Source organism: Anomalospiza imberbis, chromosome 5, assembly GCF_031753505.1.
Source record: "Anomalospiza imberbis isolate Cuckoo-Finch-1a 21T00152 chromosome 5, ASM3175350v1, whole genome shotgun sequence".
Classification (NCBI taxonomy): Eukaryota; Metazoa; Chordata; class Aves; order Passeriformes; family Viduidae; genus Anomalospiza; species Anomalospiza imberbis.
The window spans coordinates 30,082,387-30,154,475 of record NC_089685.1 but is presented as its reverse complement, the minus strand read 5'-3'; the positions used below and the strand labels follow the sequence as shown (position 1 = coordinate 30,154,475).

Genomic DNA, 72,089 nt, shown 5'->3' with positions numbered 1-72,089 from the left:
AGGGACAACTGATTCAGGTGGCCCACATGCTGTGACAGTGTAACTCAGACAACTCAATTTTAAGTGTTTTTTATTTTGTGTTGCAGACCATAGACAGAGGAACATGGCAAAATTAAATCAAAGGAGTCAGTGCAAGATGACTTGTGGCTTCTTTCACTGATTTTGCAGAAATTGTTTCTCCCTGTTTCAAGTACAAGAGAAAATGCACAAATCATTGAAAATAGAAGTGACTGGCCACAGAAAGAAACAAATAGAAAAAACAGACAAAGACAACCCTGATGAAATCAGCAGCTTTCTCAGACCATCAGGTTTGTCTGTTTGATGGATGATCAAGCCCTGTTTTCAACTTCTAATGCCTATTTCAAATTTATCATTCATAAACCAAAAAGTGTTTTCAAATTCAAATGTGTCTTCAATTTTGTTAAGACAGATGAAAAAAAAATCACTTTTTGTGTTTTCAGCAACACTGTTACAAGACATTGCATGAACCCTATAAAAATGTCTTACAATTATTCCATAATTGCATCTTTATGTGCATACAGTTCTTCCCTACACTTGTGGCACCTGGGTTAAACATTTCAATCATAAGCCCAAAGCAATGCATGAAAGCAAACAACAAGAGCTGTCAGTCCAGAATATCCAGAAATATGACATGGTACTGTCCTTCTTAGACAAAAGTTTGGGGACAGAAACATTTTAAAGCCATTTAGTCATGGAATTTACTGTTCAGATATGGAACATGTTGTGCAGAAAGGCTGCAGATGTCCCATCTCTGGAGGTGTTCGAGGCCACGCTGGGTGGAGCTCTGAGAAACCTGGTGTGGTGGAAGGTGTACCTGGGAAGGGTATTGCAACTAGATGATTTTTAAGGTCCCTTCCAACCCAAACAATTTCATGCTTCTATATTTCCTGAGGTGAAGATTTTGTTTGTCTCTTCTAATGAAATGAGCCTGTTTTAACAAGCCTGGAAATTCGTGCTTGTTTCTGGGCCTTCTGAGGACAGGTGGATGGAAGGAGACCTCCAACAGGGTTTGGATGTTATTCCATGAAAGTTTCATGTTCTCAACAGTGTGAAAAAAACCTGATGATTGCCCTTAACAATCAAAATCCTGTTAGGATGACAAGCATTCACAGTGTCTTGAATCCAGGAGGAAGTTGCTGTAGTTGTTTCACAATACTCTTATCTTGGGGATTAGGCTCTCTGGAAGAAACATCTCCTTCTAATGGGGCTGGCAATTCAATAAATCTGAATGTTGAGGGTAGAAACATCAGAAGTTCTGGGAGCTGCTGGATAACTGGTCTTTGCCCCCTTTCAGGTACTGCATAGTACTCCTTCCTAATTCCCCTGCCAGAAAGATGAGCCAGGTGTGTGCAGAAAGAAGAAATATGAACTCTGGCGGTCAACAACTAGACACGCGGAGGTGTGGAAGAGAGCCTATGCAGCAGCTGTGTTTTCTTGGAGAGTCCAGGCCCTTTCTGCCAATCCCATGTCCTGGCATGACCCAGGCCAGGGCTTGAAGGCATCACACAGCTTTGTTTCCATCAAGGAAAGCAAGGCAAACTTAGCACACTAGCTCCCCTTTCCCTGTCCGCCAAGCAGACTGGAGGAAAACAAGTATCTGTGCACCCTGATGTGAGCTGAAGTGGAGGACATGAATCAGGCATTCCCTTCTCCTAGCTGTGGCAAAATCACTGTAGACTCCCAGAAGAGAAAAAACATGGGCAATGGTGAAGTAACATTGTAAAGCTCCTTTGCCATACCTGTCAGAAACATCAATATTGCTTTGTAACAGGTTTTCTTTTCTCCAGAAAACTTGTTCAGTAGCCCAGAGTTGTGGGTATTTTCTAGCTCTGCTCTTCATCCCGGGTGTCACCTCAAGCCTTACTTGAGGTTTCCTTAGATGATGCCTGTCCAAACTTCTGGATGGGACACATCACCCAGCTACTATGGGGTGAAGGACAGAACAAGGGATAAGAACAGAGCAAAACGTCTCTATATTTTTGGGCTCCTAGTGCAGAGAAGGTGCAAGATGGATACATTTTACCATCTTGCTCTGATGTGTACTGAATTAAAAAGAAAGGCCACAAAAAGGTGACTTACAAATATAGCTTAATGATCCACATTTAGGTCATGGAGACATTTTGCAATCATAACAAATCTTAAAATAGGTTGATATATCTGCTGTTCAAGATGGAGCACAGCTGTAGAAAAAGGTACAAAATATTTTATTCATAAGTCTAGCAAGACTGGGAACTCAATCCAATTGACTGTGCTGACCTACTTTTCACGAATACCCGATCTCACACAGCTGTGCTGCTTGTCTCAAAACCAGTAGTACCACAGATGAACCTGCCATTCTGTCCACTTCAGAGTAGTGAGTTAAACATGATTTTTATCTCCTGTGTTTTCTTCTTTGCGTGTTATTTGAATTCATTGCAGCGATAGAATGATTTTTCTTTGTTTTTACTATCCATTTTTGGTCAGACTTACTGGCTTAGTACTTGCAGAATGTTAAAAAAGCCCTCAGCATGAAGCATTAAAAAAATGTTGCTGTCTTTCTTGGAGCCTGTAATCGAAACTAGTGTAGCATCACTACAAAAAAAAAAAAAAGCAATATACATATTCTTGTTTACTGCCTTTTAAAACCATGTCCTGTCAGTGATACATCCTTTCTGTGGTGGAATTCAATATCTTGAAGTTCCCCATCAATTAAGTCTTTTTAGTATTAAATTATGGATACTCAAATTACTGCCACTAATTTGAAATCTCTTACAAAATGAACTTTGATATTCTACAGATCTTTGTATAAAAAAACAAAACTGAATTTCGCACTCCTCTCCATTTTTCTTTTCCCCTCTTCTAAGTAAAAGCATTTTTCTGTATTTTTATTCCTCACAGAAACATAGAGCTCTCCTCTTTTTTTTTTCTCTTTTAATGAAAAGCAGCATGCTACGTGCTACATGAACTAATGAATTGGCATTTATAAAACGGAATGTATACCGTATCTAAGACAACTGCTATGAAAATGCCTGTGTTGCTGCACTCTCTAAATAGAGCACAATTATGGCATACGGTTGGAGTGCTTTTATCTGTACTGCCACTGCTGGAAATTTAACTGTGTATGTGACCTGAATATTTAGAGCTCAATGGAAAATTCCATAAATGTAGTGTAGCTTCAGAGCACCTAGCAGCTGTTACAAATATTATACACATTATACACCATTGCTAAATTATACACATGAAGCCCCTCTACCATTCTGGGTGTATTCTATCATTTCTGCAGTATTTTAACAGGCATTTGAAAAATGCAATGACTAGGTGCTGAGTAGCTTGCATAATAATTCAGTGGAAGTCTTTCCTGTCTGTATATTCATAATCCTTCCTGGCTAGGCGCAGTTAATTTTCAAACCAGAAATGCAGGAAGAAACTATATCATAGGCAGACCACATTTACTGTGTACTTTTGTTTGCTTAGTTTGATATACATGCTAAAAGCAACTACTTAGCTGAGCAAACACAAAAAGAGAGGGAGCAGCTCTTCACAGTGTTAGACTGTTTCTTATAGTAGGATGGAGCAGAGATGTAGTATATTCATGGATGCTGCCTTTCACTCTTGATTACTACAGGACTACACCGACACTGAAGAGAATTGCTGTAATAAGAACTGCAGAAATGACAAATGAGAGAGTTTATGAGAGCAAAATAGAGATTTGTGTAAAAGAGAGATTATGTTTAAAACAACACAGCAGTTTAACTAAGATTACACAGGCTGCAGACTGGCTTCCTAACTAGTGATTCTTCCTGCCTCCTACTTACAGTTCAGTTCCTCCTGCTTTTATGCTGTTGCAGCATATTAAAAGACCCTTTGCTGTAGAGAGGAGAAAAGTGCTAAATGTGGCGCACCCAACAGCCAACCTGCTACTATAGCACTGCACCGGCTGCACACGGAGACCTGCAGGGCAGGTGAGGAAATGTTAGCTGGCATCCACGTAGGAGTTCATGACTGCCAGACTCATCTCAGCAACACAGAGGTATTAAACTTGGTGTAGAAGTAATGGCAGTTTCTCTACCTAAAAGCAAGGTCAGTGTGGCAAAGTAGTATCTATACGAGGAGGAGCCAGGAAGGCTATAAATTCCAAGAACTTGCCTATCACTGAGCAAGACAAACACTGCCCACCTCACTCCTGACAGTATTTGTCTACTTGGTTTCATAGTCTTCCATAGGTGACACCATCTCTCCAGGCCATCTGTTGCAACACTTCTCTGTCCTTGCACTTCTAAAGTGGGGTTTTTGTGTCAAATATCTAATGGGAATATTTATTGTAGCAGTACATACCCATTACAACTTGCCCTAGAGGAGCAGAAACAGAGCAGGTTGTTCCCTTCCTCACTGCAATACTGCCTCTGCACATTGCTCCTCCCAGTAACCCCTTGCTAGTATTAATAAGAATCATCTCCTTGATCGATTGAATGGCAAGGACATTGCATGTGTGGCTCTGTCAGTAAAAATGGGAGACCACAGAAAGAAAGAAGAACTAACCAGCTGTCTAAATCAGGGTAATGGCAATCTGCCCAACATACTAGGGTATGTCAAAGTACAGCTAAAAATAATCCTGCTCCACTGAAGATCTTGCAACATTCCTACAAGGAAACAGCCCTTGCGTACTCCTGATCACTGGGAACATGGCTGAAGGAGACCCTTCTTGTAGGAGCCCCAGCCTTATGGATGGATTAATTTAGTTGGTTAGAGCACGGTGGCAATAATGCCAAGGTCACAGCCACAGGCCATTCACTTAAGAGTTGGACTTGATGATCCTTGAGGGTCCCTTCCAACTCAGAATATTCTGTGATTCTGTGATTTATGCAGATGAGATTAGTTACAAGCACTGCAAGTCAACAATTTCAGGAATATCTTTTTCAGTCAAATCCTATTAAACTCATGAGATTTAAAGTCCAACTAAAGTCTAAAAGAGGTGATGAAAATTATTATATATATTGGTTCACAGCTTAGTGCTGTGGCCACCTCACTCTTCAATACAATTGCATCAGATAATTGCACTACTGAAGCCTTCACTGCGTTCCCTGTCCCTGGCTTCTTTTGCATAATGCAGAGGTATCAGAGCAGGTTAATGTCATTGATTATATCTCTGTTCCTGAAATACTTTGCATTGTCTTCAGGTCTTTACCAAATTCTCTAATGGACCGCAAATGTTATGCCCCTTTTTGATGGTCAGAGTCATGGCAAAGGTAGCAGTCATACAGCACCATACTCCACAGCTATGTCAAAATAATGTAGTCATATCCAAGAACCTTGGGAGAGCCAAATCCAGACAAAGGTGAGTTTGACCTCAAAAAAATTAACTTGCAGAAAATATAAATTTTTTGTGTGTTAAATGAGAAAAATATTTGAGGATATGACAGGGGATCTTTAATCAAAAGGATTCTGAAAAAAAAAAACATTTTGGTACAGCAAAGACTCTCTAGCACAGGAGACACAAAATATCCCTGACCACTTAGGCATGATTTGTAATGCCCTTGTGCTGTTAGTAGCTTTCTCAGTTCTATGGAGTAAATTACATGATGTCATTAAATGTAAAGCAACTCATGCAACTTGCTGAAGCTGCAGATAATTAAAATGCAATTGAAATGCCTTAATGAAGGAGCTTTCTTATAGTCATCCTCCCTTCAGGAGAGAACAGTTTGTTTGTGTACTGACAGACAAAAGCAACTACCTCCTGTACACAGGGAGTGCTGCTGGTGGAGCGGTGACTGAGAGCAAGGCAAAGATCTGCTTCTTTCCCTTACACACTCACACCACCCCTGAGATGACCCAGGCAAGGAACCTGGGTGCACCGTGGTCTTACATGCCCTGAGAAACCCTCAGTGGCACAAGAAAAGCTGGTGACTCCATTCCCCACGTCTCACTGGGTACAAACCTCTCAAGGGGGCTCATGGGCAGATAGCAACATGGTCTCAGGGGTGTGGAGAGCCTGGGCTAGGGCCCAGCGTGGGCCTGGGAAGAAGGCTTTGTGCCAACCCCAGCTTTGGGTTAATGAAAACATCAGTGATTTTGAGAGATTCTTTGTACTCACTAGAATTTTGATTTAAAGGCTCAGATCTCTTTCAGTCCAAAACAATTAGCATCACCTGCCACCGATTTCTTTCTAAATGTAATTTCTGATGTAAAGCTCCTCTCATAGGACTTCAGTGACTTCTCTAAATTTCACTGTTGCTATTTTTACATAATGATAACAGTTTTGAGATTGTATTTGAGACTTTTTATTTAATTCATGTACAAAACAAAAATATTTTCAGTGCCAGGCATGTTACTGTCTTTTTATCACAATAAGTTAATAGCCTCACTCTCTTGAGAAACTGAATTAAAATCCTTGTCTTATAGCATATTAGATTGGCTTTCCTGGGATTAAAATTTTGGCTTTATCTTGAATTTACAACCTTTTTTTCAATGTAGTACCCTGCTGCTATCCTTTCTCCTGAGGGAATGCTACTCACTTCATCCAGAGTCAGATTTCCAGCCAGACTGGAAATTATTGAAGAATAGAATCATAGAATCATGGAATGTTTTGGTTTGCAAGAGAACTTTCAATATCATCTAGTCCAAACCACTGCCATGGGCTGAGACACCTTCCACTAAACAACGCTTCTGAAAGCCCCAACCAGCCTTGTCTTGAACACTTCCAGGGATGGAGCATCCACAGGATCTCTAGGCAAGCAGTTCCAGTGTCTCATCACCCTCACAGCAAAGAATTCATTCATTATATCTAATATAGATACATTCGCTTTTATTTTAAAACCATTAATAAGATCAACACAAGAGACTACAGAAACCTTACCCCCAGCAATGACATCATTAATTAGCATTACCCTTTGGGAAGCACTCTTTTGCCAATTCTCACAGTTTAATTGCAAATCTTTGAAAAACTCAGATCCTGGATTTGTGGGACAGGGAATGAAGCATTTTACAAGAAAAAAAAATGTTTAAAAAAGGGAAACTATAATGAACTGAAATGCCACAATGCCACAGTGCCCACCCTGAAGCCCCCTGGCTTCGCCTGCCCAGCAGAGGCACGGTCAGCAGCAGGGGACACTCCCCTGTATTTCGAGGAGTGTCTGGGAGCGGATAAAACAGAGCGCTGCGCTGTCTGCCTCGTGTGGAGGAGAGGAGACATCTGAGGAGGCAATAAAGGAGCTGACTCAAGGCTGGGAAAACAGTCTCAGGTTTAATCCACATTCCAAGGAGCTCCAAAGGCCAGAGCGTCTGACAGCCGAAAGTGCCCTCGAGGCTTTTGCAACATCTTAAGTACCGGGGCGGTAACCAGGGGAAAGGGACGCCCATTCACCAATGGGGGGATTTGGGGGAGTGGAAGGTGGAAGGATAGACAGATACATAAACCAATGGGGGAAGTTCAAGGGAGGGACCCCTGGCCCTCGTCCACTCACTCGATGCCCAAGGTGGAAGATTCTGGGAGAGTGGGATGGGGAGCCAAGTGATGGACAGGGTACCAGGGAGGGGACAGGGGAGTGACTGAGCATTTTCAGGGAGATTGGCATTGAGAGAAAGGCGGGAAAGCTCGGGGTGGAACCACTGGGAGAAAATGGGGGGGTGAAGGGGGAAACCATTACAGAACTGTTACAGAGATATAAAAACACAATACAACACCACAATACCGGTAAAAAATATTTAAATGTTATTTTAAAACACTTCTGATTTTAAAACTAACCTGAAAATTTGGCTTCCTTCTGACTCATGATACTAATCACAGTAAACAAATCCTAAAACTGTGAATGTTTGTGTACTTAATTCTAATGCCTTGTGAAAGGAATGCAATTGGCAGCTACAATTTGGAGCAGTACAGGGGGTCATTTTGTTTAGGTGAAGGATTTTCTTTCATTGGAGAGTAGAAACATAGTGGGTTTTTATTGCACTAATGTGATTAAATCTGGGATTTCCGAATCTCCCATCCTTACATTCTCCCTGATATATTTTACAATGAGGAAATCTCATTATGAATCTCTAAAACTCTTTTGTCTCCCACCATTGTTTTGGTTGATGTTAGAAAGGAGGATGGCTGGCAGGAGCAGGAAGAGTTAAGGCTCCCAGGCAATACAAAGCACATAAAGTATTGTGGATCCAGCCCAGCCCAGAGATGACAATGGCTATGAAAGCCATATAACAACATATATGAAAGCAGCTGTTTTCTCCCATCAGTTCTCTCTTGCAAATCCTAGTGACACTGAGTGGTGACACCTGCCCTGGTGTCTTAGAGTGACAGCCATGCTTGTGGCCAGGCTGGAACTCCTTGAACTGATGCTACTGGGTCTGAACTCGGAGCAGACAAGCAGAATGAGGACACAGGGTTCTTGCACTGTTGTCATAACTCCTTCCCCCCTGCAGTAATAGCTGGCTGTACCAGCTGTGGTTTAGGACCCTAGCATTTATAGGGCTCCTGTAGAAAGAATAACAGAAAAGTGGTAATAGAAATCTTAACAGCAAATGGTTCCCTGCACTAAGCATTTTCCAGGCTAAACATCCACCCTGTACACAGACAGCTTTCTTCCCCAGGTTACCTATCTCAAGTCCTTTCCTCATCAGAAGCACTGTCAGTCATTTAAAAGGATAAAAATTCAGTTTCATCTTTGTTGTCTGCTCCTTATTTCATGGCTCAAAATTCCGTACGAATAGTAATTGACCTTTAGAGGTTTTTCTGTACTTTTTGATTTCTATCTATGTTACCTTGTAAGAAATAAAACATGAAACTGAGTCAGCACAAAGCACACAGGCAGCAATTCCCCTTCCTGTGTTGCATGTATTTAACAAGAATAAACAGCAGATGTCAGCACTAATCCAGAACTTGAAATCACAGAGTCACAGAAAATGCATGGAATTTAATCAGACCCTGCTTTACCGTCCTCAGAATGCATATGATTAGACTGTGAAGCAACTCATCAAAACTTCTGCTTGGAAATACAAATATATCTACATTTGAAGAACCTCAATAAATTTTGTGTATCACTTCTACATGAGACCTCTTAAGTTCTCAAACTAGTAAGGGAGCATGTGTGTGTGGATAGTTTTTTTTGCTTCAATTGTGCCCTAGAAGACCACTAATTCCATACACCTCCTTACAAATGGAATTGTTTTTAAAAGGTGACTTTAGAGGAAATAGTTTGGTAAATGGCAAACACAACAGTTAAGAGACACCTAAGGAGCAAGAAGTAGACCTTCTTACTGAAGGTGAAGGACAGAGTGCCAGAAGCCTCTTAGTACAGCTGGCAGGTGGGGGCTGCAGTTCAACCTTGATTTGGGGTAGAACAGAATGGGACAGGTGAGTGAAATGGGTGTAAGAACACAGCTTCTGTGGCCACTTGTAGAAGACTCCCTATCTGTGAAACAAGCCACTGGTGATTTTCCTGGAAGTAAAGCATAGTTTAGCTGTGCAAGTACACACAAACCATGTGCACCTTCATGCTGAACTACATGAAGACATGGGAATAGGAGAACAGAATCCTCCTTGCCTAGTCACCACCACTTTGAGGCCAATGCATGATGGATTTCTTTTGGGGGACATGCAGCACACACTAACACATTGCCTCCCAATCCCTGGAGACTCTCTCACCTCTGGAGAAAGAAGAACATTTTAAATGTGTTAGAGATTGCATAGCTGTTTCCTGCCAGCATGAAGCACAGTGAATTCTTCAGGATTTTGACCATTGTCACTTGAGATAGAAGAATCTATGCAATACCTAAGATGGAGTCCAGGATCGCTCTTTCTGATAACTGTGGTGGGATCTCTCACATCCTGCAGCAATCTGATGTCTGCAGTAAATCATCCCTGATAAGGCTGCTCCTAACAGGAATGTTTCAAAAACAGGAAAAAGTATTAGTCAAAAATAGCAGCAATTTTTATATCAGTGCTTAGAAATACGTGGGTTTATTCTGTCAGGGATTTTTTCCTAGCCTTCCCAAGCATGTTCCATCAAAATCAAAAAATGAAAGACTTAATGGATTTATTACCTACAACTACAGCTTGGTCTCCAAGGATCATATGTTCCTCAACTGACATTGAATGGAAGAGGACCAGAAATATACCCAGAATCAATTACAAAAGTAAAAATAGCTTGGTTATTTAAAATCATATTAGTTCTCATTACAAAAGCAAATTGACAGCTGTTTACATTATGAACTTTAAAAACTCAGGTAGTTCCTCCTGAGCCAAGAGCTAAGTCTCAGTCTGAACAAACTGGCATGTTGCCCATAGCTACCTTTATTTTTCAGCAACCATCATCACATTACATCCATCTGCCTTCCCTGTCATTCTTTGCTCCCTGAACTTCTTTGCTCTGTTAAAAAAAAAAAAAAAAAAAAAAAAAAAAAAAAAAAAGTAGGCTGTTTTTATTAACTAGTAAAACAATTTAGTTTGATTCATCATCTCTGACCAGAAGAACAGAAGAAGTCATCAATCTTAACTTCTCTGTCAGCACAGATATGTCAAATCAGAATTAAGTAGTGGGAAAATGGTTGAGGGAGAAAGTGGAAGAAACAAGACAAACAAAATGGAGTTCTCCGAAGAGGGGAAACGAAAAGGACTGCTGCTGAGCTGCTATGCTGCCACTAGTTGATGCTCTGTCAGGCTAGAAGCTTCATTTTTCACGCAAAATCAGAGAAACTATGACACTTGAGAAGGGCTGCAGGCTTTTAATAAATTCAGCAAAAAAAAAAAAATAGAATATTAAATTGATTCTTCTGTGACTTGATAATGCTTTTATCTCCATTTCCATAGTAACAAAGAAATTCTTTGAAATTAGTTGCATCCTCTTTTCTTTGCCGGATACTCCAGTGGAGGATTACAGTCCTCTCCTGCCTTCACCTGTGAGCTGCTCTCCTTAAGGTCTCTTCTCTCATCTTAAGTGGTGATTGGCTCTTTTCCAAACCAAAACACAGAAGACTGAATTTTCTACTATTTTCAGCACTTTCTTTATGCACAACAGATGCTCTTATGCATTACCCCAAGGAATCGTATGAGCTCTGTTACACTGTGAAGATGAAGAAATTTTGGCAGCTCCACGAGTAAAGTTAAATCACACGCTTCATCTACCATAAATGGCCCACATCTAGACTTCTGATATTAAAAGTATTAACAAAAACTTCAGATGTTCTGTATTACCTCTCCAGCAATGACAGAATAAGAACTGGATTAAGGTATGTTAGCTCAATAAGTAGTTAAAATTCTCTATTCTTTGAATTCCCTGCCAGCCAGAAGGAACACTGGACAGCTGATGGATGACCTTCCACTTATCTCAATGGCAGGCAAGGTTAGCTCTAAATCCAACACAACACAACATCATGACCACACATACACAAAGGTGAGCTTTATGTCAGAAACTTTCGTAAATACTAACAGGCAAGTGAAAAGAGAATTTTAGCCACTGAAGAATGTCTAGGAATCTGGGAGATCTTGACTACAATACAAAGGTATAGTATGTAGAAGGCTCCATTTTGCAGCATGTCTTGATTTCCAATTTCTTTTCCCCATCCATCATTTTTTTTCTATCCCATATGACAGGGCTTCAGCCAGACCTTTCTCACCAGAAACTCATTTATGCACTGAGGAACAAATAAACTGCATTATCTGTGATTTGAGAGGGAGGAAGGGGGCATTTAAACAGGGGCAATGTTGCTCATTATTTAAGTAGTTTTGGCTTTGTGTCCCATGCAATTTTGGTCTCTCCGGTCATTTCACATGAGAGCAAGTAGCAGCCAGAAGCTAGACCCTGCAGAGCACTTCCTCCTCATGTCCCTTCCTCTGAATCCTCCCAGGGAGGAGAGGACAGATGTTTCTGGGCCACCGGTGCCCACAGGGACATTCAGATGAAGAGTCTCCAGAGTCTATCAGATGCTGCTGACAGTTTCCAGTGAATTAATATAAATTAGCATAAATATGCCAAAAACATCATCCTGGTGGAATGGAACAAGAGAATCACCTAATGTAATGAATGCAGACATTTTCAGTTCACTGCTTGCTCCCTGAAACTGTTCTGTGCTACTAAAAAGTAATTTATATACTGAAGTCTACTGGGTGCTAAGGGAGCTTTCAAAATGCAGATATTTTATGAAGGTAGAGATGAAATTTGTGTGCAAACAAGTGAGACAGGTCAATTTTTTTCAAGCACTTCTATAAGCAAGGCCATTCATAAAATGCTGAGTGAATTGGAGGTAGGTGGTTCTCTCAGAAATGCCATCTTACATTTTCTTTAAAGGAGCTTCTGACCATTCAGTAGCTCCTTTGTGTGCCTTTATTCCTTATCTGTGATCCCATCTGTCACAAGACCTTCTATGTCCTTAAATATTACCTCTTATGTGACCACTCCAGTACAAAGGAGATTAAATATTTATGTGGTGCATAATTGTATGCCAGTGGGCAGAGTGAGTGAATATGAGAATGCAGGCATTTGTAGTTCCACAAAGGCATGACTTGGTACAGAAAAAGGTGCAACCTCTGTCTGCCTGCAGGGATACCACAAATTCTTGCTTATCACTTTACATCACAGAATCACAGAGTTAACTAGGTTAGAAAAGATCTTTGAGATCATCAAATCTGACCTATGACCTAACACCACCTTATCAACTAAACCATGGCACTGACTGCCACATCCAGTCTTTTTTTAAACACCTCCAGGGAAGGTGACTCCACCACCTCCCTGGGCAGATGATTCCAGTGCCCAAAGGAGTTTATCAGAAAAGCACATCGACAGGATTGTGCTAACCGTCCTGTTTGGATAAGAACACAGACACGTTTGGATTTTCAGGACATTTGACTGGTTTTAATTATCAACAGTGGAACATATTCTAACAGGATTTTTAAGTGGCCCTCTCAGAAAAGCAGAATTTAGTTCATTCATCCATTCAGAGAGATAAAGTGCTAAAAAGAATTGTGTGTTCTATCTAGTGAAGACTTTTATAATTTCACACTCTTTCACACTCTATCACTTATACTTTGTTTTAATTATAGATTGCTGCAAAACCACGAGCAGTTATTAAATATTTTGCTTTTCCCTTACTAGATGCTCTCTGATTCAAAGCATTATTTAAAGAGATTGACTCTTTTTCTCCCAACTGACCATAGGGAAAAATTCAGAATCGTATCTGAGAGCCTCAAACACATTCAAGAATTTAGTTGCACATACTGCCTGTGAGAAGGCAGCTATTACTGTCCCCATCTTTGTATTTGGAGAATTAATGCATTGAAGAACTGAAATCAGATTTACTCTAAGTGCCTATTTATAAGAAAAGGAGGGTGTGAATGTTTCAGCTCAGCTCTATACAGTGATTTTGCAATAATTTCAAATCAAACACTTGAGATACAGCCTCCAGGTCCCTTGTGACTCTCTTATTCCTCTCCTCCTGAACTCATGAAAAAGCGTCCTTTACTTCAACATCCTGCCTGCCTTCCACTCCTTTTGCTATGATTTATACCCAAACTTCAGAAGAGTCTTTGGGCAGCAGGGGATTGAGATTTGAACTGATCAAAGCTTAATAGAGAAGTGGCTAAGTAGGGATCTGAACTTGAACTTCTTGCTTCCTATAAAGCCATTGTAGCAAAAAAACAATCACCATCTCCATCAATATTGGACTTAGTTGAATTTGAAGGAAGCTTGGTTTTGTCAAGCAAGGTAAGTTCAAGAAGTTACTTCATGGAGGGTCTCTTCATTTTTGGACCCTAAATGCTCTCAAAAAAGGTGTAGGTGCTGAATTAGTCTGGTAGAAAATCAGGGGCACACTCAGGAAGAAGGTATTTTTCAATGTACTTTCTACCCTGTGTATTTTTATGTGCTTATTATTTACTTAATTTCCTGCTGAATTCCGTGTTTTTAAATACCTCTAATTCAGCCTTGCTCTGAAGCTGCACCTCTGCCTAACTGCTGCATATTTTATGGTATACCTTAAAAAAATATCCCTCTCTTTCTGTGTCCTCTTCTCAGTACCTCACAGAACTCTCTGTCTCACAGCTTCCACCCTGCTAGTCTGTTTTGCTCCATATATTCATATACATTCTAGGACATCTCCCAGACCATATTTTTGTTCTTGCTGGCACAACAAGAGATGGTCTCAGCAGATCAAGTTGTGACATCAGAACAAGTCCTTCACATCCCACAAATGGCTTGCTTTGCTTACCCAGAAATAGCAAGATTTGGTTTGTTCCCAAGAGAAGATTCCTCTTCCATATTGGAGTGATGTGTCCTCTGTAATATTCGATCCAAAGCCACAGGAGGTGCTCTGGTCATAGAGTGCAGCAGATCTTAGAGGCAGTCTACAGCAGTAGCAGCAGCCTTGGATGCTTGAACACTCATGAAACATGACAAAGAGCTTCTCCTTTTTTCACTGAGCGCTCAGCAGGTGCAACCTGGTGCAACCATTTTCCCTGTACTGTTGCACATCAACAGCAAAACCAGAAAACCATTGTACACTGCTTTGCTTATTCAGGTGTATCTACCTCACCCCAGTTGTTGAAATGTCCAAGTTTCCCATCCAGCTTCTTACCAATGCATACTTCTAGTTATTATAAAAAAAGTAATACTTTGCAGAAGATCACTAACTTGTACAATGCCCAAGTCTTATCCAGTACACCTAAATTCTGCTGAAGTTAAGGCATAGGGCCAAAACTGCTGAGAAATTTAGAAGGAAACTCAGCCTGGCTTGACCAGAAACACTTAGCCGTCTCCTTCTGCACCAGCACAAGCAGCCTGTGAGACCTTCCCATAAGCCTGATAGTTGCATCACAACACAACATTCCTGCCTTTTTTTACAACAGGTAGACAGTGCCTTTGTCTTACCAGTGTGAAACAAACTAGGAAGACCTATGGGAGCAATGTTGCCTCCAGATCTCTGCTACCTACTATCTCAGCTGGGGAATGAGCTGCAGATCTCTGCTACCTACTATCTTACCTGTGGCTGAGAGCACACCCCCACTCCTGCCCAGCACCCAGATGAGGCTGCAGGGCTGATGTACGTGCTTCGTGCCCCATGTTTCTGAGTGGGTGCTGTGGCTGCCCCTCACAAAGGTGGAGATGAGCTCATAGGTTTCCACGCACTACAGCTTCTCTGCCTTGGGACAGCCACAACACCACAATCACACTATTATAATTAGTAACACATTGAGCTGCTGTTTTCTTATTCTTTTACAGAATCCATAGCCTCAGAAATGCTGTAAGTGAACTCAACTATTGTGTTACTTCTGATATTACTTCTGATTGTTCTATCACAATCTGCTGAAATAGGCAAAACTATCCCACAGTTACTGATGCAACTGAACTCTAGCTCATGCAAATAATATTAGTACTTTAGTGCTTAGTTATAGAGAAAATCAAATATTAGGGGAAAAAATCATTAAACACCCAGATAAAGAAAAAAAGAATGTTCAACATATCTACTTCTTCAGAAAAAAAAAACCATTTATTTTTAATATAATCATCACATAAGCAAGGGGGGACTGTAGTCAGCTATGCTCATGCTTTGCATGATTGATGATTTTAATATTTTGATGCTTCTAATTTTTACATCCTTTTTTATTCATTTGTGGACATTCGGGGCAGGGTGGGGGTTGTACACTTTTAAAACTATTTGAAATTAAGAATACCGGCCTAGAAATTCTTGGAAAGAAGGCAGCTGTGCCATGTAGAAAGGAACAGCTTTGATGTATTCAAGGAAGAGCTCCTGCTGAGCTGGCATTTTATAGTTTGTTTCTGTCCAAACTGTACTGCTTGTGCTGATTCATTAGCAAAGGATCTGCTCTTTGCCAGATCGCACTTCTCTATGCCAACCTGCTTTTGCCAGGCACCAGCAGTTCCTCTGTATGGCATGTGCATAGCCTCTCCAACACAGTCATGTATTAAAGCCAGTGGCAAAGGAATACCAAGATTGGTTTTGCCTTTAAAACAGACTACTTGCATGTATGGAAATATTTGTTAGAGTTGCACCAAATTCCAAAGATTTTCAAGACCTGCAGTTTGCATGACAAACATGTGCCAAAACCTTTTTTCAATTAAGCAATTGAAAATGTCTATTTCTGCATTAAACATGCAGAATGCATTTTGGTCAGATGCAAAGCTGTCTTTGTGCTAAATGAACACTATTTCTAATGTGAAACTCCTGACTCCTTTTCCATTGTTTTACAGCATCTCTGATTATCATCTTCCATCTTCATTTTGTTCACCAGCAGCACCTGTTCACTCTTTACCAAAGCTTTTATTTCACTCAGGAGTTTCCACCTCTTACTCCACCTTTGGGGCCATCTTAACACAGATGAGATCTTCATCTTTTGTAAAATGTTATCCTTCCACTGTAGATGAACCCTAAAAGGGAGAAACTGAAACTTCACCTAGCAACTCCATTTCTTAACTTCAAAATTTACATCGGGGTCCAAATTTTCTGCCATCTGCCCTGCTGGCTGCATATGATATTTCCTTTATCTAAAAAAAATAGCTTATTTTCTAATTTTCCTAGCAAACCAATGTTTTCAATATTTTTAAAAAACTGTTTGTAAATATGTCTAAAAAGAATAGGGAATCTATTATCCCTGGTAATGTCACTAGTGTTACAGAAGTGTTTCAAAATACCTTGATCTTTAAAAGATGCATCTTGCAGGAATTATACGCAGGAGTAGGATCACCAATTGCAGTGATGCAAACCTACAGAGAGCCAAGACATGCCCTCCCAGAGAGGAGAGCCCAGAGCTGTGCTGGGCGGCATGGACACAGAGCTGCCATCCGCAGCAAGGAGCTGTCTCCCCATGGTGGTAGCTGTGCCTGAACATGAACCTGTCCTCTTTCTGGCTGCCTTTGAGCTTTTTAAACTAACACCTCTTGCCTCACCACTGGAGTAGTATAAAAACATTTGGAGGAAAAATACCAAGTGCTGAATATTATCTGATAGTTTAAACTAGGAGATGTTGGAATGGTTTTAAAAAGGTAAAAACATGGTAGGAACACTGGACATCCAGGCTCACTAATACTATTTACACCAAACTCACTGCATTTTTAACATGGATTACCCAGAAGGCTTCCATTAAACAAACTGATTTCACTGCATGTCTATTTTGCATCTCCGGAAGTATAACTATTCCTATGTAAGCATGCTGGATGAGATTGCATATGAGAAGGCACATAAGTCCATGTTCAATGTCTTCCTAGATCAAGGAAACAAGCCATTGTGGAACTAACCAGGCACATCTGAAATTAATTTTCTACCTGACCTCCCAAGATTAAAGAGCTTTTCTTGGTCTAGTGTTTGTTTGCAAAATTATGTTAAATTGTCCTCTTAAATGTGTGCATAAGATAGATGCATGTTTCAGTATCTGGGTGATACAGGACTGCTTGACGTAGGGGCAAGGTGATATTTAGCTAAGCATTAGAGACATGTGAGGAGATGATGCCTGTCTCTAAACCTGTGATTTATCATAGCAAACAAGGGACCAAAAGGACACATGGTTATATAGCTCAGTAGTTGATTATGACAGAAGCAGACTTCGAATTCCTGTTCTAACTTCCAGCACCACTTCTGCACTCTGCATCATCAGTTCAAGTAAAAAAAAAAAGTCATGGGAAGTAAAGCATGAGTCAAGGCAGGTTCTCTGTCCCCCAAGGCAGCAAAGTTCTCCTGTGCATCATTGCTCTCCACCCTGCTTTCTGGGAAGCCTATGAGTCTAACCAGCAATATAGCTCAGCTCAAGAAGACAAGTAAGGGACCAGGAAAAGGAAAAGCTCTAATGTTCAGCCCATGGTACCTAAAAGCCAAATATGATGACACAAAGATCTTCCATGCTTGATTTCTTCTGCAAACTTATGGATAGCTGAGGTTTTCCAAAAACAGTCATTAAGTTTATACATTTCTAAGTAGACTACAAGGCAAAAGCAGATATATTTCAGGGTAACCTAGGCCTAACTCCTTCCCCCTCAACATCTATGTGGAGAGACTATAGTATATCAAAACTGACAGTAAGTGGCAACACAATACTGTACTATTTGTTCAATTAGTTACTCAGCATACAGGTACACTCAAGATAATATGCTCGGCTGTATTTCCAAGGTCTTCGGGAGGCAGGCATCAGCTGACTCGTCATATATTTCGAACAAAACAAAAGATGTGTGGGCGCAATTCATGGTCATTCTTGACAGTCTACTAGCTTGGGCCACACAGCTCCTGCTGGACTCACAGCATGAGCAGAGCAAGGGAACAACTGCCTGAAAAATACAGTTTAGACATCCACTTATATATTTCTCTGACAGTAAAGAGTTATTGACTTCATAACATAGAAATTTGAAAAATGTATCATTTAAATAAAGGAGGGTTAAACATACTTACATTTAAGTAGCTAAAGAATGAGACACAGCTTCACCAAAAATTAAGAGTCTTTCTGAGGAATACAAATAGAAAATTTGAAATAGCTGTTATAATTTAAAACCAGATGGAAACTGAACTTTCTGCTTCATGACTCCAAGGTGATGCCAAATTGCATGAGTAGATGGCAGTCAAAGTAGTAATGGGCATTTTCACTTGCTCTCTCCTCTGATACACATATCACACATACTTGCAGAACAAGAGAGAGAGATGATTCAGGGGAGTGGAATTTGAATGAAATAATTACTCGACATTTGCTTTGCTATTTTGTTCTCTAAGGTCTTCAATTTTTCTAAGAAAAAAGTCAGCCATGTTTTATTCCTTGAAACATCAAGAAACTTAGATTAACCTTGAATTCAATAGAAATTAAGGATGAATTATGATGTTTAAGAGATTATTAAAATAATATTTGTCTTTTAAACACTAACTGATTACATAGTAGGATTGAGACGTTAAATGATTTCAAGTACTTAAATGCAAGAAAATGCATAACCCCTCAGTATGTATCTCCACCTGTTAAACCTCCTTCTTACTCTTCATTTGGTCATCCTGATACCTACATACCTTACATCAAAGCAGAGTAGTCTAAGGGATGAAAGAAAAGAAAACTAATGCTCGTCCATGTATGTGCTAATGAACATATGGGGAAATTTTAAAAGAACCACACACTTTACATTTTCTCAGCAGAAAAGTTTCAAACCCTCAAACCTGGCACTTTGAAACCTGCAAGTATTTATCAATTATTCAGGTACCAAAATATGTAAATTTCTCTTTTATATAATTTTGAAATAAATTAGGTTTATAACATACAATAAAAATTTGCAGCAGTTAAGTCACAGTTATTCATTCCCTGAGGAATGGGATTACCAGCTCTCCATCTTGATTTTTATGAAGTCTTCATATTTATTGTATTTTTCTGGCATTTAAAAATATGCTGTCTGTGCTACCTTATTTACTGTGAAATTGATAGCTTGCATTTTCCCACCCAGTTTTTTCTCCTTCTGCAACAAGACCATGTGGCTAAAATTTAAGATCCTTTAAAGGTTTCTTACAACCCAAACCACTTTCTGATTTAATGATTCTGTGATTCTATGATTCTATGATTAATTCAAAGCAACCACTATGTGCATACATTTTTGGACACCTTTTATGTTAAAGAATAAAAAAATAATTTTATTTTTAATTTTTTAAAAAAATTGTTTCATCTGAAAACACTTTATAAGTTTCAATGCTTTAATCAGCATTAGAAATCTGCTTATACATTGTTGAAATCTCTTTGAAGTTATTTCAATTTCTCTACTTTTCTGTAATTTTAAATGTCATCAAAATGCTGTTTTTCAAGAAATCACTGATAAAATCAGAAATCAATGGTGACAAAAATCAATATACATTGGGTAAAATTTTGCATTTGAAGACTCAGGTTTTAGATAATTTCCTTTTCTTACGCAGCTTATAATGTAATGCTTTACCATACTGGAAATTACAGGTTCCTTGAAATATTCTTAGTCCCTTTGATGTCAGCTTGTAATTTCCTTTTCTTTTAGTATATATACTTAATGCTACTTTACTATATGTTCCAAGTTGGTAGTATTTGTACTCTCCCATGTTCATGATCTAAGAAAGTGTAAATCATGTATATGTTTACATGCTTTCCCAGACATTTTTGAACTGCAAACTAGAATCTGAACTCCACATATAAATTGAATGTTTAATTTTCCTTTCCAAACTCAGGGTCTGAATCATCTTTTCCAGCTTCAAAATCCAAAAGGTTTCATTTATTCAATAATTAGTAATAATTATGATTTAACTATGTTTTAGGTATTTTAATTGCTTCCCACTCAGGATATAAATATTTCCACAGTGACGAGTAAAATATATCTCATATTTCACAATAAATAAAACCTGAATAAATATGGGCAAGGTAACAGTTGCTGATTAATTTAACAGATATGTCTCTGGATTTTAGAATTCACTATCAGTTATAAACTGCAACAAAAGTTTTATGATCCCTTTGGTAAACAACTATGAGTTAATGACAGCCACAAAGTAGGGCAGGTATTCAAGTTCATGAGGTCATCTTCTTTTCTTCTGAATCTGGTTGCATTTTGTTGTTTAGCAAGCCAAGGCAGATTGATTGCAATGAAGTATTGTACTAGTCTCAACTCAGAAAAATCATAACTAGGAACAGTTTTAACTCATTACTAGATAAATCCCTTTTTTCCCTACATTGTAGGTGGAGACTCCAGCATTTTAGTGCTTTCTGCACAATCACATGGTGCAGTCTATGGCAATTTAGACAGACAGTATGTTTGACTTGTGTTCTATAATTTCATTCTGAGTTTATTTAACCCTTCCTTGACATTGCTGTAACATTGTGGGTAATTTTGAAACCAGGTAACTGTTGAAAATAAAAAGTTGTATTATTCTTCTTTTGAATTTTTCTAAATAAATATTGCCATTTTCAGGATACTTCTAGGCTCAAATTGGACCTCAACCCATTATTAGCTTCATCCCATCTCATATAGCATATTCTAACTATGCTGGATTTAAATTGTTTTGTCTGTGGACTCAGAAATGGTTGTACCCTCCTTTAGAGCTATAGGCTACTTCAGAGAAGCGAAAACTAAAATGCCACTCAGGTGTCTATAGCCAATCTTTTCTTCTTCAGTGCTTTATCCTTTGTATCAGATTTGTATCAGATTTCCAGAGCTGACTATGACAAGAATGAATATGGACCTTCCAGACTATTGAAAATGGTGGTTTAAAAAATAAAAAGCCTACCAGACCAATAATGAATTTATGTTCTTCATATTCTTATATTCATTATGGATTGAAGCTCAGTCAGAACTTATCAGTCCCAGCCCACACTAATATTAGACTGTCCAATATTAGACTCCCCACTACCAACCTGTGATTTAAGTTCCTTATCACGTTCTCCTGTTTTATTTGTGCTGGATTTTTTTCATGGCAGATAAGAAGCTAAGATGAACACTCTTTATGCCTATACATAACTTCCATACTTCAACCACTAATGAATGATCAATATTAAGAAAAAAATACAACCCAGTAAATCTCATCAAATTTTGAAATAAAATCTAGACATTTAGCAGTTGGCTTGTTGACCTGGAGGAACTACCTTCCACAGGCAGCTAAACAAGCTGTGGAAAAATTCTTAGTGGGAACAGCAACAGAGACTAGAGGAACATCATTTAATATTATGCATATTTATAAAAGGGACATGACCTAAGAATTCACTGGTATTCTTGATTCTTACATTTCTAAATCCTTTGAGTGCTTGAACTCACCGCCTTAGAATTCTGTTAAGAGAAATTTTGTGTGTATGTTGATGTGTGTATTTCAGTTTTAGTTATAAAATAATCTTTTAAGAGAAATCTGGAATATAAGGCTACATAAACTCAAGAAATATCAGCCATAAATGGATTGTATAAAAGTTATGTCAGCAAAACAAGCACGATTGTTCTGGTCACTTAAACATCTTAGTTTCAGAGAGGTTTGTAAAACAGGTTGTGTAAAATTGTGAAACAGGTTGTATAAAATAAGATTCTCTCTTCATCTTGATTTTTTTTTCCCTAGAATTTAGTATAAAACATATATCAGATAATATAGTTCATGTAAAATGTAGTACACTGAATCCTTTCCTAGGAAACAGAACAATTATGCTGAGTCCAGCCACTAATCAGTCCAATCAAATGCAAAGCCAGACAAATAATTTCACTTCTAACCATGAAATCCTGAGTAGATTCCATTTTACTTTATGAATAAATGTTTCCAACTTGAAATATTTACAACTGCATTATTCCTAAATATATCCAAATTCAAATCTAGTTCTTACTGAGATATCTTGTTCCTGTCTTTTGTACTAAATTCTTGCCAGAGTCTTTGCAATTTACTTGCAAAGTCTGCATAGATTTTTGGATGTTGGGACAGTTCCTTGATAGCTGAGTTTGGGGTTCCAGTCATTTTAATATATTAGCCATCAGAAATTATTTTAGATAGCATTACCTTATTTTCCTCTTATTTTCCATGCTCCTACAGAAAGTAAGAACTCCTTCATTCTCTTCAGATCAGTACTTTTCGGAATGTCACTATAATTCTCTTCCCTTGACTTGGTAACACCAATAACCTTGTTTTTTTTTCCTTATGATTTTTCATCATCTAAATCAGACAAACATTAGTGATTATGGTAGGGGTTTTAACGCAGCTGCAGTAAACCTTGCTCCCTATACCTGGATCCTCCCAGCAGCACTTTGCTCACTGGCTAGCACATCTCCCATGAATGCACTGGTGCATTGTAAGCACCAAAAAAACTGCCTTTAAATGGTAAAAAAACACATCAGGCTGCAGCCCAGAGCCAGGCCTCTGATGGTGTGTGAAGGGCACTTTGCTGGCCATGGACCTCTGGCTAGGGCTCCCTTAGACACTCAGGAGTCTGAGTGTTGACACAAGGGTAGGGGTTTTTTTTCTATCCCATTAGCATGTTTAGTAACATTTTATATTACTTCTCAAGGAATCTCAAGTTCAGGACAGGTCACATTTTGTTTAATATGCACTGAAACTAGAAAAAATCAACACAGATACTTCTTACTCTATTCTAGACTAATATTAAGATCTCCCACTCTCAAAGTACAGTCATCAGTCTTTTGATATGACACTGTTTAAGGACATTTAATATGTGTAGTTCCTTTAGAAAATAATGTTTCTCCATGCTTAACAAAACATTCCTGGAACAAGAAGTCATTCTGCATTTCACCCTTCCAGCCTCAGAAATCGAATGTGCTTGCTGCATGTGTGTTTTATTTAGTTTGGCTCCATTTTTCCCTTAGTTTGGAGATCAAAAAAGTGAAGCCATTCTTTAAAAATAAGGCCCGTGTGAGTTGAAAGGAAAACAAGAGGGGAGAGAATGGGGAACGTTTCATTCTGTATGAGTTGTACCTAACAGCTTTATTAACTGTGTGCTTCAGATGTTTTGCATTAAAACTTAATATAGAGAATGCTGAATGAGTGCCAAAATCAAGGGCATTGTTGGATAAATGTTATCACTGTGCCCGAGTTCTGATTTATCCCTACATAAAATTGCTTGCCTGCAATTAAAGGTTCATTATTCTACCCTAAGACATAAGTAAACACCGATAATAAGGATTTAAATTAACATAATGGTTTCTATGAATTCTATCAATTTTTGTTTTCTTAGTTTTATGCTTTTAACAGCCATTATGTAGTGATATTAATATTGATAATTACTACGGGCATACATTAAGTATTCTGTTTCAATCTCATCCCAGTATCCACCTGTACTTACAAGCAGTCTGACTGTCTTCCACAATCTGCTCCACCATTTTCTTATTGCACCCTTTTCTTTTGTTCTAGATATCCATCTCTCCTACTTTTCCTGCCAAGTCATGTTATCCTCTCTCTTGTCCTGTATATTAAAACATATATTTTTACAGGGTAAAACACAAGAGGGCAGAAAAGAAGGACTGAGGAAGGAAAGGAGTGAGCTAAGAGACTCCTGGAAAAATAGGCATGCTGATTTGCCAGGTGGAGGGATGATGATGCAGCTGCTGGAACACACTGGCTTAGAACACTGTGACAGTTTCTTACTTATTTTTTTGTTGTATTACCATATATCAGTAGCCTCATAAGCTGTTCCTCTTTCAAAACATCTCCATTTTGGCTCTGAAGGTGAAATGCCCTGGAAGGTTTGAGCTGAAAAAGTCGTAGGTTTTTACACAGACTCAGATTAATGAAGCCATGCTTTTCCAAAAATAAACTAATTTGAAAGTGCCAAAAGACTTAAACTCTTGTTATTGACTTATTTTTCTCTGATTTTTTTTTTATTTCAAAAGAGAGGAATAGCCACAAAAGTAAAACTGCAAATACTATTTAATCAAATGAGCAAAGTGTAACAGCTATTTATCAATTAAGAAATCAAGAGGTAGAAAATACCAAAAGTTGCATAACATTAATTAATTTCTCTACACATGGCTATGGGTGATTTGGTGAAAATAAATGATGCTGTCCCTACCCCGTGTTTACTGAGCTGCCTGCACAGCTCAAGCAGAATACATAGAACAGTTCTTCCCCTCCCATTGCACTGCTGCAGCAATAGCCCAGCTTTGTCCATGGGACAGGTTAACATTTTGTATCCTCACATACCAGTCTCCTACTGAGGCAACATTAGATAGGATTTTAAGGATTTTAATATTTATAAAATTTAGAGCTGATTGTATACTAGAGGACTTTACCTGCTCATTGTTAACTGTTAATCATCACTGTGGGATTGTTTGTAGGGATTGTCAAACATTCATGCTCGCAGGTACAACCCTTGCTAAAATTGCTCTACAGTGTAAAGACATCAACATTTGCTTGATGCAGTTTTCTTTATGCAACATGTATTCCTACTGATTAACAGAATTTATCTCCTCTCAATTTTATATCCATTAAATAAAGAGCAGTAATTGAGTGTATATTGCCTGTATTCCCAAAGTGCATTTCACCCATGTGATGGGCATAGTGTTTCAATAGTTCTAGAGCTAAGAAGACAAGAAGTGCTATGATCTGGGAGTCCATGTGCCCTTGAATCCACTGTTCTGCATATTTTCTGGTATGTCATAGCCTGCATTATTTAGTTAAATGAGCAAACACATTTATCCTCAAGAAAAGCGTATATTTGCAAGTAAAATGCAAAATATTTTTATGCAGAATCCAATTAATTTCTGAAGGCAATTTTTCTGCATATTTGGGGTTGGGTTTTTTTGAAAGTTGGCCTAGTTACTTATGGTAATCCAACAGTATTACTCTGTCTTCACTCTCATATTAAAAACATACTTCTGCTTAAAGAAACTTCCTTTTATTTTTCTCCTTGGAAATGTATGTGGTTTGTACTGGATCACAGCTGGATACTTGTGAGTTTGGTTAATTTTTCTTGACAATAGCCTTGAGGGAAAAAAAGGGATTTAATCAAATGATTTAACATTATCTAGGCAAGAATTAAGTAACTATGTTGATATTATTCTTATGAGAACTTCATTTACCCCAGTGAGAATATTCATCTGAATGAAATTAACAAGATTAAACTTTCTGATTGCTAACTAGTTTGTGTGATTTCAAAATGGATGTCCATGTAGTCTGAATCTTAAAAATTGAGCTAAGGGTAGAATTTTGATTCAGAGGATCATTCTTCTAATTTAAGTGACTGATAACTCATAAAATGCAATGGTTGGTTACTGATAATGCAATCTAACAGTTCATCTAATTCAAAAAGAAATTTGTCAGTTAATATGTGAATTTTAGCACATTTTCCCATGAATGTCCTTTGATTTCCTTTGTACATACAGGGTTGCAAGTTCAAGGCACGCAGTGACAGGAATTTCTCCATTAATCAGAGAGAGACGTGATTTGCAGTTGAACCATCTGGAGCAGTAAGACCTGGGACAGGGTTACAGAAGAATCTACTCAACCCTGAAAATTCAAAACTAAACTGAGACTTTGTCCTTTATTCATCAGATATCACAAGTTCTTGCAACAGGTCTTACATAACGTTCAGCAGATGCTGTAATACATAAACAAATAGTATTGGACTAAGAGAAAAAACAGTCAATGTCTTAACTGTGAATGCCTTTGGTTTTATGAATTTGGGTTTATTCCTAAAAAAGAATTACCTTTTCAGTAGTGGCTGGTAGGAAACATTTACAGAGGCTCAGTGTTAAAAGATACATTTTCTGCTACATTTAGATTTTTACCCCTTAGGCAGAAAAAAGTGAATGTTGAGATTACTATGATTATTAAAATTAGAACTCAAATACTTATTTGTAGAAGTAGCCTAAAAAAGTACATCAAAAATAAAACATAAATTTTATTAAGCCAAACCAAGCACAAAGGAATTTCTTCTGGAAGAAATTATGTGTAAATCTCTGGTTTATGTGGAAGCTATTTCAATTAGCTTTTGTAATTATCCTCCTTTTCTCTTAGTCCACATGTCAGTGTATATCCAGAGAACCAAATTAAATTTAAGATAAAAAATAAAGTTCCACTAAATATCCCTTTCATCAAACTCAAGGAGGCAGTGCAGAGACTCACATTTTGCACAGGATGTATCTGCAGAAGGAACTGTAAATGCCAATGCACATTCTCCATGGCTCAGTGTTTCTTCTCCTGTTAACTCTGCCCTATTATGAAGTAGAAACAATTTTTCAGCTTTGCTCCTCAATGCTTGTCAGTCTCTCCGGAGGGGTTGTGGCAGCACTGCATGATGAGATCAGTGCTCTCAGCACAGCTGGTGGCACAGGGTGGCAGAGGACAGGCAGTGGAAAAGGCAGACAGTACTGGGCAGCTGACAATCCAGACATCAGCAGGTCATCATGAACTTCACTTGTCCCTAAAAACCAACAGTACTGTAGCTGATTATTTCTGAGTTGGAAACTGGGATTTTGTGGTCCACAGCCTGAAAGAGCTCCAGGGGCAGCAGTCTGTTGTGTATCATTACCTTCTCTCTATTCTTCAATAAATGAGAAATAAAACACAGTGAATTATAGGACTGAGTAGCTGAACCTGTGTTCTGCCAACAGAGCTAAGACTCTCTGCAGACAGGGAAGGGGGCTTCATGCGTGCTTTTGGACACAACTCTGTCTTTGCCTGACCTCGCCTGTTACCATTTTCCTGAGAGTGTTTCTCACCTATCATTGCCTCAGTACTCCTAGGTGACAGCAGGAATAATTGCAGTTCCTGAAAAACCACTGGAACAGTCCCTGCTAGCACCTTTTTTGACTGCTGTCAGGCCTTGCACCGTCTCTGCTTTGCCCATATTTCTCTGCCTTGTGTAAACTCATGTCCTTGAAAGGAGTGAGCCCTTCTCCCATGATAGCAACAGAGGGCTCAGTCCCTGTGTCTGAGTGGAGTGGGTTCCTGACCTCTGCAGGGACACTCACTTCCCAATGGAAGCTGAACATCTCCAAGTTTTTGTGCTCTGTCCAAAGGGACTTTATATCCATCAGATATGAGATACGTTCCAATGAGAACATTTATTTGCCAACTATGATATGGAAGATTGACTTCAAAAGAATTTTGGAAGGCTTTGTAACTAATTGCAAAAATACTGGCTGAGTGTTCACCCTTGACCTAGACTTAATTAGGAAACTGACTTCCTAGATTTCACTGGATACCCCACAAATACAGAAGGTGAGCATATATCCAAGACAGCCCAGCTGTTTGCAGATCTGTGTTGGGAGCTGGCTTGAAAGAGAAAACCTTGGGACCTCCACAGGACACCCCTCCACCCAATGCACAAACAGTCTCAGCATTAACACAAGCATAAGGGCACAAACAGCTCAAAGAGGGCAGAAACACCTGAGTCCAGCGGTGCTGACAGGGAAAAAGGCTGTGCAGCCACAGCCACAAACCCCTCAGCTGGATTGATCTACAGGCTGAACTGGAAAGTCCAAAGGGGAAAAGGTTTTGCAGGAACAGCAAGCAATGAAATGTCCCACCCCAACCCTCCTATGAGCATTTGTTTCAAAGAACATCTGTCTTCTACAAAGCTGACTTGAAAATTGGTGTCTTCCTACTTCTGAGAGAATTTGTTCACTTCATCTTTTTACTGGCAAAACTACTGTTGTTTCTTTACATTCTTGCCAGCCCTGCAGAGCTGCCACAGCACTGAGGAGGTGAACCAGAGTCTATTTTGGCATAAAGCAGAAAGGACACAGCTTGATCTCAGATCCCAGGGTGGATTTTCAGTGCTGGCAGTCAAGAAAGTCAAGGTTTTATTTGTAAATTAAAAGAGGGGTCAACAGGAAAGTCACTGGAGAAAAAAAAAAATAGAAAACCAATATGAAACCCTACCATGCCATTTATAGTCTCTTTATAGATGAGAGCATAGTTTGTGGAATGTAATTTGAGTTATAAATAATATTATTGTTTATTTCAGCCAAAAAGCTGTAGCTCATTCAATTAAGAGAATGGATGTGTTTGTGTTGTGTTACTCATTTCTTCATTGTAAAATATATCTGTAATGGTAATCTATGGAAATTTTCTCGCAGTGGCAAGGAAAAGGATAATAAAAGAACTTTCACAGACTTCTTCCAGTAAGAAAAATACCCGAGGATTATTTGATCTCTTTGTTCCCTTAAATCAAATAACTGCAAACAAACAAACAAACAAACAAACCCTATGCCAAAAAAAAAAAAAAAAAAAAAAAAAAAGAAACCCAAACCTGAAAAAAAAAACCACACAACAAAGACCAAACAAATTTTAATGAAAAATAAATAAGGGAAGAAATGCAAATTGACAGATTTCATTAGGGAGCTCAGTGTTTAAAAGGGACCATTTGTATAAATCTGGGAGAGAGGCTTAGTCATTTTTAGTCATTTTCTGAATCCATTCAGCTCTCAGGGTGTCCCAGTCCCTTGGGTGGTGTGAGGAGCAGCAGTAAGCCACATAATCTTATATCAATCCTTAATGCTCGCTTATTTCAAGCACCAATGATGAGGAATTACATGATGTCAAACAGAAATGTTCACTGCAAAAGAGAAAGAAACATTCTTTTTGAAATATTTCAATTGAAACCTTTATGAAAAAACACAGATACAGCAATTAATAAGTCCAAAACTCTGAGATGGCAATAGCAAAATATTCATGGTACTTCTCTGAGCCATATAATGCTGACATTTCATTTTTACAAAGCTGATGATTTTTCTTCCTATTAAAACAATAAAGAAATTCAGTTTTAAGAAAATGTTAAGCACTATAAAACAATAATTTTAACACCAGATTGCAATATATGGAATAGATTGCGTCCATCAGGAGTGAGGCAGGTGGGGGAAAAGTCAAGATGAAATACATGCTTGTGAGGGAAGGAAAATGAGGGGAGGGGATGTGATTTTTTTTTTTAATGAATTGGGTTCACCCAATATCTACAACATGTATAGCAGGAAGTCATGAACTATTTCCACAGCTCTGTACATGGCTGTTGTTCTGTACAGGGAAAAGGCAGGGTGTGGGAGGCAGACATTGCTCTCCCTAGTGGATCCAGAGACCAAAGACCAAGCTCTGGCCTGTCCTGGTGCCAATGGCCATTTTCAATAGAAATAGTTATAAATAGAAACTCTGCTGAATGCAGGGTCTCAAAGGCAGCTGAACATGATGCTGGCCACATCACACCCATGACTGACACTAGTTTCAGAAAATGGTACCCATTTGATCATGGTTGTTTGGAGAGCCATGTAGGCAGACATTTGACTCATTTCCATACAGTTTGTCAAGGGTTTCGTGATCTGGATTTACAATAGCAAATACAAGTGTGGTTATATCCCTGTGATAGTTAATCACAAAGGTCTCAAGCTAATATAAGAAACTCAATGCCATGGTGACTAGGCTATTTCCTTCAGTTAAACTGAAGTGTGTAAACCTGGGTCATGAGAAGTAATCTAGAATGCTATTGCTTTATAAGAAACATATTTTGGCATATTATTATTATCATTTCAGTCATCTGAGGACTACAGCCAGCAACTCCTTTTTTTTTGGGAGCTCATAAACTTGAATCAATCAGCCAGGCAAAAAAAACCAAACGAAAATACAACCACAAACAAGCAAAAAAAAAAAATCCTAGGAGGATTACAGATATAAAGAAGCCAAGGAAGAGTTCAAATACCCTCTGACAATCTCTGCTAGCACAGAGTCACAATTAACATTATCCCTAAGCTGAGCAAAGCGACAGTCAAAACTGAGCACAATGAGCTGCTTGAAGGAAGTTTTGAATGATAGCAAAGGTGGAAATTGTCACACAGCTTCTCAGGCAGGCATTTTGTGGCTGAGTTTCACCCATGCTGACTGAACCATCCCTTCTCACCTGAGCAGCTGCATGTTTTGCACCATAGGTAGCCATGACAAGGGAATAGAAACCAGAGATTAAATATAGATGCTTGCACAGCTTGCCTGGGAAGAGGACACCAGTCCTGGTGGGACTATAAGTTGAACACCTCTCCCAGGCCCCAGGGCACTCAGCCTCAGCTCCCACCAGGATCAAGTCATCATCCTAAGGAACACAGAGCCAGGGCAGGAGCTCCACCAAGTAGCATTTGGACCCCAACTCATGGGAAAGGTGAGCCCTTGAACCCCATCACAACCAGGGTTACCTGGGATCAGGGCATGTCCCCAGTGCACAGAAACACCAGGGACCAACCATTCAGTCACTGTACATCATCTCTTACCCCAAGTATAAATAACCCTCTGTGAAAAAATATAGTAAACCAATGGGGAAATGGTATTGAAATAAAAATAAGTTGCATATGGGTGAGTGCATTTTATTTGTAGATTTTTAAACAGATTTTTTTTAACACCCTCAATGATCAAACTTGTTCGTTTGTAAGAATAAAAAATAATTTCCTTCTGATAAAATGTAGGTATGCAGATTGACAATGAGGTTTTCAGGCTTAATAAAATGCTTTGAGGTTTTAATTAAACTTCTACCTCTGCTACCAAAAATATTCAAAATTTATTTAGGGTTCCTGCATTTTTGTATCACAGAGACAAAACCTTGAACAGTGATTGAAAAATGTATGGAGACAACATTATGTGCCAGTTCAGAATACTTGTTGTCTTCTTTATCAGTCATCTCAGGCAATGTGAGAAAATTGGTGTTCCCCCTCTACAACTGAAATCTGGGAAGAGACAATAGGGTTGCTTAATATCAAGAAAAACCCAAAGCAATATGATCACTTAGTTCTCCTTGCAGGAGTAAATTCTGCCATGAATTGTTGGGTAAAGTGTAAAAAAGATACAGCAGCAAAGGCTTAATTTCCGGAGGTATAGCAACCCACTGGATATCATCAGGATCTCACCTTAGGTATTGCCTAAGTGGTTTGAAGGTGAAAGTGAAAACATTTAAGGAAAAAACAACCAAGTAGTAAGTTTGTAAATACAATGACAGGTTTTTTTATGCAAAACAAGAAATCCAACCTGAATAAAGATAAATTGAAGGGACATACATTAGCTGATTAATTTGAAGATGTAGAGGGATAATGAAGAGAAAACAGTAAAGTGTCTAAAAGTGGGAAAAAGTCTGTTCAGAAGAAAACTTACTTCCAACTTTAACTGTTTTCACAAAATTCTGCTGAAAATCTTATGGTAACATTAGTATTATTGCAAGATCTCAGAACATCAGCAGGAGGTGGTTTAAAACAGACAGGTGAGATACCTGGATTCCTAGGGAGTGTAAGGATTCACAGCACTATTTGTGAGGACCTCAATAGTGTGTTTGTCACTATTTTTGCTATAGTGAATTGGGGAATTATCTAGACTTATATTTTGAGCCAAAAGTCATAACACAATGAAAATACCATCCAGTAATACATTAATTTACAGAGCATAAATTTATGCTGCCTTTTTTGTTATGCTGTATGGCAATTTTTTTTTGAAACAAAATTTGGAATTGATAGATGTTTACCTCATATTCATGTATATTTCTTCAGAAACATTTGCCGTATCTTAGAAGCAGCATATCTGCAATGTGATCCAGGGGTTACTATGGTGAGTTCACATCTCTTATTTAATCCTGTACCTGAGTAAATACACATTGTAACAACCTCTGTTAAAGGTGCTATTACTAAAGTTATGTCAGCATTTCTATGAAAAAATACTTGTTTTCTTGTTATGACTTGGTCAAAAAACAAAGAAAGCTATTCCTAAACCAAATCCACAGAAGTCCTTTGTACTCTTCCAGTATATTTTTAGCACAGCATCAATACCTTTCTGAAGTCTTCAGTCATAAAAATCAAATTAAAAAATCAATACATTTGTTTCTACTCTTTAGTAGTTAGTAATTTTGATTATACTTATGGTATTTCTCACTTAGAAAAATGTTTAGGAAAATTTGGGGGTTAGTTTTCATTTCACTGTTCAGTTGGTACGAGTGACCATTCAGTCAGGCATTAATTACAGCACTTGTTTTACAGCTCATCTGTACTGCCAGAGTCATATAAAGATACTTCTGTATAAAGGAGAATCAGGTCCTTAGTTCTTGTCTTTAATGATTCATTTTAACTAAATGGCATCCGAAGTATAACATGTAGACTTGCATTCTTTTTGAGCAATTATTTGAGTGACTTTCCAGCCTAACATTTATGAAATGAGTGCTTAGTTGGAAGTAATTGAATACTTTTACCTTTTTGGCACCTATTTACTGTCCTAATCATTTGCTTTGAAAAAGAGTGAGTAAGTTTCTGAGAATATTTTTCTCCAAGAGCTACCCTGTGTATATCAGGACAATTCTTGTATACATTTTTAGGCTTACCTGATTAAATGTTTTCCTTTCATCAACATTTTTAACAAACTTTTGTGGGAAATGTCCATATTTGATAAAATCTCTTACAATAAATAATAATATTTTTGAAGCAAAACTGCTACAAAAATATTTTTAAATACATATGTGTTCACTCAGACTGTAGGCTTTAAGAACTTGAGTGCAAAAATCAAAATTTACCATAAAAAACCAAATAAGTTTATCGAACTTGTCCATAAGGTCTGATTATTATCCTGAGACTTGCATGTGTGCTTTCATGTTGACCTTGTTAAAACTGTACTTTTAAGTGAAACACTTTCTTCTGTGCTTCATGTCAGCCAGTAAGAGTGGATGGTCATTTCTGAATGGATAAACAGTGTGGCTGAACAAACACATCTTCCTCAAAAGTCAGGAAAAACATGGTTGGATGAAGAAACTCAGATCATAAATGTACATCATTAGGTGGTAACGAGAAGGGCAGGTTATTTTTAGAGAATTTACTCCATTAGTCAGAAAGAGAGAGGTGTGATAGGATTTAGATGTTGCCCTGGCATAAACTATAGAAGCTTGGTCTTTTACACAGCTTAAATTAGGGCCCTTCACGTTAAATGGAGTCACAGATATCGTTGAAATAATGTTCATGGTGTTTTGGGGACTGGCTCCAAGTTTTAAATGCTACGGTATTTGGATGTTACTGCACAACTTGTTGCTCAGTTCCTGCGTAGGATAGACCTCAAGCTCTACAAAACCAAATACTACAGCACTAGAAGATGACAAATGTCCTTTCAATCTTCTGCTCTAAGGCCTTCATTCCAAAGACAAGCCAATATCTCACATTGCAGTATTAGGGTCAAAAACGGCAACACTAAAAATTTTAGAAAATACTGTCCAATAACATAAACAAAGGAACAGCAGAACATAGTGAATTTTACTTTTCTTCTGGTATGTGCCTATGAGTAGAACATTTCTAAGGTACCAGCCTACCCACATTTCAAAAGAATTATCACTAAGAAGACTAGCAATCTTTTTTCCTTTATTGGGATTCTGTATTCATGTTTTCCATACCAATTATCTTCAGTTGTATTAATGAACAAATAAATCCTTCTAAGACAATATATCAGCATGTTGTTTCTTTCTTTTTCTCTTTCTTTCACTTGTGCATAAAAGAACTGGAACAAAGCAGGACTGGAATGAATGAAATAAGTTCTACATTTAAGGATCTTTATTGGAAAATTTTCACACCCCAAAGGTGAATACTCATGTGATATCAGCAGGGTAAAGCCTGGTAGCTCTGTCTATCTCGCGTATGATAAGACACAAATGAGTTTTTCAAATAAACAGATCCCAGGAAACAGCATCTCAGCTCTCTGGAGAAAACCAAGAGAAAACAATATGGTTCACCAGAGCAAGGTGCTAAGGGCCACCTCCCACCATCCCTTAGGCAGTCAGCATGTACATGTTGGAACAGCTGACATCTCTGGCTTCCTTATGGCTATTACCTTTAGAGTACATTCAAAGTATAAACTTGAGATGATAAAAGTATAGAATAGAATACATTGAAGAGATTTTTTAAAATCTTAGTCCATGGCTAAAAATCTGTTCCAGCATGATGGCTTTTGATGTATGTATCATTTTGCTGAGTCACAATTGTTTTAAAGTTATCAATACATATTCATTGCTTTTGCTTAGTGGTAAGTCCAGAACTTCTTAGTGATAGTGATTGGTGACTAAAATTTCTTGATGCCGCTTCTTTATTCTTATGGCAGAAAATTTCAAGTAAAGTTAGAAACACTGATTCCAGGCCTTGGAAGTTGTGGAACGGACACCCCTGGAGTATAATTTGACATGATTTTCATCTACTACTGTGGACTATTAGAACCAGAAAGCAAAAAAAACACAGTATGATAATTTTTATCATTATCCACATGTGTAGTGGAGGCAAAAATTCATCATCTTGTCAATATTTTGAATTTCACTTTCTTATCATGGAAAACACAACCATGTATAAAATAGCAGATCTAAAGCACATCATATTCAACAGTTCAGAGACTGAAGGAAGAAATAAAAAGTATAAGTTATGTAATTAAGAAACATATAAAGAATGTTTAAGAATATTGCATTAAGTTCAGCTATCCAATTAAAATATAAATGTTCATTATGCATATTACCCAATCAAAAAATTCTATAAACACTAACTGATTTTCATAAAATCATTGTGAAATATGTAGAAAATTATTGTCACACCTTCCTTCTAATCAGAACTGAAAATTAGGTCTTAAAATATCTCTCACATCACTACCTCTGATGTGTTTTGAAAGTAGTAGTAGTCAAGATTGCCATCTGGTCTTGATGATTCAGTTTGGATTTCATAGCCACAATGGACAGTTTCTCTATTCACTATTAAACCATCATTTTGTTTCAATGCAAAGTTTTCTTCAAAGTAAATAGAAAATTTCAAAATATTGCAACAAAAGGTATAACTTTCTTTTTTCCTAGAAATCTAAAAATTATCTTAATTCACAAAGTATCTGTGATTCCTAAGACAGATCAGAAAATTTAAAAGTAATTTTCCAGAAATTATTGTTAAAGTCATTGCAGGGGATGAGAAAAAATAGAGTAAGCTAGCCAGAACCAGAAAATTCCACTATGAAACCAGACTGATATCTAAGGAGTAAACCCGTGTTCCTCAAGCTCACCAGAAGTCTTGTTAGAAAGCATGGTTTTACCCTTCTTGTTTTAAAGAAGATTAGTCAGTAATGTTCTGATTATTGAAGCTGAGAGAAACAAAATTGCTGGATGCTGCAGGAATATGATTTTTTAGTATATTTCCTTTTTACAGTAAAAAAATTATGAGATGACAAGGCTACCCAGGCAGACCTTTGCCAGTCATAAGACTCATCTGAATAAATACCTCAGGATTTAGCCCACGTTTTGACTTTATGATTTATTGCCTAAAAACTCCAAAGCAAGTGAAAACACAGAGCAAATAGAAAACTAAGTGGCTGATGGATATTTTTAATTTTGTTTGAAACAGATGTCACAGGACTTCACACACCTTAAAAGCATAACTCATCTTGTACCTTTTTGTTTCTATTTTACTATAGAAAATATCGTTCCTACTCTGAGAAAATTTGGTTTTGTGTCAGTCAGTGTACCCTCAGATCAGATCTTTCTCCATGCCAGAGTGAAGTTTGTCACATGCATAAATGCTGCCTGCAGAAATAGGAGGGACATTGAGTCAAGTCCATTCTGACAGTTTACACCATTGGCCAGTGGTGGAGGAGAAGATGAGTGACACCACCTCTGCTATGGCCATTCCCAATTCCTTTGGTTTTGGAGCAGTTCTAGGAGAGAAGGAGCACTTTATAAATTTCTTCTAACAAGTAAAGTTGTTCACTGGGTGAAGGGATTCTTATCCATAAAATGGCAGAGGAAAGGCTAAAACAGAGTCCAAGAAGAAAGTGTAAAGTGTGACTGTCTCAGAAGGCAGAAATTTTCCCCTCTAAGTGAAAGCATTAGACTTAGCACAGAACTGGGACATTTGAAAAAATCTCTGTTATCATTGTTCCTATTCAGGATACTGCATGAAACTTGGTAATAGCTAGTCCAACTGCACACATCATAAAACCCATGTCAAAAATCTCAGTTGTTTACAATTTAACATAAATCAGAACCATACTGAAACACATGCTATAGCTTGGAGTTACAGTCTCAATACAAGAAATACTTGTTTCCTCTTGCCAAAGTCGTGAAGCTAGAGTAGCAAATCTTTAACATCAAGCCAAATATGGACAAGAAGGAGCTCTATACACAAACACTTCTAGAAATAGAAGTATGTTCATTTTCAAATAGAAATATCACTAAGTAGCACACACAGCCATTGCATCTGTACAGGAAATGGACATTTCCCACCTTCATAATTACATAGGATTATAGAAAGTAAATTTCTCACTTACCACATAGCACTACTTGCAATAACAAAACAAATTTTATCTTCTGAGTCTCCTTATTTTGCTGGAATGGAGGTGGGGAAAAATCCAGCTCAGTTCATCAGCATGTTTAAATAGTGTCTTTGAGAAAGGATTCAGAAGCAAATATGTACCGTTGCACTGGGCAGCTGCTCTTGTGGATTTCCAGTTAAACAAACATCTATTGCAAGGTATGTCTCATAAAGAGGTTGTTTTCTCTAGTCTTTTTCTAGGGTCATGGTCATCACCTGGGAATTGTGGTTTTCAGATTTATGAAATTACTAGTTGATATTTGTGCACATTTGCAAAATAGTATAATGAACAATAGTGGTGTATGAATATGTAGCACATACAAGCAGAACATTAATTTCCTGTGAGAATTGTTGTTTTCCAGATTTTACTTCAAACTCTACTAAAGAGAGTCAAGCAGAGTAAGCAAGTAACTTTTACCATGTTAAACAGTTTTTAACATTTGAGGGGAAAAAAAAAAGAAATGGAAACCAATGGTGACAAAATCAATATATAATACAGCTCTGTTTTAGCAATACCTGTCTATTTATTTTCTGATTATTTTCAACAGGCAAGAGCAGAGTAAAGAATGATGAGTCTTTGCAGGAATGGTGCCTGCTCATTGCACTGGGTTCACAATCTTTCCTGCCATGTTCATTCAATATGTTGAGCCAGGAAAAAGCTTTATTAATAGAATTTGACAAAAAGAAATATTAATTGTGTACTGGAAGTCATGAGCCACCTTTAGAACTTCAGGGATTAAAAAAAAAAAAAAAGCTAACATACTAACAGATTTTTCTCATTAAGTACTATTTTAACCAGCATGGTAAATACATTTGTTTTCAACTTCAGAAAGACAAAATTCCTCAATTTAGATATTTTTTTTTCCTGAATTCTTCTACAACTGTACAGAATTACAAGGTCTCAGCTACTGCCAAGCCTCTGTACTCACTTTTGAGTTAGTGTTCAAAGTGGAGTGAAGTGTCTGGCTTCTTTTCTCTGATTTTTAGCAGCTGTGTTTGATTTGAAAGTTTGATTGACAACTATCTCACTTTGACAGAAGCTTGATTACTTGGGCTATGAAAAGATTCTTTATGCTGTTTTTTAATAAAGAGGTTTTTTCTATCACAGGTTCTTAGCATTAACTCTTACTTGTTATTGAACAGCCACAACTGCTATATTTTTAATTAAAACTAAAATATTATGTGCCTGTGCCTTAGTGTCTAGTTACTTCTAGGATTTTCTTATTTTGATGAAGTTTTAGCACAGGTAAAACACAAAATCAAATTTTCTCCAAGAGTTCTACTGAGCAAGGACTTTGATAAACTCTGTTAATTTAGGATTAAAGACAGAAATAAAAGCACAAAGTAAAGGCCCTTTGATAGCAGTGGGGGATGAGTAATGGAAAATATTCTTGCTGTGGACTAATCAGAGTGTAATTGCTAAAGGAACCAATCTTTCATTAATTGCAAAGGCAGTAAGCTCAATCAGTCATAATGTCAAAATATTGCAGTTCAGTTGAAGAATTTTATTGAACTAATTGATTTAATTGTTTTAAGTAATGCCATTATAAGAGTCATTATTAAGAAACTTTATTCTCAATATAATTTTCTGAAACATAAAAGCTTTTTGTGATGCAAGTGATTTTCATTTCAGAAAAGGATGAGACAATGGTTTTGATTTAAAAGAGCATCTTGACTAGGCTATGTTTTATTAGAAACTACCAGTACTTGATTTTGGATGTCATCATAGATAGTGTGAAGCACTTTGTAAGTAAGGGGTTCTTTAGGTACATTTAGCCTAGTTTAAACAGGTCTGATGGCATTTTCTGAGTCAGAAAATTTGTTTCATCTAATCCAGAGATAATGGACCAGGGATGTCTGCCTTGTGCTTTTGCTCCTTTTACTCCTGCTTAACCGTGAGGGGACATTGTACGAGTGCTGTAATTTTCTTGCAAGTTCCAGAATTCGCAAATTCATTTAAACTGTAATAAACAGTCCTGGCTTACCTTCCAGTACTCTGCCTGCTTATTGCCATTTGCATCTCTCTCTCTCATCTGCCAGATGGTCATGCAGGCACCCAGTGAGTGGGAACAGGACAACACTCTGGGTTAAAACTAGCCTCTTTTTTTTCCCCCTCCCATATGTATATATGACTATTTGCAGTCACTGGAGAAGCAAAGAGAGTGAAAACACTGATTGGGTCAGTGGGAAGTTGGCACTGCCTCTTTTAGCATCAGCATTTGCTTTTGTTGACATAAGGGAGCTGTGGGACTACAGAATTAGCATTACTCCTGTGAGGCTCAAGCCCAGCTGGGATCTGTGGAGCAAGAAACAGGAACCCAGATATGTCAGCCACTGGTTCCCTTCCTCTCCTTACAGTGTTTGGGCTGAATGAAAAATTCATCTCATTGACACCAGTTCTGACACAGTATTGCTTAAATTCAAAGCCAGAGGCAGAGTGCTGCATGTAACCCTACATAAACTGCAAGTGCAGTATCCTGGCCGTGTCTGTGTAATCTTTCTGTGTCTGTGACAGTGACAATAAATATTGACATCATTGCAAAGCCAAGCAAAGTGTCTGGGAGGTTTTCATGCAACCATGAACCTTTCATGTGTTTCTAGCAATATCCCTCTGGTTATTGAGTCACAGCAAACCTGATGACGTAAGTTATTGAGGGGGAGGTAATGTAACTTATTAGATCCAATGGCAGAAATCAGGAAGAAACAATCACATTTCTAGATGTCCAAAGGTAGAGCTAGTTAGTCTTTCAGAAGTGGTACAAAATCAAGGAGGGAGCAACAGTGACTGAGTTCTCATAAGATCACTTTCTTTGACTGTTATTTGTGTTCAGAATGTCACTCAACAGACTTCCTGCCATCAAGTCGTGGAGTCAGGGTAGCTCAGGGGTTCAAAAGGCTTTGGCCAAAATGCCTTAAAAGCCTCTTGGTCAAAGTTATGCAGAAACTCACTGCAGCTGCAACATGAAAATAGGGTTGTCATTACTGCTGCGTTACCACTGTTATTTATAGCTATTACATATATGTCTCCTGTGGCTTTTCCTCTCAATCAAGCACTATCATACCATAATAGTGTACTTTTTCCATACCGTCAAGTAGTACTTTTTCTAATTCACCTTTTTTGGGGAATTGTTAAAGCTTAAAACTCGGGAAATCTTAGGCTTGGAAGTCATGAAGGCACTTCCCCATGAAAGGCCTCTCAGGATTAGGTGTGGTACTGAGAGGGAGAGGACACTGCTGGGTCAGATATAGGCTGCCACCACATGAGGCTGCTAAACACGGTGGATCAGTGGCTTGATCAGAGAGAGCAAAGCCTTGCAGAATTTTCACAATTTGGTCACTGCAAAACTATGTTTTGCACAAGGTAGCAGGAGGGATATAAAAACATGACAGTGTAATAAACATGTTTCAGCTAGTATAATAAACAGAATTTGGAGCCTTCAGAGCTGAGCCAGATTTCTCTTACAAAAGAGGAAAAGTGCATAGCCAGGCATTGTCTCATATGACAAATGATAATAATGAGCAATAACAGTAACATGAATCACTGTTATAAGTCATCTGGTGATTTAATTTTTTTTTTTTACAAACTATAAAGCATTATAGAAAGTCACTACCATGGGGTGTGGTATACTATCAAAAGAAATATGTGGAACTGATAGAGACTAGAGACTATGAAGTTTCAAAAGAAAAAAATATAGGAACAGGAATGTGTCACATAGAGTATGTTTTTAATCTTTTTTGCATTGCCTTTTGTTTCATGTGGCTTTTTTACATCATTAAATAGCTGATAAATGGCTGACAATTTTCCTGAGGACTTTTCATGCTACTCTGCTGCTCAGCCTTGAATGTACTTATCCTTATAATGTCCAAATGAAACAGAGATGTACTACATTCCCAGTTTTGCAGTCTGAGGGCTGTGGAGCAGAGAGTGGATTAAATTCACCAAGGACATTGCAACACCTGATCTTGAGCTGTTATGAGTTTATGTGAAAGGTATTTTTTGGATAGACATGCACTAGCACTGCCCATGCTCAAAGTCCATCCAGCTCATGGAACCCTTGGTGCAACAGAGGAGAACTGAAACTTTGTTAGGTTGTCACATCCCACACCAGCAGGGGTGTGTTTGGTGTCTTTTGAACAGATTGGGTAGATTGAACAGTGAAGAAACATTGGCTTTACAGAGCTTGAGTTGCCCAAATGCTGAGCTGCTTAGCCCTGCCCAGGTAGTGGCCATGCCAGATGAGACTCCCTGGGGAAAATGTCAGTGCCTAGCACACTGGCATGTGAGCACTGGCTGCCACTCTGGTGCCTAAGCTCTCCATGAATGTTGCCTTACACATTGTGTTCAATAAGGAGGAAAAGTCTGCAGCAGAACCAAGAATTAAGGTTTTTTCCGTGGACAAACTGCAGGACTCCTGGGGAGTACTCTGGGAGTAGAGTGTATCGCTCTCACTGCCAGAGGAGTGTAATGGGCTCAGACTCTGCTGGGGCAGAAATGTATTGGCTTCACCTCTCTGTCACTGATTTTAATAAATGCGAAATTGTTGAAAGGTGGCAACACCCATATGTCTCTGAAGGCATGCTTTTATCCTTGTGTGAAGATAAACCTTTTTAAGAATCATATCTCATTGTGACTGCTTCTAAGGAGCTGACTCTGTATTCAGGGTCTGAGAAATGTTGTTAAGTGGTGCAAAGAATTATATACTCTTCAGAGAGCACAAATAGTAACACTAGTCTCCCACAAAGTCTGCTAATGAAAGAGGAATCTGATTGTTTTCTCAGGCTGGTTTTAAATGCATCTTGTTTACATTAACATCTTATTACTTTTATAAACAGAACTGTGGTATTACTGGTGAAACTTAGTTATTCAGTAGCTTTCTCTATATGTTTTATATAATTTATTTATATGTTTTATAAAATTTATAATTTTTTGTGCCTCTTTGCTTCCAAGGAGAACTTGTGTCTCTCTTCTCATATTCCCATTAGGTTGCTGTAGACAGCAGTAATATCCCTACTTATCCTTTTTTCTGCAGGCTAACTCCTTCAACCTTTCTTTATATGGCTTGCACTCCACCACCATCTTGTTCTATTCCTTCTTGAGGGAGCAAAACTCAAAATTGCCTGATGGAGGAGAATAATCTCTTCCACACCTTTGACCTGCTGGCTGTGCTTCAGCTAATACAATCCAGATGGGTTCATGAGAAGTCTTCCAGGCCTTCACTCTGTGACCATGGGTTAAGATTCATAATGGCCAGGCTTTTCACCCCAGAACATCATGCTGGCACATACAGAGACATTTGAGAACTGTACGCTACTAAGCAAATATAAGCTCCTCTGGCTCACTAAACATGAACAAAAATAATTGTGTACGTTCCAAGTGTTCCTTATTGAATAATGAACAGTGAGCTCTTCCCAGCCTGTGTGACTGGGAGTGTGCTTATCTCACAGTAGATAACTGCAGATACAAGCTATAGTGGACATGTGTGGTCATGCAATGGGACAGGTGAAGAAGGATCTATAAGCAGGCTAGCCTAGCATGTAATCCTGCTAGAAACCTTTCCTTACAGCTGAAGGGCCTCAGTGAGAGGAGGCAGCAGAGGCAGAAACCACCCAGATGAAATGTTCTGGCAGGATGAATCTGAGCTGGGCCATTTCTGATGAATTGTTCAGGATTTAGCAAGTCATTGCAGCTGCTGCAAAAATTAGTCTCCTAAATAAGGATGGACATAAAAATATTAAACTAAGTTTAACTCCTTTTCTTTCTTGACTTGCATGTTCTCCAGATCTTAAAATAAGCAGAGGTTCCAAAGCCATGCCTAATATGATGTTCCTAGAACTCCTGAGTCTCAGCAACTCTCACTGCCCAAATCATAGGTGTCAAACCAGTGGTACATTTGAGAGCCCGAATCACTTGCTCACGTTTGGGCAGAACATGGCAGCATCTGTAAGAAACCTCAGGCACTCTGTAGCCAGCTGAAAATGCAGTCCTCTACCCTTAGCAAAAGGCAGAGTGAAAAGAGACTGGATAAATTGCAATAAGACTTCTCATATATACAGAAAGGGATATAATAGCTCCGTATTACTCAGCTATTATATTTTAAAAACCATAAAATCATAATTTTATACTCCATAATATGCAGCAGCACCAATTTACTACTTTAGTGAATTCATCATTCTTTTGCCATGCAGCTTTGTTTGCTCAGCTTCATTCCATGTAGAGCATGGACAATATGCTCTTTCTAGCACACATGGACATTTTTGGAGCAAACAACAGACACAAGCTCTTGGTGAAAATATTCAGGTAGCCCCTGCCTTTGCTCAGGCAATGCTTGAGGCCAGGAATAATCTTGCCCCGACTGCAAGATATTCCCAGATGTATTCTGAAAGTAATGGAGGGGGGAAACCACTGAAGTAATATTTTTAGGTGAAGATGTAGAACAACAGCAGGAATGGGGTAAAAATCTAGAGGACCTTTTTCCTCTGTTCCTGACATCATTAAAATAGAAAGAAGACAAAAAAATTGTGTGGCAAATTCTTCTTCAAAATAGTATGAGTAATACCTTATACCTTTCCCAAAGCCTAGACTCACACTGCAAGCCTTTAAGCAGCAGTCTGAAGTGGATTAAAGAAGCTAGTTATGACCATAAGCCCCTTCTAGGGGGTTTGAATCATTTTCAGAGACATTCCTCTCTCCCTCTATTGAGATTATACAGACACTGAGGTAAATTGATTCCATTCTTAGTCATTGCAGTGAATTGCCTTTTGTTAGGTGTTATGAACATTCAGTTTTCCTTTTTACTTAAAATTATTGGGCAACAATAAATAAACTCTGCAGTGGCAGGAATCATTTCAACAGGGAGATGTAATAATGTCACAAAGGAAAAATCCTGTGCTGTCTGTAGTCATACTTAATATTATAAACACACTAAGTCAAAAAGTACAGTAGAAAAGCAGTTAATATATAGTAAACTATAGTCATGACACTGAAACTTGTGTTTGTTATAAGGAATCCTATTTCATAAAATTAATCATGTGAGCTTTATTTAATAGTATTCTTTAGCTCTTCCTCTTTATAGCACTGTAGCAAATGCAGCTTTTCATACTTGCCCTGTGAAGATCATTATTGCCAGAGAGACTGAAATAAACTTAGGGATAAGAAGAAATTCTGTTTTTGGAAAGGAAACTCAGGATGTTGCAACCTTTTTCAGAACATGCCAGTTGTTCTGCTACACATAACTTAATACATTTAGCAAGTATCCTCAGTTTTGTTTTGCAAAAGTTGTGAATATCAATATTTTAGAAGAGCACTTTGAGTTCTTTTGTGGGTAGTTATGTATTTACATATGTATGTGGGAAGACAAAAAGACCCTTAAGCCAAAACCTGCCTACTTCAGCAAATCTCTTCAAGAAGTCAGTGGACTATTGAATTCCTCAGTAAGTCATTTTTATAACTTGTTTCTGGCACATGGAGTGTTGTTTGCCTAATGTCTGGCCATGTCTCACCTAATTGCATTCCTGCCATCAGTATTTTTGAGATCATCTTTAATATCTTTGTGTCCATGTCTGTGGCACTAAGCAGTTTCACAGACTCATCAAAACACTGATTGTAAGAGACTTGTGGAGAGCAGCTGCTCCAGCCTCCTCCACAAGGAGAAGCTGACATGAACACCAGGTCATCTCAAACACAGCTTTGCCTTGTAAAGCCTCAAAACCTTCAAGGATGGTGGCTCTGCACCTCTGCTCCCTCACCAACCTGTCCTCAATTTGCACTACCATTGTCCTTATGTCCAATCTGAACCTCCCACACTCTGGTAGCTTCTGCCCCATGTCTGGGCTTCCTGCCCCAACTGAGAAGAGTCTGCCTCTGTAATCTTTGTAACTACCTTCAAGTAGCTGTAGCTTGCTCTCATGCCTCCCTTTATCTTTCCCCAGCTTAAACAAACATCCCTTTCCCAAACTTTCCTATTTTGAAAAATTCAAATGCTTCTGTCCAGCTGAAATCATGCAGCACCTTGAATTTACAGGGTCTGAGTGAGCATTCAGGTTACTTGAGGTGCAGAAGGTATCACTGTCCTTCTTGGCCTTACACTTTAAAAAACTGAGAAAAAAACCCTAATCTTTAATGTGTACTTCTAGGGATAAAATATAGCAAGAGTCAAATAATACTGAAAAGGTCCCTGCAAAAAGCTTCTTAACCCTTTTAAGGTGGGGTTTGGACCTCTTTGTACATGGGTATGTAAGGTCAGGTGCTTTGAATGTAGCTGGTTTATCATTACCAGGATTACTTTTAGTTGTAGTGTATTAGTATAGAGCAGACAGCCACAACAAAATTGCAAAATACACTTTGGTTTGCCCTGCACACCGTCTCATTGCCAATGACAATGAATACAGAGTGAAAACAAAACACAGAGCTATAACAAAATCTCCTTCAACTTCAGAAGATAGTATTTGAGCAAGAAGCAAACAGACAGATAAAGGCTCTTGTGTCAAGAGGAAAGTAGCATGAGTGAGAGAGCGAGCAGCAATTACTACAAAACAGGAAAATCTTAATGAAACATTTAACACAACCTCAAGCTCCATAAAAACAAGGCCAAAACAAAGGGAGGGAAAAGTGCTTATTATTTTGGTAAAAACATCGCCAGCATGTTTAGTACAATTTTATTTCATGCTGTAAAGCCTTTTTGTCAACCTAGGCTCCAGACACAGCAATGTAAGCAACCACAGGGGCAGCACCACAGCCCTGACCTGCGTTGCCCAAGCTCAGATCCTGGAGGCTGACCACCAGCTGCATGGGGGGCAAAAGCTGGGGCAAAGGCAGGCAGGAGAACATGCTGGACTTCCCCCAGCAGTGATCCCCATGTTTGTGGGATCCCAAGTACCAAGCTCTGGGCCAGCACCTCCAATTCACACAACCAGACCACCTCTGATTACTCTTTGGCTCAAACAAGGGCTCTAAGCAATGGGCTGAGAGGTTTTGTTCCCTAAAGAGCATTATAGTCTTCAGAAAATAGAACTTGTTGTGTGGCAAATATAGGAGGCTGTGCCTGGGGGACAAAGGATCACTGAGCCTTTTTTAATGTCACTGCCACCACTGCCAGATTTAGGTTCTGCCAAAAACCTCTGCTCTGGAAACACCCTTCTAACTCTAGAAGACTCTGGAAATACACACTTATAGCTACAGAAGATTCTTCCTGCTTCCTGTGTTCGAGAAATGTGGCCTCAGTCCTCAGATCTGCTGTGCCTGGACATTTCTCCTGTCAGCAATGGCAGGTATTACTGCAGCAGTTTTCTCTATAAAACATTAAGGTAGCCAAAAGGCACCAGAAGAGAAAAATATAACATCTACCAAATATCATAATTTTAATTGCAGTTAATCTGGCTTTCTCAGGGAAAGGGTAAACAGGGTCTGAGATGGGCAAACACCCCCTGGTGAGCTTCTGGGTGCTCCATAGGCACTGAGGTGACTAACAGAGCTTGTAGTATGATCCCACAAATTAAAAAAGAAGAGCTTCATTTAGTAGCTTTTGGTGGAAAAGTAACCAAGAGTACAATTGGCCGTTTTTTTGAATGTAAGTGGAGCTACTCTGACTGCATGACTCTGTGGCAGAGACATGTCACACATGTTAGTGTGTGCAGAGCTAGTGCCATCTACAAGAGGCAAGGGCAGATATTGCAATGTTGTGCTTTCTTTTGTTCACTGTTTCCAACATTCTAATCAAGAATTTAATCCTGTTCTTTGTCAAAAAACAAAAAGAAAATGTTTTGGTTTTTTTTCTTTGAACTCTTGCATGACCTCAAGCAATACTAGCAAATACAAAGTTTTCTTTACAAATAGTGAAACCAGCCAAGCTGAAGACAAAACAGAAAGGGTCTTGAGTTAGCATGTGCTTCCCTTCAGTGGGAAGATTGGACACTGACATTTGTGCTCTGATGAAAGAAGACTTTTCTGATGAAAATTAAACAGTGCTTTTCTAGTTAGGGATAGGCAGAAAGAAATGGCAGAGTCAAAAAAAAAAACTGTGTTAAGAAACTGCGTTAGCTGGCTCTTCTCTGCAGAAAAAAAATGCCTACAGGCATGTAAATGGTTTCTGCCAGCTCCAGCTGCCTGCACACCTTGCCTGGCATCTTTGAGGCATCGGGTCCTGGGGCATGGGCACTGCTGAGCACCATCAACCCTGAAGACTCCATGCCCCCATACACTAAGGAAAGATCCACCCAAATACCATGATGTGGCTACAGAGAGAATTGTGCCACACTGCTTAGACTCAGTGGGAATCAGAGATAGACATGGATATTTGTGGTATTTGAAAAGGAAATTACCTCTAATCTTGATTTTTATTTATTTAATCAGGTTCAAAAAAATGCATCAAAAGTAATTTTCACAGCTGTTGCTGATTTGTTAGTACATCTATCCCCAAATCTCCCTGCTGTTTTCTTTATGGTTTGCAGTCTTATTTTCCTTTGTTTAAAGAAATGTTTTTCTCTCCCCTATTGTTACATGAAACAGCCAAATGAGCAACAGAGCAACAAGGAGGCTGTCCATACCCACAGCCCTGTCAAGTGTGCAAAGTAAACAGGCTCAAGCAGAGCACAGCTGCCTGCCCCAGCTCCCCTGGCAGCCCTGCTCCCTTACCCTAGCAATGGCATAGGACAGCTTGGTGCCAAACTTCTGCTGAGAACTGTCTTAATACTTTAAGGACACCTATTCTTGGTCATATGCCTTAGAGGGAAAGCCTGTTTCCCTCATTAGATCAACTGAAGAAATTGAAAACACAGGGACCTTTCAGACTCAAAGTCCATTCAAACAATCTAGGCCCAAAAATTTGTTCATTTTTCCAGCTATGTTTAAATCAAGAGAGGACCTCTGGCTCCAAACCTTGCACCTCTTAATCTTTGGATTGCACTACTTTTGGCATTGTATGGTGTTACTGGCCTTACAATCAGATAGATGTCTTTTCATGGGAATGCAGAACTGAGGGAGACAGAGCTTATTTTTGCTAAACCATTTGTCTGAGTCTATATTGGAACTCAGATTTCTTTTCTGGGGGGGGAACTCTGAAACCAGCACAGCATAGCCAGTGCTGGCAGCAAGCAAGCAGAAGGCCTGGTCACACTGGAGGAGGGTTGGGTTCCCACAGGTTGTCACTCAGCCTGAGCTAAAGCAGTCTTAGCGCTCCACAGGAAACTCTAAGAATTAAAAATTACATCCCCTCACTTGCCCTCCTGCCTTCACAGTCAGACCACTCTGAGGGCTTTAATCACAAACCTACATGGGTGGGAGGGCTGGAGGGTTAGTTGTGAGTTTGAATTATGGTCATTATGTAATTGGATAAAACTCTACAGTAAATTCTGCAGTATTACAGGCACATCACAGATAATTAAATACTTCTCCACAGGCTTATATTGCCATTAAATGAATAACATTTGTCACTGGACATACATCTCATCAGTTGAAATTACATTAAATATTTCAGCTGGAAAACTAAGGCGCAGGTCAAACAACCCCTTTGAAAGCACACATTTCAGACAAGTCCAGACAGGCAGTGCAAGATGTAGCTCTGTTGTCACAGAGATAAGGGCAGTGTGGGAGGAAATAGGTATTTCTCCCAGAACTTACTTTCCAGGTTCTTTATTATTGTGCTACTGCAAGATTAATGCATGCACATTATTCAAAAATGCAGATTGTCAAATGAAAGTGTGGTCAAGCTTGGGTGGCGTGTTCTGGGGAGAAGCATTTTGAAATAGGGTTAAGCTCAGAGAGCAAATAGCTCCGGTAACTGAGATGTTTGCCCTCAGTGTGCTCCAATAAACTGATTTACCTTTCTTCTTTTTTTTCCCCTTGTTTTTAAAGAGCTGACGCAAGTTTGTCACAGGGAGTTGTTGGGCAGCTGTGGATTGGTTCATCCCATACACTCCCATTTGTCTTTAAATCACTGCTCAACTGCTCTAGGTTACATATGAGTAAACTTTTCTTACAGGTCCAATTCCTAAATGATATAACCTGTCTAGCAAGTGAGGAAAGGAACCCGCTCAACTCAGAGGTAAACTCCTTTTCTTTATAAAATTTTATCACTGTATTTTAGACACTGGCCATATCTTCAGAAATTGGGAATTATAAATTCAATTAATCTGTAACTATAAGTGCAATATGAAGGATGGACTCCTTAAGATTTACTGACATGGTAATTTGCACTGGCAAATATCTTTGGTATTTCTTCAGGAATGAAATTTAGTCTTCTCTTTTGTACAGAAAATCAAAACCTAAGCAACCATAGAACAACAGAAGTATTCAAAATTTTCCAGTCGATTAAGAAATGAATGATTGCTTTCCTTTGCAGCCCTTGGCTATCTTCTGAGAAATTTTTTTCTAGGCTCTTGAGTTACTTGGCTAATATTTCTTTAAACAAATTAATTTGGGAAAGCGGGCTTCACTTTTTAATTATTTATTTCACAGCTGCAACACTTATTTCATTTTGAAATAGCCACATAGACAATAACCTTATAAAGTCACTGTCATGAAGACGAAGAACCTGGCAAAGTCTGCTAAATTGGATACCATGGCAGAGATTACAAATATTGATATTGCAAAACCCATGAAAGTGTTAGTCATATCTATGACCTGGCATTATTTGCCCAGTGGTTGTCCCTTCGCCTAATGTTCTAACTGCAGACTGGACAGAAATCAATAACCTTGTGAAATCAGATGTCAAAAATTTCATCATTTTCCAAATCATTGCTGAAAACCATTACTAAATAAATGATGCAGAACAGTACCCTATACTTGAAGAGGAAAATAAGTTTTATAGAGATAAATAACTGCCCTCTAATAATAGGTGAATTTCTTTTGCAATTAGTATTTCCATTTTAATGCCATACTTTAGGAAAAATCTTTTCTGTTCAGCCAAACGCTACAAGAGGCAGCAAAAATAGGATTGTATTGAAGGCAAGTTTGATGAACTCGAAAATTACATCTGGAAATCTAAGAGATTTCTCTTGTATGTTTAGGCACCAAAATCACAGTTCTGAAGCAGAAAGCATTAAATCCCAGGTAAGGTAAAGCAGATGAACTTTGGTGTTTCTCCTTCAATATTACAGGCTAGGCTTCTGGCAGGGCCCAGGCATGCCCAGCCTTGGTGGCTGTGCTTTCACGCCATCCCTGCCCTGGTTCCCGGCCATCCCTCCAGGAGCAGCAATCCAGCCAGCACAAACCCCTGAAGGGGGGCAACTGAGCACTCAATGTCAGTGCATTCCCCTTCATCTAAATATCTTGCAGGCTGAGTAACAACTCCAGAGGTACAGGGTCAAACCATGTCCCCCTTAGGTGAAGAAGTGACAGCTCTGCCTCTTCTATGTTACTTGTGGGGAGAACATGCTACCTGTGCCTGTACATCTCCCAAACCCCTCAGTATCTGCAGTGTAGGAACCTGAAGATGTGGATTGCCACCAACTAAGGACCAGCCCTGCCAAGTTCTACTAAAGTTCAAAGGCACCATTGGTCATAATCACAGTTATTAGTGTTTGCAGGATTCAAATCCAATAGCAGGCCTGTTTTATGGGTCTCATTCTCCCCACATTCATGCCAATGGCTTTATGCTCATGGTTTGCAAAGCTCTGGTGTTCTACCAACCTCTCCCTAAAAAATTACGACTGCAAGAAAGCAGGTTCTCATTAGACTTAATTTTGCCACCTGAATCTTTGTACTTTCACCAGAAGACTTTTAGGAATTCAAAGATTAAACACAATAAAATAAAATAGAAAATCATTGCTTTATACAGTGATTACACAGCCGTTTGAGATGACACCCATAAATCAGACGACTTGTGTAAATGTTTGACAGGGCAATGTCCAGATGATTCTTATGCTGTAACACATATTTTCAGTCAGTTTTTCCATATTGTTTGCTGTGCTGCATAAGCTTTCATCCTCAGCTTAATCTTTGTGCAGTTTAACTCCTGGCAAATTTTTGCTTACTTTTCCTCCATTTCCCATCTCTTTGAAGATCTGTATTTTTTGGACTGCCACTTCTGGAAAGGACATTTTTCCAACAACTGTTAGGCAGTACACACAGAGGAGGTTTTACCCTTTACCAGAACAGGGATAAGCATGGTTAGATTTGTTTGCCTGACTTCTACACCACAGATTAAAAATAAGTGTGAAGAATTGGAAAAACTCTCTTTCTCAGACAGGGCAGTGTCTGCGTTTGAAGACAGTTCTGTGAATGAAACCACAGTTGTTAGGGCTCTGTTGGGGGTGGAGGGGTGAGGAGGGTGTTACTGGTTTTTTATCTCATGAAGTTATTCATATCCTAAGCGAGCAGAATCCCCCAGGCACTGGAATGTGAGTGCCAGCAGCTCTGCCCTGATGCCTGAGTCACTCATCCCCTCACACATACAAACACTCTGTGAGGCACCAGAAAGAATTAAAGCCAGCCACTCTCTCTAGTAGGACATTTCCTAATGCACTGTGATACTGCTTCTCCTTTTCAGTTGTCTGGTCTGGGTGAATGCTTTTAGTAAGAAGCAAGGAATTTGACATTAATTTCTGGCCTGGAGTCAGTTTTAATCTCCAGGACTGGAATTTAAACTTTATATTTGCATTTTAAACACATGCACTCCAACATCTTGCCACTACAGATACGCTTGTAGATGTTCTTAAGAACAGCATATCATCAGTATCAGAGGATAGCAAAGGTCTGGTCATTGAGCTGGACCTATACACCGATAAATGCAGATCCAAGAGAAAGGCTATTGAATAATTGCAGATTTAATGTTGCAAAGAGCCAGACTTAGAAATTATGTGTTGCAGTGTTTTCTGATATTGTTATTATGGAATGCTGAGCTGCATTTGACATGTCATATTTATGAAAATTGTCACGAATCTGACCAGTGTGCCTGACTGCAAGGCAGCAGGTAAATGTCCATGAAACTGTAACTGTGGCCCCAAGAGTATGCTCTCTGATCTCTGCTCACTCCCTTTACTGGTGTCCCCTCAGCTGTGGAATGGAAATATAGCATGCACCAAGGAATATCTTTGGGAAGGGAGAAGGACTGCAGAAATGCAGCATTTCTTGCACAGTGTTTTCCTCTTGAATCTGATAATAAACAAATTAATTCACATGTGTATCTACAAATGAGTCTGTAGCACACAGCTGCTGAAATCTCAGGGGTGAAGTTCTCTTTGTAAATTTGCGTTATACAGTTTCATTTGGCCCATACAAGAAATAAAGAGTTGAGCATTTATCCATATATTTTTTTTTAAGGCAAGAATTTTTCTTGTGGTAAAGATAATCAATCTAATATCCATGTAATATTCCTGTGTGAGACAGAGATTCCAGTGGTGGGTCAAGTAAGAATTAACCAGTCCATTTACAAACAGAAACTGGCCTATCAGAATTGCACCTCCTAATTATCAAAAAATGATCATACAAAGATGCTCACCTCTGTCAGATTCCAGTGAAACAGAGAAATCTATAAAACATCTAAACCTGTGACAACATTAATCTTCCAACATATGGGAAATCCAGCCATACTTCTGTTTTATCAGAAAGAACTTCTGAATCACCCTCCCCTAGAAACTCCAAAGCAGTAGTTCAGGAAATTATTTTCTGCTGGCTTTGTATTTTTTTCCATATACTGGATATCTGCTGTGCATCTGTTGGCCTCTGCACCCTTTACCATTTGAAGGGAGACAGGAGAACCAAGTGCTAGCATATAAAGAGACTTTTATGCTTGCCCAGAATTTTCCCAGTCTGCAACAGTTTCCCCTCTTAATGCTATTACAAAGATCAAACACAAACCAAACAATTCACAGTGGTTTCTCTAATTTGAAGAAAACTCTAATGAGTTCTGTTGTGTTTTGTTTGCAGAACAGAGTGTTCTGGCAGTCTCTGCATGACAGAGAGGACCTGCAAGCAGACGGCACAGTGCTGTTTACCCTGAAGAAGCGAGTGTGTGTGCTGGAAAGCGCTGACCGTTCTAATGGATCGCATGGAACTGCAAAAAGTCAACATCGAACCTGATGATCAGAGCAACAGTGGGGAAAGCCTCGAAGACAACTACCCAGAGCCGGCTGATTCGGAAAAGGCTGCAATTAGGAGGTAAGCATTTATCTGTTCTGTTAAGGCTAAAAAGCAGTAATCAAGAAATAATCTTCACTAATGGCATCTGGGAAGTTTCCCCACAGCACTGATCCTCCCTGCTCTGTGCTCTGGAGGACAGTGGGCTCAGAACAGCAAGGCAGCCCAGGTCCCCCCATTGCCTGCCACCACCTGGACTGATATCTTCAGGCTCCCAACACAGACTAACCCTTGGCAATTTTCAACTACTCCAGTACTCAAGTACTGGAGTACTCAAGTACTAGTCAAGTACTTTCAACTACTAAGTCAGATAGTACATGTGTAAATTAATATACTCTCGGAGCAGTTCAGCCTGAGCACACTGAGGGGGAAAGTTCCCCAGGGCAAGGTATGGAGGGCAGCAGGGACAGCCCACCCTCAGACATTCCAGCAGAACCCACCATAGCACTAGCACCTGTGTGGCTGGAAAAAGGCATCTCAAAACTAGCCATCAGTCTCTTGCTCTCAGCTTGCTGCACCCTCCAGCGCGTATCTCCAACACGGCAGTTGCAAGGCCCTTGGTTCCCCAGATGTGAAGCACATGCTCAGCTTTAGCATGTTACTGGCAGTACAGATGTGCTTTCCAACATCTGCAATCAGGTGTAATTTGAAGATTACTGGGTCTAAAACTAAATTCCAAATCAAACCAAAGATCTACTAAACATGCCATTGGACATGGGAACTTCATAGGAGAACAGAGCTTTTTTTGATGGATTTTTACATACTCATAGCAATGTCAAAGGAAATTTTCCACTGATGACAAAAGGCACTACTCAAATAAAATGTGTGTCAAAAGCTTTATCTAATTTTTTCTTATTTTTATTTGTGTTCAGTCCCTTTGCTAGTGATGATGCAGAAAGACAGAAGTTCCTTACAAATGGATATCTGGATAAAAAGAAATTGGAAGACTATAATGAAGAATGTGTAAGTTTTATTCTTTTTTAATGAATGAATGAATGATTACAGAGTAGATCTTATTGACCTGCTTTTTCTTAGTGTCAGTAAGCAAAATAACTATGGAGCCTGGCCAGCATAATCTTGGCTTTCAAAGAATAAACACATTTTCTCACAGTTAGTGCAGCAAACCTTTTCTGTTGTCTTTGGGGTAGACTCCTTATAGTGGCAAGTGCCTCAGGGCTTGGGAACCTTGAAAAAGCTCCACCCATAGGGATCAAGGGAGCAGTACAGGGAACACCAGCAATGAAGATAATTAGCCAGTCATACTCAGTAAATGCGAATTAATTGCCATCTTCTGTTCTTGCACCCAACAGCACAGGGGTAGAACTTCCTTTGGAATGTCCTCGTTCAACCTCAGCAATGCCATTATGGGCAGTGGCATCTTAGGGCTCTCCTATGCCATGGCCAACACAGGAATTATCCTTTTCATGTAAGTACATAGAAAAAGAAGCAAATAGAATATAAGCAGGGGACTGGAACTGAAGTTTTTATGATGAGTGAGGTATGTTAAGCTTGGTTTTTTAGCTGAAGATTCTTGCAAGATCCTCTGTAATGAAAGCATTTCAGCTTCACCACAAGGAACCATCCACTGCTGAAAATCCACTGCTGAAATTTTAGACCTCCTTTGTGTTAGAAACATGACTGTGAATTGATACTGTGTGGTCAAAAAACAGAAGGAAAGAACAGCATACTGGTCCTAAAATAACAAGACTGATCTTGCCAGTTCAGTATGGGAATCCAACAAGGAAATTAAATCATCTATAAATATGTTTGCATCACCCCAATTATCTAATCACTATGTAGAAATGGAAGAAGAGCATTCAATATTATCTGAACTGGCAACATGCTCTGAGTGCAAACGCATTCACAGATCTAATGTTGCTGCTTCAAGTCTGTCTGTACCCGATGTGCACAAAGGACAGCATTGGTCTGTGACTGACAAACAGTATCTACACAGAATGAGTTTTGATTGACAGCAACATATAGCCATGGGAAGTTTTTTAATCAATAGCTGACATCTGGCTCCTTTTAATGTGACAAACTGTATCAAAAATAAATTTGGGGGATTTTTTTAATAACTGATTTTAATTTTAGCCTGAAGCCTTAATTTTAGCTTCCTATTAGATGGAATAAACCATGATATTACTGTGTGACAATAAGCCATTCTTTGACCTTACTGAAATCTAGCATCTTTTTATAGAGCTTCTTGCTTGTGGGGACTGTGTAACTATGACAGCAACAGCATTTAAAATGTTACATGGAGCTTACAGTTGCTAAGAAACATGTCCTATTTTGCCAATATAATTTTTAACTGAAAATTAATTGTAGATTCAAATGCTGTTCTGTATAAGCACTTCATAACACCTGCACCCAACTGGTTTAGATATAGTATTTGCAGAGCAAAAATTGAAAGCCAGTTCTAAAACTGACATTTTGTCAGGCTAAGAAAAATGTAGGATTTTTTTTCTCCTCCAAATTTCTCTGAGCATTTGTATTTACTGGTATGTACATAAATGATCACTGGAAAGAAAACTGTGATATGTTAAGCCTCACTATCGGAGAAAAAATATTACCTTTATAATATCTTTATTTTGAAACTCTCTTCATACTGACTGGTGGCTAAAAATTCTGATACAAGCCTAATGATGTTAGCTCTGTTGGCAGTGCTAAAGTAGAGAGTAATGCTAAAGTAAAAAACAAAGGCATCTCCCCCCACAGCTCACTTTTTTTTACTTCGCTATTTCCATATTTCCTACATGAGGACATTCTCCCTTTTGGTAAAGGAAGGAATTTTATTTAAAATTATGAACTTGTGTGTAGATACTGTTACCCCCACAGCAGTTATCCACTTGCTTGAAGTTCCTGTTTTTACAGCACACGATGTTAGTGTTAGTGGGACAGAAAAATCTACTAAATGGAAACTACTGGACACAAATTCTAATTTCGATGATGCTGGCAGCATGGTCTAAACTTTTTTAATTTACTGTTGTCATGTTGCCCAAGTGCTTTCATGCTGGAAGGTGTTCTACAGGGTGAAGGAAAATAGAAGGCTCACAGAACTCCAAAAGCAACACTTCTGCTGCCCAGTATGATTTAGCAAGTGCAACCAGGAGGACTTTGGTTTACCCCACCTCGTGTGTCTGGACATGGAGATCATATCTCTGAACAGCAGCTGTATGGGCACCCCTGATCAAGGAGGATGCCACGTCAGCAGGATGCACTGTCACCTCCGACATGATCCCCCCTTACCGTATCGCATGAGCCCACAGCAGGAGACAACCCTGCCCACATCAAGGTGGTAGCACTGTCTGTCTCTCTTGAAGAGGGAAACTTCAGAGGAAATTGTGATGATCTGGTGGTCATCACCTGGCCCCAGGGCCTGAGCCTGCTCCTAGCCTGTAGGAGCTAGGAGCATTTATGAATGAACCTCATTTATGAACCTGGCTGTCAATGTCTCCTATATCTATACCAAACCACGTGCTCAGTGGAGTGGAAGGTGTGGTCACGACCTCCTGTTCAGCCATGGGATAAAGTGCATCCATATTTTCTATCTGTCATGTTATCATCACATTCTCTTCCTCACCAGCACTTGGGCAGGCTGATGACAAGATGGTTAAGATTATAAGATATGCTGTGCACAGTGCTGTGCCCTGAAAATGTCGTACAAAGCTACATTTTTCACAAGCAGTTTACAAGAGGCAGATAGCCAAAATCACATCGGATGCACCTGTTGTGTGGAAGGAACATGGCAGTAATCAGAATTATTGAAGTCAGGTACCGGTACATCCAAGCAGACTGAGACTACAAGCTAAGCTACCGGTTGTAGAAGAATTTCTGAGAGAAAGAGGTCACGATCTGTATGTTCATGTTTTATATGTTTAGAGTGAAGGTTGAGCTACCCCAGCCTAAACCTCAGATGTGGGCCTCGGTGAGGCCTTGAAGCCTGTGGCGCAGTTAAGAATAAGTTTGTGGCGCAGTCAGAAATTATGTTAAGGTATAACACGGTGTACTGAGCTATCTAGGTGTGAATTAGTATAGGTCTGCAGTGTGAAACTTTAGCCACCTTAAGACAGGAACAAACAATGTTTGCTTGCCAGTGAGAGTGTGCTCACGATTGTAAACTATCTGGAAGTGTATAAAAACTACTGTCTGTAAAAAATAAACGGAGAACGTATGATTAGCCACATTGGTTCGGATCTGCGTTTGTTCCTGTCCAGATCACCTTTTTTTTTATTAGTCCCTGATTTAACCAGTGCTCCAAGACCAGGTTGTCTAATGTTTTGGAAACATCTTGCATCTTACTTTAACATGATGCAAGATTTCTAATGCACTTACACAGCAGACAACTAACCTCCACTGCAGAGATATGGCAGAAGTAAAAAGCAGTGACCAGCTAAGAAGTAGCATTGAAGTGTTCCTAGTCACAATTTGGTTTTGGGTTTTATTTTTGTGGGGTTTTTTGGCAGCTCTGATTAAGGAGATATTTGAAAATTAGAGGCCAGTGGGCATATGAGAGTCCAAAGACCAGATTCTTGCATAGAAATCTGCTTATTTTAATGGGATCTTGTTAAGATATAAGGTTCTGTCCTTGTGGATTAGCACAGAACTAGCACTTACTGGACTTCAACAAGCCTTCAGGGGCTCTTAGAGTGTTTAAGGTGCAACTGTACTCTGGAAGTAATATACAGCTGACACTTAGCTCTGCATTTAGCACTGGGAGACCAAAGAACAAAACTTGCTGAAAACTATTTATACATTGAACTTCACGAGAACAAGCAAGTGTATGTTCGAATCAACTGAGTGTCTCTGATGTCCTGCTTAGGATTCTGATTTCTGCTTTGCTTTACAGAGTTTTGCTGCTCAGCGTAGCAATATTGTCACTCTACTCGGTCCACCTTTTACTGAAGATATCAAAAGAAGGAGGTAGGAGGCTTTGATTGACAGAAAGTCTGTAGTGCATGCATGTATTTTACCTTGGAATGCAATTTATCAAGTATGTCCAGTGTAGTGGCCCACGTTTCTGTTTTGGTTTTGTTTGGGGTTTTTTTACAGGATCATTAATATATGAAAAACTGGGAGCAAAGGCATTTGGCTGGCCTGGGAAGTGTGGTGTTTTCATTTCAGTCACAATGCAGAATATTGGAGGTAAGAGATGAAGGTTTTCTAGCTTCCAATGCTCTTCCTATAGAACACAAGTGATTTCATTCTCTCCTCTGTCTGGCTAAATGGGGTCAGAGATGAGCCAGATACAGCACACATTGTATTGTGAAAATGAAGGATATGAGGAATTAATCTCACTTTTTTCAGCTACCTGGCACTTCAGTGTATGGTGAAAGACAGTTGCCTGGGATCTCTCCATGGCCAGTGAAGAGGCTTCAGTGATGGCTAAAGTGGCCTGACTGACTGTCCTCAAGGAACTGGCCATTCTCTTTATTGAGTATGGCTCAGTCTGTTCTTAGCATCTAGTTGAAGTATCTACTTCAACTTAGAAAAGATTAGTCTCACCTAAAAGGAACAGCACAGGGTTCTGACTTGTCCATAAAAGGCTCTTCAGTACTTCATTTTTCAGCTGAATTCTCTTCTTCAAATACAATTTGGTTTGTGTTATTCCTAAAATGTGTGTTTAAAGTAATTTTTGAATGTACTCACCCACAAAGATACTTCCTGTGAAATATCTATCAAATAACCTCCATCCTCTCAAAACAGGAGACTTACCAATATAAGTAGTGATAGAGTGAGTGTACATTCATTCAACAAAGTTTTTTTCTTTACTATCCTGGAAGAAGCCTTTTAGGAGGCTGAAGAACACCTGGTCTGAAAGCAAAAGGGAGTTCATAATTTTTTACAGATTCCTCAAGGAGAGGTAATTGAAACTTAAATTAAATGTGCCATTAGTCAATTAAATTTATGAAGTTTTTTTGGTGATTTGTCTATTGGAACTTGCTATATTTACAAATCTCCATCAATAGAGCAATACTGTCCCATTATAGCAACTTTGCTACACAAACAGAGGTAGTTCACATCTTTGTACTGCAAAAGACTTCTTGATTTTATTCATAAAAGGTGTTATTCTATGGTATGCCTTTCCTTCCTCAAGCCTGGATACCAAATTGGTTGAATTCAGAAATTAAGTAATAATTTCCCTAATAAAGAGGAATAGCTGTTCCTCTAGTTCTTATCTATATTGATCCATAGGTCTTTAGAGACCTCTCTGTGGCAAACATAAAACAAATGAAAAAAAATTTTAAAAAGCATTACTTCTGGCAATACATTTTAAATTACATGTATAGAAGTCCACTCTTACATCAGGAATCTTGACAACTAGTTGATTTCTTTATATATAGAGAAGACACTGGAAGAAAGAATTTGAAAGCAGGAAGGATAAGGCAGCTGAAGAGATCTAGAGGAAATAAATCTAAAGTTACTACAGAACAGGGATGGACAGCATCCACTGGGAAAAAACATATATAACAAAAAAGTAAAAGGAAAAATTAATAGTGATTTAAGTATGCTATAAATTCAGTAGTAACTGTATTGTATTCTAATACACAATGCTAGATGTCATTTAGAACCTGTTCATAACAATATAAAGGTTTTATTTATTTATTTAGTCACACTGTTATTTAAACAAAATTCATTTCTCTACTTTAGCAAAAACTTTTGTCTTTTTTTTGGAACTCAGCTCACTGAAGGTGTTTTTTTGGGTTTTTTCCAGCAATGTCAAGCTACCTCTTTATTATTAAATATGAACTTCCTGAAGTCATCAGAGCATTTATGAAACTTGAGGAGAATTCTGGGTAGGTGCCTTTTCCCAGCCTGAACCTGAGATGAAAAATTTTCACTTTGATATCAGTGATGATTGTTTTTACTTTTATTCTTCCTCTTTAGAGAATGGTACCTTAATGGGAACTACCTCGTCATACTTGTAACAGTTGTGATTATTCTTCCTCTCTCCCTTCTAAAAAGCTTAGGTAAGCTTAATGCCCTGCTTAAGATAATTTCTTCATCCTTTTAGGATTGTGAATTTATATGTAACTGAACTATTTTGTTCTGTTTTGTTTTGTTTTTCTTGTTGCACAGGTTATCTTGGTTATACGAGTGGGTTTTCGCTGACCTGTATGGTTTTCTTTGTCAGTGTGGTAGGTGACTGTTTGGGTATTGTCTCCAGACAAAAACAGACTCTGTAAACCTTAAAAACTTTTATACTTCATACCATGGCAATTTAATGTGAATGTTAGAATAGCCCCTGCAAGTGAATCAAATCAACAACCTATTGCTGAATGAAGTCAGAGTAAAAAAATCGGTTTAAAAAACACTTGAGAATAAAAAATAGAGCAGGAAAAGAGCAGAGGCAGAGTAACAACAAATATTTGCAGAAAAAGCAGAATTGGTAGCACTTGGTTTCTTGCTTCCTCTCTTTCTCAGTGTCTGTTTATACTTCTGTTGGAATGCCAGAGTTGCATAATCTCCTATAGTGGCACTCTTCTGATAACATTGTCTACTTTTTTGTAGGTGATCTTCAAAAAATCCCAAATACCCTGTCCTCTTCCCATCATGGACCACGGAGTTGAAAACTGGACCGCCACCAATAGCACAGTGCCAATGCACCTGGTTATGTTATCAAATGAGTCACTCGGTTCTGGTGTGAATTTCATGATGGACAACACAGCTGGGCACTTCCCAAGCCTTGAGGAGCCAAAAGATATCTCCCCGAAAAGCGGTGTAGAATACGAAGCACACAGCGACAATAGTGACAAGTGCCAGCCAAAATACTTTGTGTTCAACTCACGGGTAAGGGAGATTCTGTAGAACTTGTCTTCCACCACTTGTACCACAGCTAAACTGCTGCCTGCCAAAAGTCAGAGGTACAGCCGTGACCATTCTTACTAATGGGAGCTTTATTTTACAGACTGCCTATGCAATACCCATCCTGGCATTTGCATTCGTATGCCACCCTGAGGTGCTACCAATATACAGTGAACTCAAAGAGTAAGGTTCTTAAATTTTGTCTGATACTTCCAGTTAACCATATTGCTGGTGTGTAAACACCCACATGATAGTGAATTATTGTTTTCCATAGTAAGCAGATTTTGGCTTTCTTTGGTCTTATAGTCAGATATTGGTGACAGAGAACCACTGCATTGATCAATATTACCTTAGTAAAGGAGGAATCTGGACAATCCTCAAATGGTCTGAAATAAACTGGGGAACTTGGTTGCACTAAAACAGATAATTCTGATTTCTAATAATACCTAAATGTGTTCTATGTCTGTGTCAGTTGCTGCTTACTCTTAAAGTTTCTTGGGATGCCATTGGTTTGGGAGTCTTAGGCTCTTCACTCAGCCTATTTTGCTTAACAAAAATCAAAAATCAAATATCAAATACACTTGCTTAAAAGAGCACAGAGTTGATCGTTGGGAAGGGCTAATAAAAGGCATTTGTTGAAGCAAAAAATGCATAATAGGAGGGTGTGTTGCAAAACTCAAGGAGGATAAGAACTGTTACCTCCTATTTCAGTAGGTTTAACCTCAGAAGCAATAAAAATTCTCATATGACTTGGGAAAATGCTTGCAGGTCCTATAAGATGAAGATTTTCTTTAACCAAAGGATTTATGAAGGAAGGATGTGATCTGCAAGGGGTTCTTGCCCCTGCAGAACAGCCCTATGTATATATAAGGGTATGTTCACATAAAGATGGCTGAAAGCTCTTGTCTATTATTGTTAACAGACCTGTAAGTCTAGTCCTTCCATTTTTTAATCTAAAATATACCATTGGAGACTGACGTTTAATAAATAATGATATACAAAATAATGTGGCACATTTTTATGTTGCCACAGAAAAAGCACTAGAAATGCAGTTTCAACACATTTTATAAATCTGTGTTGCTCTGCATGGAGTTGTAAAGCATCAAGAGCTCTATGTAACCAATATAACTTTCTATCTGGTGAGAGTATATCAGAGAGTTAAGACTCTTCAGGGCACTTCTTGTGCAAATAGAGGCTTTATAGGACTGTTATTCTCTTTCTTTTCTACTTCAGTCGCTCCCGAAAGCGGATGCAGAATGTTTCAAATATATCCATCACTGGCATGCTTATCATGTATCTTCTGGCTGCCCTCTTTGGATATCTTACTTTCTATGGTAGGTCAAAACCCTGTTCTCTGCAGAATTTTCCCTCACTTTTTCATGCAGGCGAGCTGGTTCTATCACAAAGACTCAAGTATTAATGCATCTTCTGGAGGCCTGAATCCAAGTTTAAGCAACATTCACTTATAATACACAGTGTGTAACCTTCTGAGTGAACTGTGGGACTTATCCAACTGTCAGACACAAGTTCTTCACCTGTGAGAGATTCCAAGGCACCTACTAGGAGGACCAGTTTTGTTTCCCTTGACTTTGTGAATTTAGACAAGAAGCTGCTGTAAACTTGTCTCTTGGCAAAGGCCAAGAGTACTAAAAATACTCTAGTGTTCAACAGTTTTACATGACACTATTAAGTGCTATCCAATCTGCCTCTGACGCCACTAGTTCAGTTTCATCTATGCTGAAAAACAGGTGCAAATCATTCTAGTGTAAAAAAAATCTGGATGAGCTAAACTAACCGATATGCAAACAGAGTAGTCCCTGTATTAGCACACCATTTTGTGCAAACGCCACCTCTTTTTACCTTGTTACTCCCTCCATACAGCAGAGAAGTGAATGATACAGCACACTCTGCTCCCTATCACTAGGCAAGAGGACTCTGCTTGAGAGCTGAGACATCTGGGTGGAGGTCAAAAGGAGCTGTTACCAGTTCAGTGAGTTGTTTCATATCACAAAAATTATTTTTACTTGAGGTTCTACCTCTATTTTATGACTTTCTCAAAGTCATCTCAAAGATACTAGAGTACAAAGCATCACCTCAGAGCTGTATTACCCTCATCATCTCTGAATGAAGGACTAGTATCAGTCACAGTGGGAAAATTCCTTTTTCATGTCTAGCCCATAACTTGTATCTAATGACAGAGCTGGGCTAAAGTTAATCATATCTCTTATCTGGCTGCAGTATAAAGATCCTTTTAAATATACAAGGTACTGCTTAAGTGATTTAACTCCTTTCTGTTTCCTTTTCGTAGGAGAAGTTGAAGATGAGCTTCTTCATACATACACTAAAGTGTACACCTTTGACACCCTTTTGCTGTCAGTTCGCCTGGCAGTTCTGGTGGCTGTAACCCTGACTGTGCCCCTAGTCCTTTTCCCTGTAAGTAACAGAGCTGAAATCAAGGCTAAGCCATAAACAGTGACTGAATGTGATCAGCACAGATTTTAACCCTGAAGAAAATTAAGCCTGAGCTTATTATTTAGAGAAGTCTGTTTTCTCATTTGACCGGAGCATGGACCTTAGGCATTTAGGGTTGCAAAATTTGAAAGACTGAAATAAATCAGTCTTTATAAATATATCAGGAATTACTTCTCTGTCTCCCTGGCTCTTTCTGTACTATATTTGTCAGAGCAGTGCTAAGTACTAAAGTCTTGGAGATATACTGAAACCACTTATGAGATTTCCTAATACAGACACAGGCACCTAGTATAGCATCCAAACTTAGGACAGACACATGAAGCTCAGGTCATGCACTGTGCAGGACTCCCACACTGGGCTGCTAAAGTACAGGGACGGAGGGCCCTGTGCTCACCTTACAGGCTTGAGTCTATGGACAGGTGAGGAAACTAAATGCCAGAAAAAAAGAGGTGTAGAAGAGCTGCATAGTCAGTTGTCTGAGCAAAGTTTGGAACTTCTGTGTGCTCTGCACTGGGAAAAACACAATAACTACAGTAGCAGGGACAGAAAGACACAGCTAAACAAATTGCTCTGCAGAGGGACCAACCCTCCTCAGGGATCAATCTTCCCCAGTGGGCAGAACTCCAGGCTCCTGAATTTATAAGATTGTGCTTCATGTCTTCCCTGAGCTTCCATGCAGCAGAGGAGAAAATAGCTGATCCTCATCATTTGGTTTTGGGAGGCTGGTGCGTCATTAGTACAGCATGTACAAGCCCAGCATCATGCTGCGGGAGTGCTCCCAGCAAGCTGCATCACACCACAGTGTTCCCATCTGAGTAACTCGGGGCTCCTGTTGCTCTGTTGTCCTGGATGCAATACACACTCTGAGTAGGTACTGTTTCCAGGCTTGCTGGCAAATGCCTAAGAGCAGTGATCACTGTTCAATGTTGTCCACTAAATTAAAAAAAAAAAAAAATCAGGTATAAAGCACCCAGAGCGGTCAATCCTTCTAGCTTGGAGAGTTCCAGTGCCCTGCCTTAAACATCATGTTCAAACCAGTGGCTAAATGTTTAAATTAGTCTTAACAAATTGATCAGTCTTCATGGGAAAACAAGCTAAGGCATTTAAAAAGCCTGTCTGTCAGGTGTAGCATTTTGTATTTTTATATTTCTGTATAATCATTTTTATATTTGAATAGTTAACAGTTACACAACTCTGATTATTCCATTAAAAGAACCCCTGAGAAAATATCTTTTGCTTGTAAACCAGAATATCAAAGAGCTTTGCACATCCTATCAGGACAGCCATCTCAGCAGATCTTACTACTTCAAATAAGCAGTATAAATATATCAACTGGTTTTTTTTTAAATTAATCATCCCATTTGTATTTTCTTAAAGTAGTTAGAGTCTTTTATTAAAAAAAAAGTTATTGCATTGCTAGAAAAATTAATTAAATATAGATCTATATACCATTAGCCACTGTAAAACTTCAGTTTGATAGCTTCTTTTTAAGGCCTGTGTCACAAAAGGAGTAATGCACAATATGCTGACAGTAAGCTCACAGGAATGCAGGCAGAAGTATTTTCTGTAATAAACCTATTTTACACCAACTCAAAAGCTGGACAAAATATTTTCAATTTGCCTCCCTCTTCCTAATATTGGTTTACATCAACCTGAAAAACATGAAATACAAAACTCATGGTGTGTTTTCAAGTGATGTACTACACTGAGAACCCCATATATTTATTCAATTGCCAAACTCACCTAAAAGCAGTTATATGTTATTTTAAAACAACCAAACAGAATTGTGTTTGGAGCTTTTTGAGTGTAAAAATATTTTTGTTCAATTTCTAAATATAAACTTTAAAGTTAATTTTGTTACTTGAGAATAACATTATCTCCAGCTACCAAATGGATTTGCTTTTGACCTTTTTACTACCTACCATCTTTTATGTTGTAAAAGCAAAAAAATCTATGATGTGTGAGAAAGTCAGTGAAGCAAAAAAAGTTCCTCTGCAGTAGGTTTCAGGATTATAATTTCTAAGTGGCATTGAAAAATATGTTTTTCTTTTGAGATATGTATATATTTAATGATTAAGTACAACAGCTTCCTCTATCTCTCAGAAAAGTAAATGACAGAATTCTCGTGGGATTTTCATCAGGTTCAGGAATACAGCAATTCATATTTCACAGATGCTCTTTTTTTGCCTGCTGATTAGTACTTATGGGGGGGGGGGGGTTCTTTGAGGATTGTTTTTGCTGATATTAGCATCTTTCAGTTGAACAGATTTCATGTCCCTGATTTTACACCCTATTTACTTGACTTTCTCCTACACTGCAAATATTTGTGTTTCTGCATTAAACTGTGAACCCAGTTCTCAAAAACCTACATCAGAGTGAGATTACATTATGGGAATCAAAGTCTGAAAACACATTTTTTCAGTCACAATTTCTCACAGCAGATGTAACTAATATAGATCATTTTTTAAAACTGGAAGCAAAGATAAATTAATTGTTATTTTACTTTTCCTGCTGTCTTTCATTTTGCAGATCCGTTCATCTATCAGTGCATTGCTGTTTCCCAAAAGGCCATTCAGCTGGATAAGACATTTCCTGATTGCAGCAGTAATTTTGGCTTTTAATAATCTGCTTGTAATTTTTGTCCCAACTATTAAAGACATTTTTGGATTTATCGGTAAGTTTCATAAATATTTTTTGTTGACTCTATTATCCTTTCTACAACATATTTACATTCATCGACTGAAGGTCAATCTCTGTTTGAGTCTTACAGTAGAGTAATATAAACACAAATTGAAGTTAAAGGGGATGTAAGAATTCCCAAACAGCTGACAGACAAAACTACCAGCTAACCAACTTTGTTGTCACTTTGCATGAGGCACAAGGAATCCAATAATCTCCATATAAAATCTGGTAAGGAATTCCCATTTTGACCAAAAGGGAATTTAATATATGTGGAGGAGAGGGAAATCACCTTTTGTTTTCAAGCACCTATAGCATAGAAATAATGTATTGACTTCCAAACTGTTGTGCTAGAAAAAGAAGAAAAGTGACACATTTCTTTTGACATTAACAGTTCTCTCCCTACCACTTGTTTTTGGTCAATTTTGGCCTCTGACCAAAGAAGTCCATGGAAGACCCTCCATGCTCTGAAGTGCTTGAGGACTCAGGGATGCAGATGCCCTTGAGCAAAGTACCTCCATGGGGTTTCTGCAGTTGATTTTCTCCTCCCTGACTTTTATACCCAGGTCTTCACTCTGGACTCTGCTGAGCAGAGGGGAGTAGGCACTTCTTAGGTACAGATCATCCATTCTCTTTTCAATACCTGCTTTCCAGGGTCATCCCTCCCTGGGAAGGTCTATTTGTCCTTGCTTCACCAGCTGACATACAGACATCACCAGCACAGGCAGCCACACCACTTTGAAAAAATGCTCCCAAGTAACAAGTGTCTCTTCAGGCCCCAAGCACCCAAAGAAGTGTTCGGACATCTACAGGTCTCCATGAGTGTTGTCTACAGTGAGCCTGTACTGTACAGCCCTCCGTACTGTTTGGCTCAGAATGGCAGCTGCCTCCCCTCTTTTGCAGGTGCACCACTCTGCTTTTCTGTCAAATGGTGCAGTACTCAACTCTGCTCTCTCTTCCAGGAGCCTCTTCCGCTACAATGTTGATTTTTATCCTCCCTGGTGCCTTCTACCTGAGAATTGTTAAGAAGGAGCCCCTGAGGTCTCCCCAGAAGATTGGGGTAAGAGAACTAAGGGCAATTGCAAAAGGAAGGGTGGGAGGGTGTGTGATTTCCACTCTTCATTAATACTCAGATCATTGACTTGCAACATCTGGCACTTGCTCCTGAACGGTAGTGTCTCACTCAAAATACAGGTAGGGCAGTGGGATTCACCTGAGGCTTCTCAAGACAGAGTCTTTAGAGGCCTATTGCTTCTGATACTCACCTAAGTATTTAGGATAAAGTGTGTCTTAAACCACTAGAAAAAGGGACTTATTAATCCAATCTAAACTCCAGTTAACACCTGTATTTGCATAAAAAGCACCAAGACAGTCTGTAAGAAGTTGTTGGTTAATGCTGGGAGACCAGCTGTGGATTAACATGAAGATTTGAGGTCAAGGTTAAGAAGGAAGTTGTACTACAGAGATAAATAAGTAATAGTGAGGTCTCCTCTGAGATAGATCCATACACCTATAGGATAGATATATGAAGGTCTATCATTTATGCACAGTATGTGTCTATAAGTCATGCTGGACTGCCACTGCAATACCTTTCATCCTGAACATCAATAACTGTCTGCAGATTTAACTATCACTGAGGAAGTGTTCTTTGAAAATATAATTAGAGAAGTTATTGATGAAATATATATGTGGGCATATAATGTAAACAGATGGGCATATATACATATATATATATATACATATATATGTTCACAAAAGTCATGTGAGTGTAACTGATACATACTTCTAGGATAAAAGAAATTTATTATGATGAAATTATTTCTACAATGTTTTTTGCAGCTGTTATTGTAGAGACACTGTGAATATTTTTGCATGTGTCTTTGTTCACTCTTCATGTTGCTGTGTTTTAGGAACATCTAGAATTTCACACCCTGCACTGAGATCACATACAATATTCATCTTTGTTTTACAAAGACAGAGTATTGTTAAGTGTGGACAGATTATGGTAAACTAAAGGTCCACTAAAGCAAAGAGTGACTACAAGCATCTGGATCACTTGAAATATGTACAGAAACACTGTCAGATAAGACATATGGGCTTACCTGTTTCTCTAATAAGGATTAAGCAAATTAACACTGAAGTTGATCTTATTGCCAGAGATTATGACCATTGACTGAAAATTTGTCATTTTTAATTATAAAAAACAAAGTCATTTCTTTGTTATATTTTTTTAATTGTTCACAGTACCAAAGTGGGTTATTTCACATCTAGCTGTGTAAAGTCCATCTCTCTTGGACTGAAATTCACACAGGACTAACTTTGATTCATGTATTCCTGCACAACATTACTTGGGCTTTAGTCACATAGAATAAGCCAAACTTAGGCCATGGGTATTACACTAATGCAGATCCAGTGGGGCAATCTATGAGCTACTGCCTGCTAAGTCACTTGCTTTATGAATTAAATTTCATTTCATTTTCCAATTCCAGGCTCTAATTTTCCTCATAGTTGGCATAATCTTCATGCTTGTGAGTATGACTCTTATTGTAATGGACTGGATTTACAATCCCCCAAGTTCAAGACATCATTAACCTGTGAAGACAACCAAGTGCTTTTTATTACACAAATATTTGTATTGTGGGCTCTGAAGAACATCTGAATGGGATTGTTATTCCTAGCTAGTAACTGCAGTACTTTGAAGACAGTTTCTGGTAAGGTCACAAGAACCCAACGGAGTCTACATCATCCTTGTCAAAAAGGATTGTTATTTATGCATTAGGAATCTGAGCTTAGCATTTCTGGCCAGGTGAAATGAAAAGTGTGGTGTGAATGCTTTCTATTTTCAAAACCAAAATAACTTTGTACATAGTCCTCAAAAATAGCTTGGTGTCAGCCCTTTCAAAATCTCCCATGATGATAGTAAACTCAGTTCCTGGAGCCTTGGAAAGGTAATGGCCAGAAAACCAGCCAGTGCCTCATTTTCGATCTGAAGGTCATGGGAGTGGCTGCCCAGGTCCAAGAGAAAGGGTTTCTGGAGGGGATCTGAAAGATTATTCCTCTCTGCCTGATAGACTGACCTGCCTATCAGAAAGACGGTGGCTTTGACCAGCCAGTGGACAAAGCTGAGTGTTAGATTTGTTGCCCAGATTCATTGCCCAGCTGTTGTACAGAATAAAGCTCTCTGACACAGATTCTCTGTTGGGGCAAGTGCTTGAAGAACAGTAGAGTATTCTCATTTTGTTTTTAAAGATACCTGTGCTGGAAATATCATTCATTTCTGCAGTAGGGTTTTTGGGGGTTTTTTTGTGGGTTTTTTTTTTGTGGGGTTTTTTTTTGTGGTGGTTTTTTTTTTCTTTAATTTTTAATTATTGTGTGAGCTTACATCACTGAACAAGTTGTATCCTCCATAAAAACTTGTCTTCCACTCTCACAGGAATTTAAGGAGACCACAAGGTGTGACAAAGCACCCTATCCAGTATTGTTCAGTACTTGTGTATTTGATAAAAGTTCAGTGCAGGAAACTGTGATTTGCTATATATAAAAATATATGTATTTATGTACATAATTTTTTTGTTTGCTCTAGTCATAAAAATGTTATCCTGTGGTATATGATTTTTGATTTTTTTTATGTGTCACTCTGTTTTCATAGCCACACATTTAATATTGTTTTGAAGGAAACATATTGAATTGGTGGGTTTGTAAAAGGTCTGGTTTTATTCACCAGTGGTTAGCAAGCCCTAATTGCTACCTGTTTAAAAACACATTCATATGTTTACTACTTAGGTTATAATAAATTTCAAGATGTTTCCCTCTTGAGAATTCTTAATATGTGTCTTGAAGTTTTGTGATACCATTGTACACCATAAATTTGAATTACTTGCTCAACTGCTGTATCTCATCCTTGTCTATGCATACATCAGCACTCAATAACATCCTGGATGGTTAAGTTATGCAAGGGTAACAGCATTACTGACAATCTCAAGTGTATCATTCTATACAGTTGTGCAAGAGAAGAAAAAAAATGATTGCATTTTATGCTATATTCACATTTAATTAACAGTCAAATCATGAATTGGGCTGTGCTGTGGAGTACTCACTACATATGCTCTCTGCACACACCAAGGAAAATCAGACAGAGAGGTCTTGCTGACTCCTTAGCAGAGGGAATGAGTGGGAAGGTGTCACTGTTGGGTTTATCACGCTTACACAAATCCAAGCTCATGTAAAAGGAGTTTTCATTTTCTGACTCAGAAATCTGTTGAGTACATACCTGTAGATTCAGAAGGCTGTGAATTATTCAAAAGTTGTCTATGCTCCCACCTTGCCTTCACACAAAATTCTGTTTGTTTGTGTGTCTGTGTGTGCATAAATTGTGCATTCTTACAGATTAGCTGGAAAGGAATATATATATTCCATGTCAAATGCTACCTTTCTGAGCAGTATTATCTGCTCACTTGAGTGCTGTATCCTTAATACACTGGGAAACACTTCCTTATGAATGCTAAGCCTGGCTTTACATTTTTTTAAAGAAAATAGTGCCAATAATATTTTTAGTTTAAGCAGATTAATACAAATATGTTGCTTTATTACTGAAGAGACCTTTAACATGGACCAAAATTAATAGTAAAACATGACCATACCTCTCTTCTTGTTAATATTACTGAGAGTTGTACGTATGAAATTGTAACTGCATCTTTACTTCAGAGTTAAAATACATATTGTGATTACAGCTGAGTGTAGAGACTTAGGAATTCATGTAGTCCACCCAAAATATACAGATGACCTCAAGAAAAGTAACAGAACTATGGCATAACTCACTGCCTTTTTATGGAAAAAAAGACAGGGGTAGAGGGGCTGTAAAATGTTGAGTTTTTGAGTTAAAATATATTGGTCACAGTGATATTCAGCTGCTGCAGACTCTAAGGGCAGTATTGCTCACTAACTATCAGCACTGCTGAGAATGCTGATTGTTGGAGTTTCTTATTCATTTTGCAATGTTGACAATAGGCTTGGTGAGGATTTTTATTATTAGACCGTCCATGAATGTATAATAAATGAATTTTTTGAAGACTGCAGATTCTTCATCTGCTTTAGTGTAGCAGGAGAAGAATATTTCATTGAAAACCAAGCAAAGTCAAGGGGGTAGCTTTAACACGGGTATTGCTAAAACTTCATTCCCTTTTAAGAGAGAAATTTGTGTATCCATGTGTTCACAGATGAGCAAGATGGCAGCCCCTTCATATAATAATCCTTTGGCATTCCCTGTTTTCTGTCTATTCATGGAGCTGCATTTATGTCATCGGGTATGGTGAATGGTTGTGAGATACTGAATGCCTCATTCTTTGGATTAGCTGGGATACATGGTATGGCAACTAAATATAGTATGACAGTATATATAGTATATTGCTAACTATAGTATAGGAGCCTACAACACATGGTACCACTATGTATAAATACTTCCTATCATTGCAGCTGCAGGTTTTCCCGCTGTTAAATACTTGTCTGATGCATGCTCACAGCCCAAAATATACTGTCTATACACAGTTCCAGCATCAATGAGCTCATGTGAGAACCATGCCCGTGGCCAGCCAGCATTTGCAGCCTGCCTGCTAATGAGGGAGGCAGTGCAGCCCTGGACACCATGCTCAACACCTATTCCACACATATTCACCCTGACCTCTCCTTCCCTTCTAGTTAGGCAGCCTTCATTCCTTGCAGCATCAGCTCTGCTCTGTCTTGATGATGCTTGAGGTATAATTTCCTTGTGTTGGGAGGCTATTTTAACTAAGCAATTATGGTCGTAGTAAATGAATGAGGGGAGTTAAAGAGAAGTAAAAGGTGTGTCTTCAAGGACAAAAAAAAAAAAATCAATGAAAATGTTAGAAATTTTAGTGGCCATAGAGGTATGTCATTAAATGGATGTGTCAGGAATGCCAGAAGTGATACAGAAAAAAACAAAACCAGAAGTAATGAATATTTCAGCTCTGGATTTAGTAAGGAGCTGAAAATGGGATGTTCATTAGAGGGCAAAATAATCTCTAGTCCATAAATAATCAAAGGATCTATTCAATAGCATCTGTCTTAAAGAAGGGCAGCAGGCCTACGTAAGTCAGAGTAGCTGGATCTGGTGTTCATTTTCATTTAACCCTCCTGTTTCTCAATGGCTGACATGACAGTAAATAAAGCTAGTCAGCAATTACTCCCTAAGAGGTGTAGGTGGTGCTATAGATGGGATATTTATATTCATTTTACTTTAAATTTCAATCAAAGTTTTACTGAAATTGTGCAATTGCAACAAAATTCTGTCAGAGCCCCATCTGTTTTCCATTAACCTGCCTGGCAAAGTGCTGTGG

The 72,089-nt window shown here is 38.7% G+C and overlaps 1 protein-coding gene and 2 long non-coding RNA genes across 4 annotated transcripts; 2 read left to right on the top strand and 1 right to left on the bottom strand.

Annotated features, from left to right (window-relative positions):
- Positions 1-17,357: 17,357 nt before the first annotated feature.
- Positions 17,358-26,932, top strand: LOC137473935 (uncharacterized). The gene is made up of 3 exons (XR_010999070.1): positions 17,358-18,011; positions 19,099-19,162; positions 23,883-26,932. It is a non-coding gene; the product is annotated as an uncharacterized lncRNA (long non-coding RNA).
- A 3,969-nt stretch (positions 26,933-30,901) lies between these two features.
- LOC137473934 (uncharacterized) lies at positions 30,902-39,681 on the bottom strand. Its single transcript, XR_010999069.1, has 3 exons — positions 38,696-39,681; positions 31,513-31,635; positions 30,902-31,091 (listed from the first exon to the last, which is right to left on the bottom strand). It is a non-coding gene; the product is annotated as an uncharacterized lncRNA (long non-coding RNA).
- Positions 39,682-48,591: 8,910 nt separating this feature from the next.
- SLC38A4 (solute carrier family 38 member 4) lies at positions 48,592-68,373 on the top strand. Of its 2 annotated transcripts, none has more exons than XR_010999068.1 (16): positions 48,592-48,748; positions 52,573-52,803; positions 53,655-53,745; positions 54,093-54,208; positions 57,629-57,702; positions 57,832-57,924; positions 59,495-59,576; positions 59,668-59,750; positions 59,860-59,918; positions 60,292-60,570; positions 60,689-60,768; positions 61,819-61,919; positions 62,894-63,018; positions 65,587-65,731; positions 66,640-66,796; positions 68,226-68,373. XR_010999068.1 is itself a non-coding variant. In XM_068190067.1 (16 exons), exons 2-16 carry the CDS (start codon positions 52,685-52,687, stop codon positions 68,325-68,327), a joined length of 1,647 nt encoding a protein of 548 aa, XP_068046168.1. In that variant the 5' UTR covers positions 48,593-48,748; positions 52,573-52,684; the 3' UTR covers positions 68,328-68,373. The 2 variants fall into 2 exon arrangements, 1 of the variants encoding a protein (XP_068046168.1); XM_068190067.1 differs by having other exon boundaries at positions 48,593-48,748; positions 66,699-66,796.
- Positions 68,374-72,089: the final 3,716 nt, after the last annotated feature.

What these genes read in the sequence shown, in the direction of transcription:
- SLC38A4 (XM_068190067.1), top strand. Translation starts at nt 52,685, where the DNA reads ATGGATCGCATGGAACTGCAAAAAGTCAACATCGAACCTGATGATCAG. An exon ending in GAAGATATCAAAAGAAGGAG is followed by an intron (nt 57,703 to 57,831) that starts GTAGGAGGCTTT and finishes GTTTTTTTACAG; the next exon opens with GATCATTAATATATGAAAAA. An exon ending in TGGATATCTTACTTTCTATG is followed by an intron (nt 61,920 to 62,893) that starts GTAGGTCAAAAC and finishes TCCTTTTCGTAG; the next exon opens with GAGAAGTTGAAGATGAGCTT.